Raw genomic sequence first — 72,089 nt, forward strand, 5'->3', positions numbered from 1 at the left:
GAAAAAAAAAAGAAAGAAAGAATGTGTGTGTGTGTTACCCCCCATTGCCGTGAGTTGAAGAAAAGAGAAGAAAAAAAAATTGTTGTTCATCTTTTTTTCATTTCTTGGAGCCGAAAATTCTAAGGAAGAAGGAAGGGGTTCTTGCTTCATGCTTGGTTTGGAAGAGGATTAGGAGGAGTTTTGGCCATACTTGTGTCTAGATTAAGGTATGTTTGAGGTTGTGCCATGAGATTCATGCATGTTTTTAGTTGCTAGCTTGATGTTCTTATTAGCCCATGGTTCAAATCCTTGCTATGTCATGGGGATGATACTCGGCCAAGGTGGATTTTGTGTTAATGCCATTGCATGCTAAATATGAAGCTTGATAATGATACATGTGATGGTGGATTGAGGACTCTTGGATTTTCTTTTAGCATTTTTGAGTGAGACATTAAGTTCTTTGTTTAACCATGACCAAGATCGAAATGGTATGGTGTTGTGATGTATTCGGCCATGGTACATCCATAAGTATAATTTATGCTTATTGCATGGTAGGTAAGATTTGTGTTTTGGATTTATGTTCATGTTTAGTTATAATCAACTTTGAGATTCGGCTCTAGCATATATATATATATATATATATATATATATATATATATATATGTTTGCACATGATGTATTGGTATGACATATATACTATCTCAAGGTATATATTTACATATGATGATGTTTCGGTTATGAAGTAAATGATTGATGCGTATTGAGTTACAATATGGAATGCGTTAGTGAGTAAAATGTATGCCGTTTATGTGTGGTATTAAGTGTATAATTGGCCTCAACATGGACATGCATATTCAGCCACATGAGGGGGGATTGGTGTGCATGCATTCGGTTAGAGGCAAGCATATTGATGCCTATTCTTGGCTTAGAAAATTCGGCTAAGGAGAGTATTAACTAATGTGTTGAGTTTGATTCATGATTTCCGTACATATGTGACTTTAATGTCCAATGAAAATATGTGGGCTAAGTACCTTGAATTCCTCTTTCGATGCTCAAATGATTAAATCAATTTATTTGTTAAATTAAGCTCAAGAGCAAAGGGGAGCTAAATCCGATAAAGGGAAGGAAAAAGTGGTCGAATAGCCATCGGAATCATTCGACAACATCCGAGGTAAGTTCTTGAGTAATAGAGCTTAAATTATGATTTGATTAGATCATGTCTCAAGTAAATCGAAATCATGCTCTTTGTGTGTGGATATTGAACCGAAATGTGCAAGAGTGATAAGAGTATTGTATTTGAGTTTTGCTAATGAAAATGAAATCTGAATGTGTCATGATTTAGTGTTAAATGTGCATGTTTATTCGAATGGTGTCCGGCTAAGTCCCGAAGGCTTTTGTGCTAAGTGATTAAATCCGGTCAATTCAAGGCATTTGTGCGAGTTACCAAAACCGGGTTAAGTCCAAAGGCATTTGTGCGAGTTACCAAAACCGGGTTAAGTCCGAAGGCATTCGTATGCGAGTTACTAAATCCGGGCTAATTCGAAGGCAATTATGCGAATCACTATAACCGCAATATCCAGAAGACAATCGAAGCGAGTCGCTATATCCGGTTAAATTCAAGGTACGTGATTCGAAATGAACGATCTTGCTGTAAAAATCCCGTTAATACGCTTGAAAAATTCCAGCAATGAGGTATGTTCGTATGTGCATTGGAATAGTTGAGTTCCTTGAATAATATTCGCCGGTTGAGTAATGAGCTTCGGTATTTGGCTAAGATGATCCCTTATGTATGAACATAGGGGTTGGAATGTAAAGTAGAAATGATTTGAAAGTATGTATATACGGAATTATCTGTTTAGTTATATGAATGCTATACCTCTGTTGTGCTTAAATTCTTCGCTCAAACTTACTAAGCATAAATTGCTTACTCGTTTCTTTGTTTTATAGATTTTGGCTCGTCACCATCGGACTGGGATTTTTGGAAGTCGAAGTCTCCCACACTATCAAAGCCCCCTTTTTGGTACAATTTTGGTTGAGCTTTGAAATGGCATGTATAGGACTACCCTTTGTTGTTTTTCAAGTACTTTTGTGATGTATGTGTGTACGGCCATGCGAAAATGGCTCGTAGAAGTGGAGTATGGCATTAGACCATTTGTGTTTATGTATATATGTATGGTTTCATGATGTGACTATGGACTGGAATGGAAGTGTTGGGCAAATGATCAGCCATTGGAATGGCTAAATATGATTATATGTGGACCTATGTATGACAAAACTCTAGTTGGTCCATGGAAACCACGAAATAGGTAAAGTTTACCTTGAAAACAGATGCTGACAGCAGCAGTGGTGTGGATTTGAAAAATCACTAAAATTTGTAGGAATGGAATTAAATGGGGAATAAATTATGTAAATGAACCTTGATGAATCTACTTTCATATGGAAGAAACGAAACGGTCATATGAGTTATATGTTAAGAGATATTAAAGTTCTCGTGAAACAGGGCCAGAACGGTTTCTGGATCCCCTGTTCCGACTTTGGGAATTCACTATAAATTAACCAAAGATAATTAGGAGTCATTCCATATATGTATAGATTCATCTTTGAGTCTAGTTTCTATAGAAACAAACGACATCAGTATTGAAGCCCTGTACAGGGAGATATCCAAGCCGTGATGCGCGAAGGTCAGTGTAGTCGATCCCTGTAACAGGGGAGACTTTAACTAATAAACCGTACTAATTGGCCCGACCAAAAATTCTAGAAACAAATATGTAGATGGACATATGAGTCTAGTTTCAGGGAAAAATTACGAAACTGATTTCCGAGCTTTGAAACTCAAGATATGATTTTTAAGGAAACAGTGACGCAGTAACTAGCTTGTCTGGAAATTTTTAAATGGACTTTGAAAATAATTAAGTTAAGTCTGTGTGCACCTTGTGTTCGACTCCGGTAACGGACTCGGGTACGGGGTGTTACAAGCATCCTGTATTAGTTGGCATTGGATTACAAGTATAAATGATTGTATGATGTTTGTTCAACCGTGGTTGCTTCGGCAACAACTGTAGCATCTTGTAGCTCAGATTCGGTGATCGGGTCGAGCGTGGAGTGTTACAATTAAGGTGATTATTTTTAGAGCTTGAAGGAGGGTAAGGAATGCAAAGAAGAAAAAGGGACTTGGATGTAAATATTGGGTTTTAATATGAGTTTTTTAATAGGGATTAACTTAAAAATTTTATAAATTTTAAAGGGACTAAAAGAATAATTTTTCTTTTTTCTTTTGCAGGTCTAGTCAACAATCCGTTAAGGGTTTAGAGCCTGAATGATCATTTTGGTCAAATTTTCTAGCAGTAGTGACTAAATTGACAAAAAAAAAGTTTAGAATGATCAAAATAGAAACAATGCTATTTTTGAGTGACCTCCTTTATATTTACGATTTTCCTTTTACTTTGAATATGGTCTCCCCCAAATTTGAAAATAGTTGAGGTTTAAGTTGAAATATAGTGAGATTTTGTGTGATTATTTTTAAATTAACAATTAAGGTTAAAATCAATAACTATGATTAAAAGAAAAAACTAAAAACATCATAAGTATTTTGTGTTGGTAACTTATAACTTGTTAAATTTGTTATCGAATTGTGAAAATAAAATTTTCTTCTTAGTGGTGAAATAGAATGAATTGGTTAAATGATAAAAGTTATGTTTGTTATTAGGGGTGAGCGTTCTGTGGAGTCAAATTAAGTGAAAAATTTTTGAGTTAATCAAATTCACGAGTCCTATTTTATCATATTAGCTCAATTTTAAATTTTTTTTCAAATCGAGTCAAGTAAAATAAAATTAGAGCCGAGTCGAATCGAAGCGAAATTGTTCAAGTTAAATTTTAAAAATTAAACTTAAAAATATTGTTATAATATAACTAGTTTCATGTTGGAGCACATAAATTTAAAATTATAAATATTTGAATTTTTTTAAAAAACTTGAATATGATAAATTTGAATCATTAATTAGATCGTAAATTTATTATTTTAGAAAAAAATTTAAAATTTCAACCTTTTAATATATTTTTAGAATTTTTTAAAATTTTAAAATTTTTATAATTTTTATTAAGTGAGATCAATTTACTTATTTTCAAAGTTTACTATGACTAAAAGATATTTATATTAATATATTATTAGAATTATGAAATTTAAGTTAATTCGAACTTGAAAGTGGAATTAAAGTTTTATTTACCTCTTAGTGAATATCCTTCTTATATGATTAAGGATAGAATAATAATTTTTATTATTATCTATTTTTACGTTAATTGATCTAAAAAGATGTTTTAAGTAGATGCTACCGAGAACAGAAACAAGAATCATTTTCTTTGGCTCCTTTTCACTGCTCTTAACGGAAATAGGGAAACGGTGGAAACCCTTTTTTTTTTTAATTGTCCTCCAAACAAACCCTAAGTCGGATTCGGATAAACCGAAGAGAGCAAGATAGAGCCAGTCGTTGATGGGGTATTGAATCGCTGAGTTGAACCGGTCGGAAGAAGATCCAAGTTAGAGTTGTAGACGAACTCAATTCTATATCTAATAGATGGGCGCGGCGGGTTCGAAGCTCGAGAAAGCTTTGGGTGACCAGTTCCCAGAAGGCGAACGATATTTTGGTCTCGAAAACTTTGGCAACACTTGCTATTGTAACAGCGTTTTGCAGGTTCTTTTTTTTCTTTTTTTTTTCCTCTTCCCCCCTTTTTTCCCTAAAAAATATGTTGAATTTGATAGTATATGTTATTTCCTATCTTTTGAATTTGATTGATTTTGACTTTAAGCTTTAAATTTCATTTATGCAAATTTCCCGTAGTATATGTTAATCCTGAAGCGAATTGGTTAGGTTCAGTTCTATCTTTTCATTTTTAGCTTCTTTTTTTCCCCTTCTGGTAATAGCTTGCTGCTTTGCTTTCAAGTGGTACGGTTGTCACGATTTAAATTGAAATTAAAATGTCTAGATTTTAGATATGCTTGCTGAGATGGTTTGGAGTCTAGAGTCTATACCAGGTAGATATTGACTGTGATAGATATCAACTAATGTTAGAAAGGGAAAGTATTACAGGAACTGGATGTTGTTGGTGATTAAAAAATGATTATAAGATTCATCGGTACTATCAAAATAATTTAGATTTCAATTTTCAAGCTTAATTTTAATATTTCTTTCATTCTCCTTTCATTTAAGTTGGGTGATTGTCGTAAAGTTATGTGAATTTGTAGATAATGCATGGTATGATACTACGGTAGCTATTGGATCTTGAAGTTTCAGATGTTGTAGATAGGTTGACCTAGATAATGCAAGATCTGAATTGTTTGAATAATCATTTCTGAATGATTGCGACTGTAGTGTTAAAGAGCTATGTTCATTGCCAGACTCTTTAGTTCCTATGTTTTTTTTTTTTTTTTTTTTTTAAGTTTATGCTATGAGACTCAGTTCTTTTCTGATATTTCTGTTTATTCCTTGCTTTCTAATCAAGATTTATGTTAATGCGTTCAATGTTGGATATTTTTATTTAAAATTGCTGGGTAACAAATGCCCTCTTGTCTGTGACCAACGTCTTATGTAATTTTCTGAAAAATTTTCAGGCACTTTATTTTTGTGTACCATTTCGCGAACAGCTGCTAGAATATTATTCAAGTAATAAAAATGGTGTTGATGCTGAAGATAATCTGCTGACATGCTTGGCAGATCTGTTTACACAGGTATTAACTCTACTAGAAGCATAGTGTTATTGAGTTGTACGCCCCTATAGATGGGAAACCACTAGTTTCTGAAAAACGGCAAAGCATTTATTTTAAATGTTCAGACCAAATATTAACATTAGTGTTTTATTTATGTTTACCATTTTCTGTTCTAGTCTTGACCACTATTTACAAGAATGATACATGATTTGATTCATTTGAAAATTTTCTTCTTTATTATTTGACTTGATAATCCCGTGTACAATCATTTAGGAAGTATGAAGGCCAAGGGTGTCATCTTCATTATTTTTTAAATGGCTTATTACTGCAAGTCCTTATCACATTTGCATGAGGACCTGGCTTCATATGAGAAGAAATGATGTTTGTGATTTTCCTTTTTAAAAACCTTTTATTACTAGATAAGTCTTTTTTATCTGTCAATCGTATCAGATTTTATGCAGTCAGAACAGTCTGCCTTATGTTCCTGTGTAAGAGTTCCTTCCTCATAACTGCTTTCTTTTTTTGTTTCATCTCTTTTTTAAAAGGCTTGATTTTATTCTTCAATAATTGCAGAGTATTATCCTTTTAGGAAATTGCTTAGACCATCTTATCAGATGATCTTTTGTTTTTTTAGCAAATGCTATTAATTGACTAGTATCTTTTTGTCCCCGTCTCTCTCTCATTCTACTTGTGGCATATGTGGTTTTTAGTTGATTACTACTGGAACCAACAGTTGGTTGTTCTTTATGTTTAGATAAGTTCACAGAAGAAGAAAACAGGTGTCATTGCTCCAAAGCGCTTTGTACAAAGATTGAAGAAACAAAATGAGCTTTTTCGCAGCTATATGCACCAGGTAGCTGAGTGTTTTATATTTGATTGACTTAAGCACCTTCTCTTTCCCTGAATTGATGATCATTTTTGCTTGTTTTAAGATTTCGGTTAGAGTAGAGTAACTTTTGCTGGATTTAGCCTCATGTTTAACCAATAAACAATTTAAACATGAATGCCACAGAAAGTAAAGCATGATAAACGAAAGAGAGAGCCAAATCCTTCAGGTATAATGTGATTAAGCAATTGTATTAGGAATCGTATTTTTACTCTTTAATGTAGTAATCAAGAGTTCATAACAGTCCATTAACACCGAAAGCTTTGTTGAGGTTGATTAAAAGTTTGTATGCTGCATGTACGCATGCCTTGCCCAAAAACCCTAGTCAAGGATTTAATTAAATCCTTTTGCATTCAAGTTTTGGTCGATAAAACTGTACTTATTTGAATCCTAATTTTAATCCGGCAATATGATTTAATGTGTGACTGGTTAGGCTTTCAATATGTTGCAAGGACTATAGATTATAATATAAGATCAAATATTTTGTATTGAAAATCGGGAGCAGCATCTTATCTTGACCACCCAAATATTGGAGAGTCATGATAGTCTCAACAAGTCTTTAACTGTCCTATCTGTCAGTCTAATTTGTCTTTTCACTATATATCCTGGAAGGACCATGAATATACCAAATGACACATGATAATGGTTTGATTGACATTAACAAATGGAGTTCTGATAGCTGGTCATGTTCAATAAACTTGTAACGAGAACCTCCAAGTTATCCCCAAGCATCCCCATACTTTTGTGTTCAATTCCTTGCTTCATAACTAAGGAGACTTAACATGTCCCAGTACCACTGTTTTAGCATTGTGATTCCCTGTTTTGATAATAAAATGACTAGGAACAGTTTTAGGAACTTTGCTAAATAGGGATCTTATAATTATAACTCTTTATAGTTCCTTTTCAACGCAATTATTTTCCATGAGTCCAATCAGCACATAATAACTATTTTTTTTTTTTTTTTACTAATGATGAAGGAAAACCTTTATCAATCATCATATAAGTGATTAGTATGCAGCATTGATGATATATGTCTGTTTAATGTGATTTGCTCCAAGGCGTATTCCAACGACCTTTTCTTGGCATGTCAACCAAAACATTGAATTTCTTTATTATATTTAATTGTAATGCATAAGAGGATATTATTTGTCTCAATTTGTTTTGGTAGGATGCTCATGAGTTCTTGAACTTTTTGCTAAATGAACTTGTTGATATACTGGAGAAAGAGGCTCAAGCAGCAAAAAATGATGCAGAAACTTCTTCACCATCTGAAAAGACTGCAAATGGGCCAAAGAATCCTCAGGCTAATGGTGTTAAAAAAGAGCCTTTGGTTACTTGGGTACACAAGAATTTTCAGGTGTGTTTGCTATTTATCCTTTTATATTCTGATCAATAGACCTAGTCTTGTACTGCATTTACCATGCTTGACATGAAGTAAAGATGAAATCTTGTTATTTTCTTTGCTACAGTACATAAACAAATCATAGAATACTCTGAAACTTGAAAGCTGAGCAAAATTACCAAAATTGTAGGAATTTATTAGTTCTAGAAAGCATCTATATGGAAAAATTAATCTAATCTGCACTAATAAACAGAGAAAAGTGAAGTAAATTCAAATAATACTATCTGGGAATGCTTCAGGACATCATAGCTAAACCCTCATCTGTGTCCTTGTATGTAGGCTGCATCATCAATTAATACTGGTTAACAACAAATGAAACAGTGACTGCGTCTATCTTGTCCCCTTTAATGGTTTATTTTTTGACAATGCTTATAAAGGAATGCTATACATTTTTTAATGGATGCCATACATTGTCAAATTAATTAATGATAAAATTTTCTATCCTCTTTGACTTTGAGTGCCTCTTTGTACGTATGGATTCTTTCTGTTTGGATTAAGTTATTTTAAGAAGAATCTCATTATCTCTTGGGGCAATTCTGAGACAGGGAATACTTACCAATGAGACAAGATGCTTGCGATGTGAGACAGTGACAGCGAGAGACGAAACTTTCTTTGACTTGAGCCTTGACATTGAACAGAACAGCTCAATAACCAGCTGTTTGAAAAATTTTAGTTCTACTGAAACATTGAATGCTGAGGACAAATTTTTCTGTGACAAGTGTTGCAGGTAATTTTCCATTATAGGTAATCTTTGCACGACTTGAGGTGTTTTAGTTTCTAATTGATTACCACTTGTTTTCTTATCACTTGGTTTTGGAGTCACCTTGTAGACCAATTACATTGATAACAAATATAATTTGACTCCTGTAATCCTGTTTTGAGATTTTCAGGCTGGCCAGCCAAGGCCTAGTAAAGTTGGGGTTTTGTTAGTAAAAGATGTCAATTCTGGATATTGACTTCAAGGAGATATAATTTAAAGAAAGAGGCAAACCATGAGTACCTCAATGATTATCCCTTTTACTTGATGATTCGAACATCGAACTTGCATGGTGCCCTTAACCATTTTGTCTTCATGAATGAATAGGTTCTAACTTGATGCACAGCTTAAAGTATAATATTTAGATGGTTCCAAAGATGCATATCATACAGTAATTTTAAGGATAAACATGCAGAAAGGAATAATTTTGGATGATACTTGCTTACTTGCAGTTTGCAAGAAGCACAGAAGAGAATGAAGATAAAGAAGCCTCCTCACATCCTGGTTATCCATTTGAAGCGGTTCAAGTACATTGAGCAGCTTGGGCGATACAAGAAGCTCTCCTATCGTGTTGTGTTTCCACTTGAGCTGAAGCTGAGCAATACCGTGGAAGATGCAGATTTAGAGTATTCCTTATTTGCTGTAGTTGTTCATGTGGGAAGTGGACCCAACCATGGCCACTATGTTAGCCTGGTAAAAAGCCATAACCACTGGTTATTTTTTGATGATGAAAACGTGGAGATGATCGATGAGTCGGCGGTTCAGACATTTTTTGGTTCTGCCCAGGAGTTCTCAAGTAATACAGATCACGGGTATATCTTGTTTTATGAAAGCCTGGGTGCTGGCAACAGGAGCTAAGAAGTGAGTTTGAGAAGGTATTCTAATAGTCTTCACTTAAGACCTCATTTTCTTTTAATTGCGAGAAGAGGTGGCATATAATGATGTGGGTTTTGAGAAAATGTATACTTGGGTCATTGCCATGTACAGTGAATGGTGGAAGCAACCTGTCTTTTTCTTTTTTAGTTCTTGTTTTACAATAAGAGGGAAAAAGAAATAGTGTATAGGTTTGAGAAATATCACGGAGACTGTGCTGTGTATGATTTAACAGTTTTTCTCTCTGTAGTTTCTCCTGCAGAGCTTAGACCTTTGTTAATTCAAAAAGAGAGGAGCTGTTTCATGTTCATGCATTCCTATTAACTTCTAATATTCATTCATTTCCGAAAAGCAAGATTTATGTGAAATTTTGTAAAAAATGACACCATATAAATTTCATGATCCTTCCAGCTGCAACTAAAATATTTCAATAAAAGGTGTTATAGTATCCAATTACCCTTTCCAAGAGTAACTAATATCATAGCCTCCTGGATTAGGCGGGTTTTGGATTGGATTAATCTAGCATTAAGTCAAGTGTAATTTTTTTTTAAATTTTTTTGGCTTATTTCAGATTGGATTATTTTCAAAAATTCGGAATTGGATTTTGGACACTTGGATTTGATAACCATTCTTGTTTAATTTAGCACATGGGTAATCTTAATTCGGCTAATTGTAGATAAGCTATTTGTATTTTTCACTTAAAAATTTTGTTTTGGTATAGCTATTAAAGTTAATAAAGTTCAATTTCTTAATTTTAAAATAAAAATAGATCAAAACTAGACAAATTATTTAATAGATTTAATTTATTATAAGTTTTATTAAAAATAATTTCAAAATTTTCGATTGATAGTAACATTTTATTTAATCTAATTTTGATTTTGTGAAAACAATACAAGTGCAAATGGTTAATTTGATAGTAAATAAAAAAATTTATTCCAATTTAATTAATTTATAAAGCCCAATCTGATTTGTACAGTTTAGTCGAGTGGTCTGCAATTTTTACTTTTAAACGGAACTAAACGGATACTAAATTAACAAATTGAAGAATACAAAAAAATTGAAACCCATATTTTATTTCTTGGAAAAGGAAATATTATTTCTAATATCTTATAATCATAAATTTATGCATTTGTATATAGATAATAGATTATATGAAAGTGTGATTTTACGTCATTCATATCTCTTCCTAATAGGAGAATAATAAATTAGATTTTTTCTCCTGATTGGAAAGGGATAAGGATAATATAAAATCACAGTTTCATACAATCATTTTCCTTGTATATATTTCTAAAAGATAATCTAGTAATTAAAATTTTTATAAATCTTCAATGTTGTATTCTCTAATTTGAGTTGGTGGTGGTCTCGTTAAATGAGGTTACATTTGATACCTAGAGGTGTCTCTAGTGATACAGATGGTGGTTGATGTCTTTCTAGAGGTTGGATGACTTTAGTGTCCCTATATGGTAGATCTAAGTCGTTAATTAGTAACTTTGGGTTTATCTATTTGGTCTAATTAAGCTTTAAAGCTAAACTATGAAGTTCTAATGCCTTTAGGGTATGTATCGAGACTTGATTGCTTATAGGTATTGATACCATGATTTCTTGGCTTTTTTTTTTTTTTTTTTTGCTTCAATGTTTACATGTATTGATATTTGAATTAAGGGTATCAATACATGAGCCACAAATACTAGTACTTAGATGAAAAATATTGATATTGTCCTGCACTCAAGTATCGATGGTATCAATAAATGCAAACATCTAAGGAAAAATAGAGGAACAAGGGATTAGTATCAATACCAAATAGAAGTTTAGTATTGGCACATAGAGGTTTTAATACTTACTAGCTTATTTTTAAAGCATAGTTAAACCAAATGAAGGATTCAGAATCACTGATTATCCACTTAGATCAACTATATAGAGAGGAGTCACCTAACCTTTAGAGAGGTATCGTCCATCAATTGTATCACTCAAGATGCCTCCAAACATATAATGTAACACCGTATAATCAAAACCATAGTCAACTCAAATTAAAATCAAACAAAATCAATATAAAAACTTTTCTAGATTTTAAAATCAATATAATTTTTTTGAGATTTTGCGATCAATCAGGATCAAAATCCATTTCTCATCAATCAGGATCAAAATCTATTTCTCTTCGACTCTTAAAAATTCACACACAAACACACTGTTAAGGTACATAGAGAACTCTCACAATCACAAACACACTATTTGTCTTGTATGCCACATTAACAAATAATTTAAAATTATAAAAAAAATCAAAATTCAAAAATAAATGTTCACAATTTTTTTTAAAAAAAAAACATGCAATATATGTGGTTTGTCATGCGGGCGGTCATGTTTAAAAATTAATATTTTAGGCAGTATGGCCGTTAAAAAAATTTTCAACTTTTTTCTTAAAAAATTGAGGGCTAAATTTAAATAAATAAAAATAAAAATAACCAAAATACCAAAAGATGTAAATGTTGAAAGCTAAAATTAACATATACCTATGTTCTATAGCAAAGTTTTGACACAAAGAAGGAAATTTGCTCAGGTGAAGTTGTTTAAATTTGGAGAAGTGACATAAATTATTGTCTAACTCATTAGTTTTTTTTTTTTAAATTAATGATAGAAAGGTAGGGTTAGATAATTTTAAATTTTAAAAATTAGTGTTTCATATTTTACTTTTAAATTTCAAAATTTGTTTTATAATTGCGTGCACGAATATATATATGCCAAAAAGGGATCCCTTTACATTAGTATAAAACTAAAGTAATTGTAACACCTCAAACCCGGCCTAGAAGTTATGATCAAATCTAGAAAAACTACATCAACTCGTTTGGAAAACTAATTTCAATAACTATTTAACAAATATGACTTACAAAAACATTCATTAGAAAGCTATTTGTTTGCTTCTAGAAAACACTTAAGAAATTACTTATTTTGCAGCAGAAAACTTTTCTGAAGTTTTAGTTTTGAAAATCGAAGTTCATTTTTTCAACTTAAATGATTTTGCAATCTCGCGTTAGAGAATATCAATTATTGACGAACTAAGCAAAATCTCATAATGAATTCAAAAATAGATTCCAAACCCTAAAGATCAAAACAAATAATTACGAAATTCATCATATTTACATTAAGTGCAAAAACAATACGAGCCTCCACACGTCGTCTGGTCCTAAGTTAGAAGTTTACCTAAATAGGCAAAGATAAAACAAAGGGGTGAGCTATGAAGCTTAGTGAATAACTAAACTCAAACGAAGATTAAACAAAACACAATATACAAGTCAGAGAACATAGAGAATTTCGTATCAATCATATAACCAAAGCGGAACAAATCAGAGTCTTAAAAAGATTTTCATAATCATCGTATAACAGAACAAAAGATGTATGATTATGCTAGTGTGGCGTTTTTGGAAAATTTGATATAACCCAACTCCGCTACACACCAAATAGAGTTCCCCAGAACTCATCCAACCAAATCACAGCAACATATAATTGTGGACAGTGCCACCAAAATTGCAGACAAGTTGCCAGATAGTATTGTGGATAAACCACAAGATAATGCAGATCATTAAACTGCGAGAAATTTCCTCTATTCACATCATCCCGAACCCTACACAATGTGTCATGGCATGCATATTTAGAATTAGAATGATAAACATGTAGGATATGCTATCGGACAATAATAGAAACAGAAGGCATGGGATTCCATGCTTTGCAAGATAGATTGTTCAAATCTTAATGAATCACAATAAATTTTCCATGAAGTCACAAGCATGGTTACATATCAGAATCAGTATCAACACAACAACTTATTCAGATATCACGTGTTTGCAACCAACAAGGGAACACAAAAATGAACCATCAAACTTAACAGAGCACAAACCATACCTAGTTAAATCACATACCTTAAACACATCCAAAAAGAGGTATATTATAAGTTAACAAATCATACTTACTTAGCTTATATCAAATCAGCCATATGTACAATTAACGAGTTATACACTAACATATCAACAAATGCTGAATTTTATAACTTAATACTGATATACAGACACTACAAAAGGCCTACGTTCGACCCGAACGACGTTCACGGTCTTAGCGAAAATTCTGGATTTTGGCCCACACGCTCATGTAGACTCACATGGCTTGGATAATTGGCCCGTGTGGTCCACACAGCCAAGCACATGCCCGTGTGGTCCACACGACCTAGCATACACCTATGCAGCCCACCTTAGTGTCACACATAGCTGTGTGGCTCAAAACAATAAGTTACACGGTTTACCACACCACCAAGCACACGCCTGTGTGATTCAAGTGTTGAGAAATGTGCCCATATTATAGTAAACATGTAACTTTTTTCTATTTATTTGAAAGATAAATAAATAAATAAAGTTAATTTCACATTTCACTATTATGTTTTTTTTATTTTCTGTCTTTTATATTTTGCACGCATAGCGAAATTGTGACAAGCAAATATTAGCTCGTTGATTGTCTAAAGTTTAAACAGAAGATAAGTGGCATTGTAAAGAATGTTTACTTTGAGAGAAAGACAACTTACTTTAGTAGATAATCTAAATGAGTTCGTAATCCCGTAAAAGAATCAAAGTGGGTATTTAATTCAAATACTGAGAAGGATTATTATGTCGTCTACAATTCCAATTGAGGAGATGTCTAGTCTTGGCTATCAAAGCAGTTGACTCCATGAGTAAAGACATAGATGTATTCATTGGAAGAATGATACAATGGACTGGACTGAAGATGACTTAATTTTGAATCCATTTGTAAATTAATTCACTTGTGACGTTCATGGTATTATTTACCTAAATCCTGAGTTAGTTACTAACCATGTATATGCAACTCATGTGCTTTGATATAAATGGAAGCTTATGCTCTAAAGATGATCGAGCCTATAGCCGGTATATTGGGTACATGACTTGTGTATGGCATGGCTTTACTAGCAATAGTGGAATTCATAGCTTAATTGAAGAGTTAATAATATCCTCTCATTGGCATTGTGTGGATTGATAAATATGGAACGTGACCATGGGTCGCTAGTTCTCGAACGAGTAATTTATCGCAGTCATTTGTTGACAGTGATCATATTAATCATTAAGAAGACATAATGGTGACAATGAGATAAAATTGGATTGTATTGAGTGAACGGATTTAACTTAAATGAATCAAAGATATCATATAAGGGTAACACACACATGACGAGGTTATTAGACAAACAATTGGATGAATTGTTTTCATAAAAAGTATACAATAAGGAGTTTTCAATCATGGTACTTCTTGTAGACTGACTCCAGGATTAAGTAATTGTGAATTATCAGAACAATGCTTCTGGACATAATTGCAATCACTAGAGCCTAATTGTATATGTCCGATTGGTGCTTCCGCTAGCTCAACAAAAGCTCGATCGGACTTCATTTGTATAAGAAAAAAATTCTACGACATTGGGAATAATTTAATTGAGTCAATTTATTCGATGTGGAATTAAATTAGGTGGTCGTAAGAATTGTTCAACTAGAGAATTTGATTAAAAAATTTTCTTGAAAAATTAATTTGGAAAACCTAAGTGATTTTTGGAAAAATTAATTTTGATAAAGTAAAATTAAATTAATCAAATCAATTAAAATTAATATTATATTTTTAAAAGTTAATTTTCAAGTTAGACAATTGGCCTAATGGGTAATTGAACTTAAAAAATGGACTTGAGATCATAAATTGGGCTCGGGAGCCCAAAATCGAGACCAAGACCCAAAAACTGGTTGAACCAGGCTCCATATGTGCAATCGGGTCAACGGTCCAACTGGTGGCTAGACCGGACCAGTTAGGTTGCCATTGACTCAGACCGAACTGGCTCGGGGTGTCGCACCTACATCATTGGACATGGTGGTGACGACAGTTCTGACAATGGTGTCTCGGTGGCCACCGACGATTTGTCATTGATGGTTGAGTAGTGGAAAGATTACACTCCTATTGAGACTTTAACAGAGAATTTGATTTTAGATTAATTATTCCAAAAATAATAATATTTTAATATTAAATTTAATTTAATGCATTCTTTTATTTTAATAAGATTTAATCTTATATTTATCTTGATAAATATTATATTAATTTAACATTAAAGTGATTAAATTTAATTATAGTTAAACTCTCTAAAATCTCCCTATATAAAGAGAGTCTCGGGTCATTATTTACACACTTGAATTCAAGAGAAAGTTGTAGAGAGAAAATTCTCTAAAGAGATTATTCCAGAAAATTTCTAAAGATATTTTCCTGATTTACAACTTGAACTAAAAGTTTAGAGAAATTTCAAAATTATCCCACTGGTAATTTTTCTGAAAAATTTCTGATTCAAAGCGAGCTCACACTCGGCAGATGTGAGTTTGAGGATAGCGGAGAAGACTATTGGTCGAAGCGCTCATCCTAGAAGAATTGAAAAGGTACAATTTTGATTAAATGTTTATTATTTTCGATATCACAACCAAGATCTTGTTTTGGAAAAAATTTTAAAAATCTAGTTTTTCCCTAAATTTATTTTTCGCTGCATTTTCAAACTTGTTTTTTTCCCAACAATTGATTTCTGAGCCAGGTTGTGTTCTGTCTACAAGTATAAACATATAATCAAAATAAATTTCTCTTCTTCTTGAATGGTTTGATTACATAGAAAGTGACATTCTTTAAATCTTATGCATGTTTTGAGTTATAGATGAGAATGAATGTGATATTATATATTTGTTATACAATTGTTTTTTACCGAGCTTGTGGTTCTTTGGAAATAGATCGTGGACTATCATCTCCATGCAAGGCTATTTTTTTTTTAAAATTCTTAGAATTCTTGTGAGCCAGAAATACATAGAAAATTTAAATGTAATTTTTTCAAAAGGAGTCCATGACGAGGAAAAGATGTGATGGCAGTTGAAGACCTAAGGAATGCTTTGTGGTGAAAAATTATGTAATTTTATTTTTCCATTTATTCTCTAAAAATAGAACCATGGAAATCTTGATTGGCAATTTTATTTTAATTACCTATCACATTATATATATGTTTTATAATTGTTTATAATATTTATATTATGTAATGATATAATTGTGATATATATATGAGATGATCCACAGTTGATCGATTAAAAATAAAAAGTGTGGTAATGAGAAAATACATGTGTTGTATTGTTCTATTCACTTTTTTAGGTTATTCGATAACTGTGAGAAGTGTGGTAATGAGAAGGTGCATGTCTAGGATTGGCTCTGGCTAAGAAAGACTTGGTTTTTAAGCGGTCGAATTTGACTCACCTCCCTTTCCTGGGACCCTACCTGGTGCACGGTTCGCATTCACTTATTCGGTTTTTCCTTTAAAAGAAAAACTGCGGAGAATCAAAATTTTTTGTTTTTATGATTGATTTATTCATTTTTATGAATGGATATTATAAAATTTCTATAGCACGCCATGCATATATTGGAAGCATGTCATTTAGATTTGGTAAGAATGCCACTAGGATTATTGTATGGTCATTCTTGAAATTTGGGATAAAAAACCTTGCATGTTTTTAAATATTGACTGGGAGAAGGTCTTTGAACAAGACCTACAACCTCTATTGATGGTCCCTAAGTGATAGCATGATAAAGTTTCGAGTTGGTTCCTACCCTGGCCTCACCCCAAGGTAAACTTTGTCATGTGGGTTCACTAGATGAGATTTCCTTTTAAGGACAACTAGTCATGCATGACTTTCAGAGATATTGTCCCAAGAGGACTCACAAATAAGAACATGTTCATGAAAGGTGTTGAGTCAATGGTTACACACTCAAGATCATCTCTTATTAAATAGTTTCCCAAGAAACAATATTTAAGCTAGAGATGATGGCCAAATGTTAAATGGTCATTAGTTTGTGTGGAGTCTTGAGAATTAAGATTCATGAACTGGTTGGATGTAATCCATGTTCTTACTAGTTAATCATGGGACCCCAAGATGACATGGTTGATGGGTGTGAGAATAGTCGTAAGAATAATTTTTTTAAGGTTTTAATGCAAGACACATGCATCATACTGCATTCTTGATATGTTGCTGAAATGAAAAATATTTTCTTAATACAAAGATAGTAATTAGTGAAATATTTATTTTTTTTCAATTCAAATATGTCTCCTACTCCTGTTATTAGCATTCTTATCGAGAATAAATTAAATGGGGATAACTTTCGAGAATGGAAATGGAACTTGCTGATAATTCTCAATTGTGAGAAACAAAAATTCATTCTTGATGAAACGTGTCCTCCTAAAGCTCAGCCCAAAGCGAGAAATCGCTAGAGAGATTCTGATTCGATTGCTCGAAGTTATATGTTAGCAAGCTTGAGTAGTGTGTTGCAAAAGCAACACAAGAATTTCTGTACCACCAAAGATATCATGACAAATTTGAAGGATTTGCTCAAAGGCCAAGTAACATTGGCTCGACAATCCGCTATTACAAATTCTCAATAGAAAACCAGCACTCTGGTCAAAGAACATATGTTTAAGCTTATGGGATTCTTTGCAGAAGTGGCGGACAATGAGGCTGAACTAGACGTGAACACTCAGATTGAAATAGTGTTCAAATCATTAACTATAAAGTTTGCTAGTTTTAGGGCTGCTTACAACTTAGGGAACAAGGCGCTTACCTTGACTCAACTCATAAAGGAATTACAATCCTATAAGTTAATGCTGAATGGTGGTAAGCCGGCTTAGGAGAAACTTAAGGCAAACTTAACTATCGACCCCTCGTCCTCTAAGAGGAAACAAAAAGGTAAGGAAAAGAAGAAATCTATCAAGTCTTCAGTTCCACCTCGTGTGGATAGGAACAAGACTAAGAAGTCAAAAGATCCTAAAAAGATCGAATATTTCTTCTGCAATAGAAAATAACATTTCAAATCAAACTATAAAGAGTATTTGGATTACTTAGTCGAAAAGGGCAAAAGTATGAAACTCTTTATGGTTGAAGCTTGCTTAGTGAAAGAATCAATTGATAACTGGGTTATTGATTCTAGAGCCACTAACCATGTGTGTGTTTCTTTACAGGGGTCCAACAAAATGATGCGTGATAAGAGCCTTTCATTGCGGACTAGATATGAGAGCTACGTTTCAGCCGAAGTAGTGGGGAAAATTATTTTACACTTTGATACTTTTAGGAAGATTGTTTTAAAGAATGTGTTTTATACACCTTATTTTAAAAGGAATTTAATTTATGTAGCATGTTTATTTTATGACTGTTATACCGTGACATTCAGTAAATAGATTGCTATTAACAGAAATCATTCTTTAATTTGTAACGGATGGATGGAAAACAATCTCTACTTTATCAAACCAAATAACTACTCGATGCTTCAAACTTCTCACTCTGATGAGGGGTACCTATGGCATTTAAGACTTGGTCATATTAACCAAGAAAGAATAACTAGACTCGTGAAAGATGGTCCCTTAAGTATGCTTAAAGAAGTTAGTCTTCCACAATATGAATCATTCTTGGAAGGTAAAATGACTAAGAGGTCTTTTAATGTGAAAGGTATAAGGGGCAACCAACCTTTAGAACTTGTGCACACTGATTTATGTGGTCCTATGAGCATCAGTGCTCAAGGAAGTTATGATCATTAAGTGACTTTTATTGATGACTATTATCAATATAGATATGTGTATCTAATGCACCGCAAAAGTGAAACCTTTAATAAAGTTTGAGAGTTGTGCAGAAGTGGAAAAACAATTAGGTTTATCTATAAAGAATCTTCGGTGTAACTGAGGTGGGGAATATTTGTCCGATGAGTTCTTAGGATACTTCATAGAGAATGGGATTTTATCTCAATTACTGTGTCAGGCAGTCCACAACAGAATGGTGCAGCTGAGAGAAGGAATAGAACCTTGCTTGACATGGTTTGTTCAATGTTAAGCTATTCACAACTTTCTACTTCCTTCTAGGAATATGCGATACAAACAGCTTGCAATATTCTGAATGATGTGCCAACCAAGTCTTCTTGTAGGACACCTTATGAACTATGGCATGGAAAGAAACCTGTTCTAAATCACTTTAAAATATGGGGTAATCTAGCACACATTTTGGATAAGGATTCAAAGAAGTTGAATGCACAGGCAGAATTGTACAAAGAGAGGATTATTCTATAATCTGAAAGATAATGCGATTAAAGTTTTTACTCATGCTACTTTCCTTGAGGAAAGTTATATGGATAACTTTAAGCCTCGAAGTAAAGTGGTACTCAAGGAATTTTTAGGAGTGGTAGAACAATTACCAAGTTCAATTCTCGATAAAGTTGTACAAAAACCTGCAAATAATCAAAAACATAGGTGAATCCGTTGTAGTGGGAGAGTTTCTAACAAACTGGACTTATTCATCTATGATGTAGTATTTATAATACAGAAGCCAATCATGAGGATGATGATCCACTCACTTACGATGAGGCTATACAGGACATTGATTCGAAGATCTAGAAACAAGCCATGGATGTCGAGATGGATTCTATGAAATCCAATACGATGTAGAAACTTGTAGACTTACTGATTGTGATTAAGCCCAAAGGGTGTAAGTGGATCTTCAAGAAGAAGAGAAATACGAAAGGGAAAGTGGAAACATGCAAAGCTAGACTTGCAGGGAAATGCTACTCATAAAAAGAATACATCGATTACGATGAGACCCTTTCTCTAGTAGCCATGCTCAAGTCTATCTGCATACTCTTATCCATTATTGTTGCTCTCAATTACGAGATTTGGCAAATGGATGTGAAGACAACATTGTTAAATGACTATCTTGATGATACTATTTATATGGCTCAACTCATTGGTTATGTTGTCAGAGGAAAGGAGTAAAAAGTTTGCAAACTGGCGTCCTGCTCGTGGAATAAAAGATTTGATCAAATGATTAAGACTTTTGTATTTGAGCAAAACACTGATGAATCTTGTGTTTATAAGCGTATAAAGGACAAAAAAGTGGTATTTCTTGTTTTGTATGTCGATGATATTCTACTTATTGGAAATGATGTAAGAGAATTGTCATCGATTAAACTGTGTTAGCACAATAGTTTAACATGAAGGACTTGGGTTGATACGAACTTGGTTTGGTGTTGATTCAAGTCGTTTAGATTACCTGATCGTGAAATTAAGTAAGGCTTGGATTGTTTTCAAAATAAATTGGAAGAGGTTGAGAAATTGGTTCAGAAAAAGGTAACAAAAATGGTTTAGATGAAAGATGAATAAGGATTGGCTAAGGGCTAAGATAGAACCAACAATATAGGAAATTGTTGACCCGAGTCTTAAACAGCTCTTAGGTGAAAATGGTTGGGAATATAGCAAAGAAACCTTGACCCACTATCTAGCTAGATAGAAACCAGAGGTATGTTAAATGCCACATTTAGAAGTGATAAGTTCGATAAACAAGGATGGAAATGACACCACAAGACTTAGCTTGATAAGTCATATTAGTCATAGAGAGAAACAAGGAGATTTGAATTCTCACAAGTATCAAATAATTCATAAATTGAGCAAAAGTTGTCTAACCAAAACAGTGTTTTCTTACAAATTATTTATAGGCATTATTATGACTATTCGAATGCCTATGTGAGACCTTTTATCTTCAGCAATTAACTAAGGTTATTACAGGCATTAATTTCGTTTTAAATTCATGTAGGGAAGCCAATAGTTATGTCTCTTCACTTGATTCTGAAGTAGATGAAAAGGCATGTCTCTTCACTTTATTGATGACTTAATGAACCCTTAATGTGTTGTTTGGTGTCCCTTCATCTCCCTTAAACTAAATATCAAAAGACTTGTGCATTCATCTCTTTAATTGGCTCCTTAATTAGCTTTGAATGCTTTAAAACTGAACAGGTTTGAAGAGACACTCTTGGACCATTTGAACAACCACCATGATGATCTTTGAAGGCTTGAAAAATGTCCAAACTTGAAAAGTCAATTAGCCATATGAATAGTCACCTACAAGGTAGATAATTAAGCATTAAAGAAACTGATAAGAATCAGCACACTATAAACACTCATACACAAATTTATTAATGAACATGCAACTCAAATCACCTTATTCAAAATGAAAATAAACACACTTTAATTTATGCAATAAAAAGTAACAGCCAAATTAAATAGCATACTTATATAAACAAACTCAAACATATTTAACAACTAAGATGCTTAAATGCATGGTTTAAGATGTAAACTAAATGAACAAATGAGTTACTTATTGCATGACTTAATTTAATGATGCAAACTTTAACTAACATAGGAGTTACATAATGCATGTCATAATTTCTGATGCAAACTTAACTAACATGAGAGTTACATAATGCATGACTTTATTAAATGCAGAACACATATTAATGATGTTCAAACTATGACATAATTAAAGACTCATACTAATGATGCTCAAATTATGACATAATTAAAGACACAAACTAAAATAACTAAAGTAACTAAAATAAATGAATCAAAGTCCTTATTTTCCAGCAACCAAATTAACAAACTAAAATTACAAAACTTCATTTTACACTTGGGCCTCTTGTGATTGGGCCAATTTCGATGTCGTCAAGGTGTATCAAAACATGATGCGGCCGGGATCGCATCATTCCCTCCCTCTTGAAAATGATTTGTCCTCAAACCGGACCATTTGCTCGCGAAAAACTTTTCTAGATCACGACCCTCTTTATTCATAAACCTGACAAAGTCGCTTCCAAAAATGTGAGAATCACAAATGGTTCGAGAAGACAGAAGGCTGTTTGGATACCTTCCCTCTTTGGAAGGATACCATTTCAAATTGTCACCAACACGAAAATGAAATAAATTAGTGACACTTTGAATTATAAACACAAAATAAATTTTCAGAATCTTATTCAAAATTGAGATGCATAAACCAATGCCGGGATCAAAAATAGAAATTGGTCTTACCTTGCCATAATGATTCAAGAAGTCCATCGATGACAACAAACCAGAATCACAAAGTATTCGAAAGATATAATCTTGGAAAACAAAATTCCATGGTTCAAGTCCCTTGAACAATAATATAGAACTATAATCACCGGGATCAAAAACAAGGTTCTCTCTTACCATTTCAATTTGTGTTGAACATTTCATTGCCGGCAACATGGTAGGAACACGAAGCAATGGAAAGTCATAACCATGCAAAACACGCTCAAATCCTTTAAACCATAATATAGAACAACCTTCGGAATCAAAGATTTGATTTTGACTTCGCAAGACATCAAAATTCACATGTTTTGTTTTAAAAAATAATGATAAAACTTGGAGCAAATGGAAAGGTGCAACACATTTATTCAAGATAAAATTATGATGCTCACATTCACTTATCAACATAGGGAAACATGCTCCGGATTGAAACACATGGTTTTGATCACTCATTCCAAAATGCAGCAAAAGTTTCTTTTCCACCAATAAATTACACATGCTAAACAAAGAGGATTTTAGCGTACACACATTCAAACAATCAAACCTCTTAAAATTCATCCGAACAAGCATGCACGTACTTGAGGATTTCACACAATGATGTAAAGAATTCACATAACCATCACAATCAAACAAATTGGGTTTTTTACATAAAAATTCTTTATTCAAATTTTGTATACTTTGATTTAATCTATCCTCACCAACAGACTTACCAACACAATAAACAACATAAGAAAAACTCTTCAGGCCAATAGTTGAAATGAAATCATCATCAACAATTAAAGATTATGCAACACAATAAACATGTGTGCTTATTATCGACTGGCAACCTGGCGTTTGTGAGACTACTTGCTCAAATAATTTGATTAAGAGCACAATTTCCAGATTATGCAATCAAAACTATTCATCTTGATAATGCTAGTGAGTTTACATCCTAAGCTTTTAATGATTATTGTATGTCAATTGGGATAAAAGTTGAACATCCTATAGCTAATGTTCATACACAAAATGGTTTAACTGAATCATTTATCAAATGCCTCTAACTAATAGCTCGACAATTGCTTATGAGAACAAAACTCCCTGTTACAGCTTGGGCATATGCTATTTTGCATGTAGCAGAACTTGTGCGCTTAAGGCCAACAAGTTATAATAAATACTCCCCATTACAATTGGCTTTTGGCCAGGAGCCAAATATTTCCCATCTTAGAATTTTTGGATGTGCAGTATATGTTCCAATTACTCCACCACAAAGCACAAATATGGGTCCTCAAAGGAGGTTGGGAATATATGTTGGTTATGAATCTCTTTCTATAATTAAGTATGTTGAACCATTAACTGGAGATTTCTTTATTGCACGATTTATTGATTGTCATTTTGATGAAACAACATTCCCAACATTAGGGGAAGAGAAAAGACAACTGGTAAAAGAAATTACATGGAATGGATCATCATTATCTCAATTAGATCCTCGTACAAGTCAATGTGAACAAGAAGTTCAAAGGATTATACATTTGCAAAACATTGCCAATCAACTGCCAAATTCATTTACTAACCTAAAGAGAATTACAAAATATCACATACCAGCTGACAATGCTCCAATAAGAATTGATATCCCAATAAGGCAAATTGTTAGTGCAAAAGAAAGTAATCCATGCCTGAAGCGTGGAAGGCCAATTGGTTCCAAAGATAAAAATCCTCGTAAAAAGAAACGATCAATTATTCGAGATGGTAATATTGTGGAGGCAAGTGCCCCAGAAGAGGCCAAAGATATAACTAATCAAAAAACCCCAGAAGAGGTCCAGGTACCTGAAAATGGTAATAACGAAGAAATCTCAATAAGTTATGTTACTTCAGGAAAAAGATGGAACCGAAAAAATATAGCTGCCGACAACAATTTTGCTTATAATGTTTCTATAAAAGTAAAAGAAAATGAGGATCTTGAGCCTAAATCTATTGAGGAATGTAGAAATAGAAAAGATTGGTCAAAATGGAAAGACGCAATTCAAGCAGAATTAAATTCACTTTCTAAACGTGAGGTTTTTGGACCTATAGTCCAAACACCTAAATATGTAAAGCCGGTAGGATATAAATGGATATTTGTGTGAAAACAAAATGAGAAAAATGAAGTCGTAACATATAAATCACGACTTGTAGCACAAGGATTTTCGCAAAGACCCGACATTGATTATGAAGAGACATATTCTCCTGTGGTGGATGGAATCACGTTTAGATACCTTATTAGTCTAGCAGTATATGAAAAATTTGACATGCGTCTAATGGATGTTGTTACAGCCTATTTGTATTGTACACTTGATGGTGAAATTTATATGAAAATCCCAGAAGGATTTAAAATCCTTGAAGGATATAGAGTTTCCCGAGAAAACTGCTCAATCTGATTAAAGAAAAGTTTATATGGATTAAAACAATCTGGACGTATGTGGTACAATCGTCTTAGTGAATATTTGTTAAAAGAAGGTTATAAAAATGATCCAATCTGCCCATGTGTTTTTATAAAAAGGTCTGAATCAAACTTTGTGATAATTGCTATTTATGTTGATGATCTAAATATTATTGGAACTCCTGAAGAGCTTCAAAATGCAGTAAATTATTTAAAGAAAGAATTTGAGATAAAAGACCTCGGAAAAACAAAATTTTATTTTGGCCTACAGATCGAGCATTTAAAAGATGAAATTCATGTCTATCAGTCAACTTATACGAAAAAGATCTTAAATATATTTTATATGGATAAAACATATCCATTGAGTACCCCGATGGTTGTACGATCGTTAGATGTGAATAAAGATCAATTTCGTCCTTTTGAGAATGATGAAGAGTTTCTTGGTCCTAAAGTACCATATCTATGTGCCATAGGAGCATTGATGTATCTTGCAAATAACACAAGACCTGATATAACTTTTGCTGTAAACTTGTTAGCAAGATTTAATTCTTCTCCAACACGTAGACATTGGAATGGAATTAAACATGTATTTAGATATCTTAAAGGAACCATTGATATGAGGTTATTTTATTCAAATGATTCAAAATCCCTATTAGTTGGTTATGCTGATGCTGGATATTTATCGGATCCACATAAAGGTCGATATCAAACGTGATATTTATTTACATGTGGAGGTACTGCCATATCATGGCGTTCGACAAAGTAAAAATTAGATGTTGCCTCTTCAAATCATGCTGAAATAATTGCAATGCATGAGGCAAGCCGAGAGTGTGTTTGGCTAAGGTTATTAACCCAACATATCTAAAAGATATGTAATTTGCCTTTACAGGAAAATATGCCAACTATCTTATACGAAGATAATGCAGCATGTATAGCTCAATTAAAGGGTGGTTATATCAAAGGTGATAGAACGAAACATATTTCACCAAAATTATTCTTCACTCATGATCTTGAGAAGAAAGGTGACATAGAAGTTCAACAAATTTGTTCTAGTGATAATTTAGTAGATATTTTTACCAAGGCATTGCCAACTTCAACTTTTGAAAGACTACGAAACAAGATTGGAATGCGTCGACTCAAAGATATAATGTGATGTCGTCATTAGGAGGAGTTTAAAACACGTTGTACTATTTTCCTTTAACCAAGGTTTTGTCCCACTGGGTTTTCTTGGTAAAGGTTTTTAACGAGACAACTTGTAATAGGAGATTGTGTACTCTTTTTCGTTCATTAGGTTTTTATCCTACAGGGTTTTTCCTAATAAAGGTTTTAATGAGGTACATTCTTATTTAAAAGACATCCAAGGGGAAGTGTTGTAAATTAAATAGATGTCTATAACCCCCTAAGCATATTAAAGTAATAAGACTCTTTACTTCATTTATAATCAAGAGATCATTAAATGGAGTAATTAAGAAAACTTAGTTCATTAAATGTAATTGAATGTAAAGGAGCTTATAAATAGTACACTATAAGTGAAAATACGACAATGAAAATTTCTCTTGTATTTTCATCCACTTTTATTTATTGTTTTGTTAATTTTTCTATAACAACAAGGTATTTGTAGTGATTTTTCAAGTTAAGACCTAACCTGATAAATGAACTTGACATTTATTATTAATCAAATTAAAATTGGAAGAAATAATAAAATGAGAAACCCATACGATTGCAAACTTGACTTACGATTGAAAATAAAACACATCAATTCCATAAAATAATGAAAATTTTTTGAACCCAAAAAATGAAAATTTCACTGCCTCTTTGTATTTTCCATTTTTCGAAACAAATCTGGTAATACTTTACAACTAGAAAAAAACAAAAAGCCCCCTCAAAAGAAACCAAGATCAAGTAGCATGAAGCTGCAAATTAGTACAATTAGGAATATCATATGTGTTCCGCAATTAAGCTTTTAATATTTAAAGATAATTTTTCTTCATAATATAATTACCTTTTAGATTCAAAAATTTAGGAAAAATTTCCAAATAATATAAATTATGTTATATTAAAAGCTGTTATTACGTGAAATATAAAGACAAATTAAATGCTTTAATTATATATATGTGTTTGAGGATCAAATAGATAGAATTTGTAAATGTGAACGGTTTAAATTTATTGAATTATTTAGAATTAGGATTAAATTGATAGAATATGTAAGTTTTGATATCTGTTAGAAAAAAGCCACGTCATTATTTTCATTATCATTTTAACGACGACTGAGCAAAAATAGAAAAGAATACTAAAATTAGTGTCTAAATTGAATTATTTTTATAGTTGGACAACCAAAACAAAAACGTGTTAATAGTTGCGTGACCATTTGTATAGTTAACCCATCATTTTTTAATGTTGTTAATAATGAATTAAAGGTACTTTTGGTTCACTATAATGGAATAGAGCTATAATCAATAATTCAATTGTTTGGTTAAATGGAATGGAATAGAACTATAATAGAATTCTTGTGTTTGGTCGAATGGAATAGATGTTGTAATAGTATAAGGAAAAAGGCTTAAATGACTAAAGTACCCTTAGTAGAATTTTTTAGGTAGATGATTATTGTTATTATTATTAAATTTTAATAAAATTATTGTTAAATATATTTTATTAAAAATAATAAATAATTTAATCTTATTTTAAAATATTTATTATTAAATACAATTTAATAAAATAATATATATTTTAATAACATTCTTAATATAATTATTATTATATGAATTAAAAATCATAATATATAATATTATAAAAATAATATATAACCTACTTTATTATTTTTAAACTGCAATACATATTTAATGTGCTAAAATATTATTAGTGAAACAAATAATTTAATTATTCTACAATAAAAACAAAATATTAGAAGTAATAAATAGCTTGAGAATTATATTTCACATCCAAAAATAATCATATATTAACAAAAAGTTACATGATTTCATTAGCTTATATGTCATAATCCATATGTTAAATTTTACAACATCAAAAAGTTAAAACATTGTAATGACATTCTAGCATGTCATTATACCATCCAAATATTACAAACATAAAAAATTGTCAAAATATCATCAACACAGCCTTGATTTTTAATGGTTAGTAAGAAATCTTCTGACCTATTCCAATCGCACAGAAGAAGATAAACTAAAGAAAATAAGCATTTGCGTTGGATGGTTTGGAATTTTGCTCAACGCGCAATAACGCTCGTCCTCAGTTAAACCTTCTACTTCACATAATGTTGGATATAATTTTAGAGCACTTTCTTGAATGGTCATTTCTAACTTTTCTTGAATTAGCACTTCGGAGGCAATACTCCTACTGATTTCAATGCCAACAATTTGTAGTTTTCTGCCAATAAAGTCGTAGCATCAGTAAATGAAGTAGAAGAATTATGATCACTTGCATCAGAAATCTTTGTTTTCTTCTTTAAAAATGTGGAATCACCTTGGTTTTTAGGTGGTTGTGGTTGTGTAGCTGAAAGATCCATGTCATCCAAAGAAATATCAACTTCACATCCATTGAAATCGTTTCTTTCTTCATGAGTATTTGTAGTAGCTACATCCTCAACATCTATTTCTTTAATAATATCAGTGATTGTTTGAGCATCTTTCCCAGCGGCTCGATCTTTTGTATAGATGGCAGTAAATAACAAGGGAAACTACGATGTTTGAATTGACCAGCTTCTTTATGACTCTATAAAAAATGAGAAATCCATATTAGATATAAGTTTAGCCTAAACAAGATAATAAAGCAATAACAAGCTACCTATGCTTGTCCCAACCAAAGCCCCTATTGTTTTTTCCACTAAGCATGTCATAAACGATTGCCCAATCCCTTTTCAATGTCCTAATCCTTTATTCAAGATTAGGTTTAGCCTTCAATATAGCATGGGGTAAAACTTTTTTCTAACATTTTTTTTGTAGCTCATTTAAATAACCGGGCTTTGAATCTCGTATCTACATTAAAGGTTCCATATAGGTAACCAACGCATCATCTTCTCCTAGAACCCATTTCCTTTTGGTTCCTTGAGAATCTTGGGAAGAAACACTTAATTGTGAAAAACCTAACATAACTTTCTTAAGAAAAAATGCAAATTAAATTTAAGTTCAATATTATGAATCAAAAGGTCATCACTTAATAAAATTATAGCACATGATGAATCAAAAGAAAATAAATTATAATTCAACAAGTCTAGTACAATACAAAAAACAATTCAAACACCACCGAAGTATCATAAAATAAATACATGAAATAACATAAACAAATTAATGTTTACTATTTTTACCCTAAACCTAACTAATTTCTAGATGCTTGCCATTCATCGAACATTTGATTGGCTAGTTTCATCCTCCAAGTAGCCCATGCATTCGATGGATGAATATTTACGATATTTAGTTCATCATCATCTATCACATTACTAGGTAATCTTTCTCCCAACTCCACTTTAATAGGATCAAGACTCATATAGGTTCAAATAAAATTATGGAGCAAATAACATGCAATAATGATTCTATTATGCACTCTCACAGGATAGAATGATGGACTTCTAAGTATTCCCCATTTAAGTTTTAATAACCCAAAGCATCTTTCAATAATATTACGTGGTGAAGCATGTTTCATATTGAAAAATTCTTCTAGAGCACTTGGCTGGTAACCCTAACGCCACTCATTCAAATAATATCTTTGTCCTCTAAAATGCGCAAGAAATCCCTCACAGTTTGTGTATCCAACATCAACTAGATAATAACAACCTATAAAAAAAACTATTTATCATGATTAATTTCCCAAAAAAGTATGATATTATAAATTGGTTCAAATTCCTCTAATTTTGCACTTTATCGTGAGGAACTGTTAGTCCATGTCTCCTACTAATGGCATCTCGAAGAACCCGTCCATCAGCAACAGAACCTTCCTAACCAAGAAGAACATAAACAAAATGCATATAAGGTATACAAACACCTAACATATTTGTTACTATATCACTTTTTCAAGTTCGATATCTAGGTTTATCAACTGTTGGGTGGGTTCCATCTAAAGCATCTAAGTAATTCTACATCACATGTATAAAACCTCGGGTTAGGATACTATATTTAAATCTAAATCAGCTAAATTATGCACGAGCTATATATGGAATTCCGTCCAATACCTTAAATCATTTCCACCTTGGGTATGTAGAATTAGCTGTAATTGGCTCTAACTTTTTAAATAACACATCTTGTAAGCGTATGACAGTATTAAAAACATTGTGAAATGATCTGCTAACGGTTTCCCTGGACCTATTAAAGTTATGCTTGATAACTCGATTTTTAAGGTGATGAGAAATGATATGTAAAAACATTGCCACTTGTTCATTAACAAGCATGTTCCTTGACGACTTCAATCCCCCTAAAGTTTGTAACATCTCACATAGTTTAAAAAAGGTAATTCTATTCATCCTAACTTGTTCAATACAAGTCTCGTCACTAGCATATACAAGTCTGTTCACATAATCTTGTTTTGCATAAAAATCTAAAATATATGATCTAATCCTTAGTCTATAAGTATGTAGGCTATGGATGGCACCCAATATGACTAAGAACTAACTCACAATAGTACACATTTGCAATCATACTATTAATGCAAGAACAATTCTTTTGCGCCTCTCACTCTGTACTATTAAAGGCAGACGAGCCATTACTGCAAGATATTAAAGTGTTACATATCTTCAAATCATAGTACTTCAATACTAATTTCAATAGAAGTAAAACAAAATCAAAGAATTTAATTTCCAAAGAACTTACAGTGGTTCGGTAGATACAAGAAGCTCAACTGTGGGTAGAGGAAGCAATCAAGCAAGCCAAATAAGAAGAGGAAAAAATAACACACTGTCAAAGAAAAATGAACAATACATATTAGGAATCTTTGCAAAGCTCAAATAGAAATTACAACTACTTCGCAAGTAAAAAACTTGAAATTAATTTCTTTATCAAATTTCATTCAACAAAAACGGCTCTTTATTTAGCGAATAATAATGTCATGAACAAAAATTATAGTTGTTTTAAAGAAAAATTAATGATGAACATCTAAACTTAAAATACATCCACATCCAAATTACACAATTTCCAATTTTACGAAATATACATATATTACATGAAACTTTTAAAATTCGATCTTTAATTTACCTTTTAAAGAGCTTGTATTCATCCTCACATTGTAATTAACTAATGTTATATTTGAGTTAATAATCGTGAATAGAAAAAGATATATTATTTTGTTTGAATAGTTAAAATTAGTAAAAGGAAAAATAATATAAATGTAATAATTTTGTGGGAAAAGAAAAGAAATAATTGAATATATTACTTTTTTATAAGGTATATATTGAATAGTTAAATAAAAGGGCTCTACTTACTTAATATAACATTTTACTTAAACTAAAAAGGTATTTAAATAAGGTCTTATTTTCTTTTATTTTGTATTAACTCAATTCGTTATATGTTTACAGTAAGAAACATGAAGAATGTGCTCATCAAAAAAATAATCTCTCTTCCCTTCTCGGTTTGGTTTGAAAATCTTAAAGAGTACTTTGGGTATTTGTCAAAGTCAAGCACACCATAAACGTAATGAAACCTTGGGTGCTCTTCCCTTCTCTTCTTGTTTTGGGGGGAAAGAGAATGAAGAAGTTAATTGTTGACCAATTTTTATACCTATCGAGATTATATTGTTTTTGTCTAAATTTTATAATAAAATAATATTTATAAAAATATAATTATTGTTTTTTATTGTATATAAAATAAAATTATTATAAGTAATAGCAAAAGAGTTATTAAGTTATTATTATAAAAGTTAAATACATTCATTTTCTTTTTCCTTCTAAAAAAAAAAAGTGATGGGGTCATTACTTTTTGTCACGCTTATGATGAACTGTCCACGTTATATGAATCGCTACTATTTATGATTTTTTTATAAAGTGGGTAGAATTTTTCTTTATTGAAATCTTTTGTCATTCATGTCCTTTCCCACACTACATTATTTCTTATACCTCTGTTTAATTTGTTTTGTATTATATATTATTATATTTTTTATAATTTAGATGTTTTTTATTTCTATAATTTCTATCTTTTTTTTGAGTGTTTACAAGTGGTTAGGTCTGCCTTTAATACAACTTATAAAGATAGATTTTCTATTTGTTTTTTACATCATCTTAGTTTATATTTTTTGTGTGTGTTTAAATAAAAAAATGAATAATGATCGAGTGTAAAGATGATTAAATAATTAGTTCAATCATTGTAAAGTAAAACTTCAAAATATTTTTATTTCAAAAATCTTGAAATTTGTAAAAATAAAAAATTTGATAAACATAAATTAATAATATTAACATATGCATTCATTTTATAAATTATAACAACAAAATTAAATATTTAAATTAACTTAAATTTTATTCAAACAGCTTTTTAATCAAATTTTAACCCAGTTCAATTGATTTTTATTAATTGATTTTTCTTAATTTTATAATACCGATTGAATCAATTCAATTCATCAATTTAATCCAATTTTGATAAACAAAACATATCATTTAAACCATAGATTAAAATACTACTTTTTGATAAAAAAATTGAATTTAAAATTATTATAAATATTCTTTTCACTGGTCCAAGTTAATAATTATATATTTTATTATATTTTATCAATCCATTAAAAGGGTAACTAGTCTATTTTGTTCATGGCAAAGTCAAATTTAAAATATATAAAATAAAAGTGGTATTAACTCAATTCCATTAAAAGGGTAACTACTGCGGTTTTGCTTTATATTTTGGTGTGTTGCTCTTTACATTAGCAGCCTCATTTTTCATTAACAAATTTCATCTTTCCAAAGTTGAACAGATAACCAACTTACAACAAAGACATTAGCAGGGTATTGTTACCTTAGCACACCCTTGAGCGATATGTTTCCCCTCCTTGTTGCTACCTTCAATCACTTCTTTAGCTAAAACACACAAATCATTCCATTATTTCAAGAGGATACACATTTAACACACAAACCATTCTAAGAACTTTCCTAGAACCTTTTTTCACAATCACAAAATATACTATACTTGTAAATATATTGCGTTAAATTATCCTAGCCCAAAATCGAAAAAAATCAACACCTAGATCTTTTAAAACTTAAAATTAACCAAATGATCATTTCCAACTAAAAAATCCAAAAAAAAAAAAACTTAACAAAAAACAAAGGCAAAATGCATTAGTTGATGAACAAAAATTGAAAAAAAAGTCTAAACTACTACTGCTCTCACTGCTCCTTCAACCATTCACCGTTTATCATAAAAATGAATGGAAAACATGAAACTAATAAAACTAAAAATGAACACATAATATTATATAAGGTTGAACAATTAAAGCATACTCATCTAGCATATGACTAAACTAAAATGACTCAAAACAAGTAGTGCAAACACACAACAACAATAAAACATGGAAAAATAATAATTTAGGAAATGGTTTAAAGTATATCATACTAGAAATACAAGTTTCATAAGATTACATGGTCAAAAAATGAACAACAATATTATTAAACAGCAACAACCCTTATCATTAATAGAAATAATATATTAACAAAATATACATGTATAAACTAAAATTGAGTCACTATTGAAAACACGATGCTAAAGAATACTAACTCTCATAAGCATATAACCCTATTTTGAATTAAAAAAATTTAGGAAAGAACATCATGTCTAGTCCACAAAGGAAACCAAATAAAATAAAAATCCCCAAATATTAAAACATCTACAAAAACAAATGATAGGCAGATAAGGAAACATCTCAAAAATAAACAGCAATGTATTGATGCCAACCATTGGATCAAAATTGACGTATTAATTCCATTGATGATGTACACAAAATAAACAAAGCCTTTTCAAGTCAAATTTTATCAATACAAATCATCAATGATTAAAAAAAACCAACCCACATTGGCTGCAATCTCAGAGTCAGATCATACAAACAATTGACTATCAAATTACAAAAATTTCCTTTAATCACACAAACAATTATTTTTGTTTTGCTTAACATGTCATTCAGAAAACTGGGGAAAAAACGATTTGGAAAGTGAGCTAAAAAGCAAAAGCTAGATTTTGGGAATCAATCATTGTTCCTATACTTGAAGTGGGTAAACATCGATTTATCTTGTTTTAGTTCATAATTGATACTTCTTATTATAGAATAGAATTTTTTTGGGGTTGATTCTTTTGTTTACCTTTTGTTTGTGGAAATTATTTATATTCCACTTTAGGGGTTGATTTGTTTCATTGGAATCACCATCACCTGTTTGATTGTTTAGCTTTTAAATAGGTCAATCATTTAGGTATGGAAAGTAGTGAGGATGGAAAATTTGTTGATCCAAATGTTATCAATAGAAATCATAAATGATTAAAAAAAACCAGCCTACATTGGCTGCAATCTCAAAGTTAGATCATACAAAAAATTAACTATCAAATTATAAAAAATTCCTTTAATCATACAAACAATTAAGTTTTCTATCATTTCTCAACATACCCAAACAAGCAATTCAATAGATTCTCAAAAAGATTAAGACTTTAGGTATTCAATTCAAAAAAACCAAAACATAAATTACAAGAAAAGGAAAGATCTTGATCATCAAAATTGAACTTCTCATTTGCAGCCAAAACATAAATTTTAACAAAATGGGGTTTTGATTTACATGAAAAATAAAATCAAAGAAGAGGTAGAAAAGGTAAACTCACCGAAAGCCTGGTAGGACAAAAATTCAGATCCAAGATTTCAGAGACTTTATTTATTAAAAGAATATTAGAGATGATGGTGAATGAAGCAGTAACATAGAGAGGTAGAAAAAATTTGTGGGTAAGAAAAAATGACAGACAGGAAAATGAAAGGAACAACGGAAGGAAAAATGTTTACCTGACGTTGGATGAAGAAGAGGAGTACCGGAGTTGAAGGAAGCAAGAAATGGCTGTCATTTGAGTGTTTTTGAGGTGAGAATTTGGTGAGGGTAAGATAGGGTTCTTCAAGCAACGAATGAGTAAACAAGTGAAGAGGGGAGGGAATAGAAATCACCAAATATCTCTGCTTAAGTCTGGAACGGAATACACCCATAATAGAGTATTTCACTGAACCAAACATCTGTTTGTGTGGACCTGTAGAATAGGCTTGTAATAGGCTTGTAATGGCATACTCATTACCTTGAATCAAACATCCCCTAAGGGTTAATATTTGATACACTAGTAGTGTACTTTTTTAACTTCATAAGCAAAGTTAAAATTTTGTCATGTATCTTATTTCTTTTTAATATTTTATTATACCATATTGGACACTTATCATTATCTTAACCCTACTTGTAGAATCTAAAAACCCATCAATTAGTACATTTAATTTTTATTTGATTATAATTTGCATTGGTGATATTTTCAACTATTAATAATTTAAATGTTATTAAAATCATATATATACTAAAACAATTTTAGGTTACATTTTAGGAAGTTTACGTGACATTGGTACAATTCTTCCATTTGGCACCATAATATTATGACATGTGGATGAATGTAAAATTTCTATTACCTAATATAGCTTTGCCACTTTGCTGAATTTAAGCTCAGAAATACAAAATTATGTTCATAATTTCATTTGTACAGTTGTTGAAATCTACATATAATTATTTTATAAAATAATCTCTAATAATGATAGTCAATTTACTCAATATTAATAAAATGAGGTACTGACTGTTTCCAAAGGGCAAAATCTCTTAGATCTTATGTCAATTAGGGCAAAATTCCTGTGATGGTATCGGATGCATCTCTGTCCTCATAACCTCTAATGACATAAATAAGAGTGACTTGTCTAGCCTCAGTTTGGTTTGCATTGGTTGCTATAGTATTTGTGGTTCTATTTTGACCTCGGCCCCTTGGAGGTAACTAACTCGATCTTTGGTTTTAAGCTTGATTGTGGGTAGAGCTTGTGCTTACTCACTTCGATGAGGGCAATCTCTTACCATATGCTCCGTCGACCCACACTTCAGATAAGCACCCAATTTCTTCCAACACTCGCCTGGGTAGCACTTACCGCAATACATACAGTTATAAATTCTATCCTCAGAATTAGCTACAACAAGCCTTTGTTTTGGTCTAATCTCTTTGGCTTATTTTATAGGATGAGAATCTGAATAAGTGGAACCAGAACCTCTCTTAACCAAGACCTTACTCTTTCATTTTTCAAGTTCCACTTGTTTGATCTCCTTCACAATTATGACTTTCTTCACAAGGGTTTCAAATACCCATTCCTAGTGTGAAGCAACCTAAATTTTGAGGTCGAATTGCAACCCATTTTCGAACCTCACGCACTTATCTTGCTTTGTGGTGACCATTCTTTAGGCCTAGTAGTTAAGTCTCAGAAATTCAACCTCTTATTTCGGCACACTCTTATCTTTCTATTTTAACTCAATGAACTCGAGTCTATGGGATTCCACATACCTAGTACCCACATACTTCTTTTGGAAGGCCCTTTGGAAATATTCCCAATTAATACAATTAGCCTGTGTGCCTCTTACAGCAGACTGTCACCAAAGATAGGCCTCTTCCCTAAGCAAAAGCACAGTGCCCTTCAACTTCTGCTTTGGAGTATAGTCTAAATCCTCCAAAATCCTTTTCGTCGACTCCATCCAATACTCTACCATAGTAGGAGTTGTTTTAGCAACACCTTTGAAAGTTTTCGTCCCATTTGATTGGAACCTTTCCGCAACGGACCCATAGTTCCCTAATCTAGTTTGGGCTCTAGCAACCCTATGTAACACCCTCAGCATTGCCTATGTCACTGAGTCATCTCCGTTCTCATAGCCTTCGCCACCATTGGCGGTGGAGTTATCAACATAATCCTCTTCCGGGATTGAATTTTCACCCTGAATAGTGGGTGTGTAACCTCCCCAACCCGGCCTAGACGTTAGACCCAAATTTGACAGATTACATCAACCGCCGAGATGGCCTAGCAAGGTTATCGGAGTTTTGAAAAGAATTAATTTAAAATATTTATTTATTTATTTTAGAAGAAAACTTAGTCTTTTTCAAAGAACTCACAGGTTATCAAAAACCGAATTAATTTAGCTTTGCTACATAACAATGACTACTTTTAAGAAAACTTAGTTAATTTTTCAATTTACTTCCTTAACAAAACACATTTACAGATTAGCACCGAAAAAATGATATTAAATTTTGATTTAAATCAGATTATATGTATAAATAATTAAATGTTGTATTTCAGTAACCTAAAATTAAATTAAATGTCATGCATGCTTTTTAAACCCAATTCTTGAGTCCCATTCCATAGATTGAAATTAAAACAATAGAGTCTCTAAATAATAATAAAAATATCAAATAATAAACCAAAAATATTTCAGTAAATTAAACCGATCTGAGACCCTTCTGATGTCACATTCGCGTAAGTGTCCTAATTTGGTGGGTTATTTGAAATGATGAAAAATAAAAGAGGGTGAGATATGAAGCTTAGTGTGCATTCCGTCGCAAGTAAAATCAGTGCAAACTGTAGACAAGGCACATGAATTTAATAATTTTGTGAATAAACACATTCATAAAGAACTTTAGATTGACAATTTTTCACATAAAACACTTCACTTCACTATCTCAGAATTCAGAGTAATAACAAATGAATGACAATTCAAAATATCATTATTTTATATCAACTCAGCATAGGAATAATCAGTGCAACGATTTATCATACAAAAATACTATTCATAAAATAATTCACAATAACAATTTCAACATATCAACATTTCAAATCTTTCAACAATGTACATATGTATATATACGTATCATCTCAGAAATTCTCAGTTTTATATGCAAATGTTTCATGAATGTCATACAGTTCCAGTTTAACAGAAAATGTCCTACCCCACCACAACACACCACAATAAGAGTTTCCTAGAACTCTATCCACCAACAAACCGGATTTATGGTTAAATCACTACTGGTTCACAAATGAAAACTGGCATAGGCTGTGGTCACACAACAATATTTGCAAATGAGAGTTGTCACATGGCTATGGATACACAATGAAATCCTGCAAATGGAATCTACTTTCGGCTATGGATACACAAAAGTACTCTTCCTTTGGATGTGGATTCACAACAATACCCTACAAATGGAATCTAACTCGTGCTATAGATTCACAGTGGTTTGCAGATGAGAGCTGTTGCATGGCAATGACTTGCATGCATAGCCATATTTATTTTGTAAATAAATTGTCTGATCTTCCTCCATACATATCGTCCCACCCTATGCAATGCAATATGGAATGCTCAAAATAGGTCAATACAATAGCATTTAATATACCCTTAACAAAACAATGCAGTGGAAAACAATATGCTCAAAACAATTCAATTTAGTAGCAATTAATATGCTTGTTACAAATTAACTCAATAACTGAAGTCATGCTTTCTATGTGATTGGTTTAACGGTATACGCTATACTATACGTACAGTCACAACTACAATTACAATAGACATATGTGTTGTTCATAATTCATGCAAATATATATCACTATCATATTAATTTAATCAATCAAATCAGACATTCTAACATAATGAGTACTATCATTGACCTAATTATATGTTTTAATTCAGTAAAAAAAGTTTGAAACCTATTCAAGGTCTAATATGAAAATTATAAAATAGGGGAAAAACTGTAAAATCTGAAAATAAAGGCAAAACTATAAAATTTAAAAATTAGGGACAAAATAATAAAATCTGAAAAATAGTGGCAAGACTATAAAATTTGAAAAATAGGATACACATGACTGTGTGACCGGACCGTGTGGGAAGCCCTGGCTGTGTGGTTAGGCCGTGTAACAAATTATGGCCATTTGGTATTTGCAATATCAACCTATAGGGAAGACACGACTGTGTGGTAGGCCGTGTGGTGGGTCCTAAACCATGTGAGAATTGAAAAACCTAGGGTTTCTGGGGAACATGGTCGTGTGAAGGGTCATGTGGTCCTATCCTAGACATTGTTTTGTGCCGATTCACTTGTAAAGAACACACACCTAACTCCGAAGTCTCGAACGCCATTCTTTGTGCTTAGATCTAGTCTGGGGTACCTAAATCGAGTCCTTCAAATGACATTTACACAAAAATTAATGATGGATTTCAAGATAAATCAAGGTTTTTGAGAGATGTGACAAGAAACTATTAAGATTAATTAGATTGAATGAAAGATTAATTTCGATTAGAAATATTTTGAAAATTTAGGATCTAAACTTTGAACCGAGATGTACTTATTGAGCTTGATGAATTTACGGAGGCTATTAACGAAGAGGTCAACAATCGATAAAGAATCGATTTATCGGGAATTAATTCAATATGGAAAGCAAAAATAATTTCAATAATGGAGAGAAAATATTTTGCAAAGAAGAGGGTGGAAAAGAAAAGGGATAATAAATAGAAGGATGGAGGGCAAATTCTATTAAGATTTGAAAAGGGGCAAACTGAAATTCTAATTAGGAAAAGAAGATAAAAAGTTGGTAGAATTCTAATTCTATTGGAATTTTGGGAAGGAGTAATATATGAATTTTAATTAGGAAAGAATTGGGCCAATTCTTAGTGTTTGTAAACCCTAAGGGTGTCTTCTGTAATTTTTTCAACATTTTGTCGAAATTTTGAAATTAAAATAATAGGGGAGGAGGAGGAGGCTCAAACTCATGTTCTTAGGGGAACTAACACTTTACCATTGATCTTGTTGTTCATTCTTGCTTAATTTTTACACTTAATTTTACATATTTTAATGTTTGGGGTGTCTTTGGTGAAATTATAAAATAAAAAGGGAAAAAAGGATTCAAACCTAGGTCAATTGGGAAGGAAACTAGCATGCTAACCATTAAGCCTAAGCCTATTTCTTGTGTAGTTTTTACCTCAAATAATATTTATTTTAGTGTGGCTTTTATCTTGGGTTGCTGAAAATAAAAGGAATATAAATAGGAGAAGAAAGCTTGAACATAGAAACTCTAGGATGGGGGAATAACACTTAACTACCAAACCCTAAGGCTCATTTCTTAGTTAATTTTATTTCTTATTTGTATATATTTATTTCTGCTCAACTTTATCTATTTTTATTAGTTTATACATTTACTCAAATTTATTTTATTAACTTATTTAACTTTATAGTTTTAACACATTCCTATTTTAGTTTATATATAATGATTAATAATCATGGTCAAGTCTCATTCTAATATTTTAATTCATTTTACCCTTTTTCCAATTAGGTCCTAATTCAATTAAAACACACTATTTTCAAATTAAACCTTGTAATCAAGTTTCGTTTTAGATTAATTAATATAATAATACCATATTATATTATTTTAATACTTTATTTAATTATTTATGACCCCAATTTCAATATTCGTTTCAAACCCTCTATTTATAAATACTCAAAGATAACTTTATAAATCGGGAATTTCAATTTTCACAAACCCAATTCTTTTAACTTGGTTTTTGGGATGTGACAGGGCAGCTCTACAGGTGCAGCTGTATATGTGCAACCTTACGCGACCTACCCTTACCACGTCTACCTAGTGTTTTCATTATGTTTTCGAAAGTTTTTAAGATCTAAATATATCTACAGTTTTCACATAAATGTTCAAGCATTAGCTACAATATATCTATAGTCTAAAGGATTTCATTTTATCTAAAGTGTCAATAGCAATAGTAGCTACAGTGGGAAAGGCATCGGAGTCTCGGATTTAATTTCTTGTAGAAACTAATTTCTAAAAATTTGTGGCATGGTTTTTCCCAAACTACCCTTTTTATGCATGCAGCCAGACTCAATCAAATTTTCACGGTCCAAGTTTAAAAATCTAGGCTCTGATACCACCAAATATAACCTCCCCAACCTAGCTTAGATGTTAAATGCGAATTCGAGAGATTACATCGGCCGTCGAAATGATCTAGTAGCAATCGAGATTTATAAAATAATTAATTTAAAATATTTATTTATATTTAGATGAAAATTTAATTTATTTTTAAAAAAATCCTGAGTGGACAAAAATATGATTAATCTAAAATTTTTCTTGAAAAAAGGTGATTACCATTGAAAACTTAGTTAATTTCTATTTTATTTATTAGTCAAATTTTATATACAATCTAGCAAAGAAAAGTGATATTCAATTTAGATTTAATCGATTATATGCTTAAATAGTTGAAAATCATATTTCAAGATCCTAAAATTAAATTAAATTAAATTAAATTAAATGTCATGCATGCTTTTAAAACCCAATTCCTAAGTCTCATGCCATAAATTGAAATTAAAACATTATAGTCTTTGAATAACGAAAGTATCAAATGATAAATCTAAAATATTTAATAAAAACAAAACCAAGCCTAGTCCCTCCGTTCATGTTCGTATCTTAACCTGGTGGGTTATCTATAGAGATGGAAATAAAAATGGAGTGATCTATGAAGCTCAGTGTGCATTCTATCACAAGTAACCAATGCAAACGTTTAAGTATACAAAAACATCATGTATAAAACAGTACACAATAGCAATTTCAGAACACCGATATTTCAGATCACTTCAATCAATGTATACATATATATATATATATATATATATGCAATTTTAGAAAAATCCAGTTTGTATGCACATACTTTATGAATGCCATACAGTTTTAGTTTAACAGAAAAGATCCTACCCTATCACTACACAACATAATGGGAGTTCCCCTAAACTCCAACCAACTACATACCATGTTTTGGTTTGACCACCACTGGTTTCGTAAATAAAATCTTCCGTTGGACTGTGGGTACATAGCAAAATATTGCAGATAAAATCTGCTACTAGGTTGTAGATGCACAACATATTTGCATGTAAAAGCTGTCGATGGGTTGTGGATGTACAACATATTTGTAGTTAAAGGATAAATACTGCCACTGGGCTATGGACCCATAAAAAATTTACAGATAAACTGTCACTTCTTTGTCTGTACATATCATCCCACCCCATGCAGTGTTTTAGCGCAAGCTAAAAACATACCAATACGGTAACATTTAATTATGCTTTTAACAAAACAATACAGTAGCAATCAATATGCTTATAACAGTTCAACATAGTAGTAAATAATATGCTTATAATAGATCAACTCAGTAGCAAAAGTCATGCTTATTAAGTGTTCAGTTTAACTATAACATAAGGCATACTAAACATACAATCTCAAACTCTAAAACAAAAAACATATGTATTGTTAACAGTTCATGCAAATATATATATATATATATATATTCATATTAAATTAGTCCATCAAATCATGGATTCTAATATAATTCATATTATCAAGGGCTCAATTAAATAAATTAGAGCACTAGAAATAGTTTAGAAATTATTCAGGGACTAAACTGATCTAATCCTAAAACTTTTGGGTAAAACTGTAAAATCTGAGAAATAGGGGACACATGGCCGTGTGGAAAGCCCTAGACTATGTGAAGGGGATAGACAACCGTGTGGCTAGGTCGTGTGATAGACTGTGACCGTGTGGTATTTGCAAAATCAACCTACAAGGGAGTCATAACTGTGTGGAGTGTCCTAGGCCGTGTGTGAATTGAAATAATCTAGGGTTTCAATGGGATATGATCATGTGAAGGGTTCTGTGGTCTATATGAATGGCCCAGATGCCTGTGTGGCTCTATAATAGGCACGATTTTACCTCGATTCACTTGTAAAAGAACACACACTTGTAACTAGGATCTCGAGTGATGTTCCTCACATTCAAATTTGATCCGTGATACCTAAATTGAGTTCTTCAAATGACAATTATACAAGATTTAACGTTTGTTTTCTAAGATTTATCAAGATTCAACAATATTAATGAAAGATTCGTCAAGAACTGTGAAAGATTGACTAATTGATTTGAAAGATCAATATCAGATAGAAATCCTGCAAAATTTAGGGCCCTAAACTTTAGATCGAGTGCATTTACTGCACTTGATGAATTATGGAGGCTATCACATAGAATTTCAAAAGTCGGTAGGGAATCAATTTATCATAGATTGATTTGATATCAAAAGAAAAAATAATTTCAATAGTGGAGAGAAAATTTGATGTAAAGAAGAGGATGAAAAAGAGATATGCGAAGATTTAGGGAAAGGAAGGAGAATTCAATTTAAAATAGAAAAAGAAATCAAAATCTTAGAGTAATTAGAAAAAGAGGGACTAAATACTTAGGGTTTTCAAATCTTAAGGGATTGCCCGAATTACCCAATTTTGACCAAAATTTAAAATAAAATAGAGGAGAAGAGCATGACTTGAACAATACTAAGCAAGGGAAAGGAGTAAATGCTTAACCATTAGGCTACTACCCACTCTTGTTAAATATCTATTACAAATGATATTCATTTTATTGTTGTTTCACCCTAGTTTGCTGAAAATGAAAAGAAAAGAAATGAGAGGAATGGATGAAACCTAGGACCTTTAAGGAGTGCACTAACTATTTAACCATCAGACCAAGGTCATTTCTTGGTTATTTATTTTAATTAATCCCCTATATTTTGTGGTGTAACAAAAAATAAAAATTTTATAACAAGGAAAATATAATAAAATTTACTTTTAGGTAATCTCACATTTCATCAACCAAACACCTGAATCTTACATTCCAACCAAATGAACCAAACAAGATAATCTTGCATTCTCATAATCCTATTACGGAATGTAATCTAAGATTTGGTGAACCAAATGCCCCCTAAATGTTACAATTGAATCAAAATCAAAGTTTCATAAATACATATGAACCACAATTCAAGTTTCATTTGTATAATTGCACCAAATCAAAGTTTATGTATCAAATTGCACATTGGACCAAAGTTAATTTATAAATTTGATTTTTGTCCTATTAAAATGTGAAAAAAAATTCGGTAATACTAAAATTAATGGTGGTAACTCATATAAAATAAAAAAAATAATGTTTTTCAACTTATAATACTATGAAAGTTTTGAAAACTAGAAACATAGGTTAAGGGAAAAAAACTGTAATATATGGAAATAAAATTAAAGAGTAAATATATTAAATTGTTAAATTAAATAAATTTATTAAATAGTTGAACATACATATTAAGAGTAAATCACTTAAAAATATAAACAAATAAATATAAAATATTGAAGTAATTATATGAAATATTTTGATATTTGTTTTAAATTAAGTCTAATAATTAATACTAGTTTTTTCATATTGTATGTTACATGTATTAATTAAATTATTTATAATTATTTTTTAAAAATTTGACATTTTACAAATAATATGATTAAAAATTTTAAAACACAGTATTATATATATTTTTCTTTAAATAAATATGTTTAACAATTATCCTAATTTAATCCATTATCACCATCCATTTTTATTTTTAATATGTTGCTTAATCTATGTATATCAAAGTGTTTTGATTTATTAAATTGATTATGGTTTAATTTAATTTTAAATAATGATTTTAAATATTTTTATTATTATTTTGAGTTAATTTCCATGTATATTAAATTATTTATATTTTTATAAATTAAATGAATAATATTAAATTATTTAAGTTTTAATTACTATATTGTTCTTGGTGCAATTACTATATATTTTTAATAATATGTTTAAATAAAATTTGCATTTAAAAATATATATTTTCAAACTAAGGGAAGTTAATGTATTATATTTTGGGTAAACTACAAAATAGTCACTTTTGTTTGTTTCAGGTTACATTTTAGTCACTTATGTTTGAAATGTTACGTTTTAGTCACTTATGTTATTATTTTGTTACTGAAATGATCACTCTTCCGCTAAGTTCCTTTATCTCCCTAACAGTAATCCTACCGGCAATCCAACTAGATTTTAAGTGCCAACTTGGATTTCCTAATGGGATGAGAATAGATTTTATTAAATAAATTTAATTAATTAAAATTTTAAACCCTAAATCTTAGTTAAAAACCGTTCATCTCCCTTTTTTAGTTTTCTTTTTAATTGACTAAAAAGCTATTATCATCAAAAAATTTATTCACGTCATTTAAAACAAAAGAGGATTCAATGGAGGGTCCAAGTATGTCTTCTTCACCGACAAATTTATGTTCTAAAACTTAAAATAAAGTGGTTGTCGACAAATAAGAAGATGGTAATCATTTTGTTCCTAATCATTGTATTTTCAATTCTTCATGTTCTTGAATAATTAGTTTCTCAATCCGATTTTTTATCTGAATCGCTTGTTTGTTCACAATCCTTTGTGGGTATCAATTTTTCTGATTTGAAATTCTTTTAGTTGTTAATATTCATATCAAGAATTTTAATTTAGGGTTTTATTAAACAATAAAAATCCAATCTTTTGTTTTTCAAGATTGAATAAAAGAGATAAAGGAATGCAAAGAAGACATACCTGAACCCTCCATTGAATCCATCTTTATGAAGTAGTCAATTTGATTTCAACTATTTTGATCTTAATAATAGTTTTTCCAATCAAATGAAAAAAAAACCATTGAAAAAAAAGAAGAGACTGAAGAAAAATTAAAAAGAGGAGATGAACAGATTTTTTAGTTAAGGTTTAGGTTTAAAAAATTTAATTAATTAAATTTTTTAATTAAAAATCTATTTTCATCCCATTTAGAAATCCAAGTTGGCATCTAAAATCTAGTTAGACTGTCACGTAGGATTACCGTTAGAGAGATAACGGAACTTAATGGTAGAGTGATCATTTCGTAACAAAATAGTAACATAAGTGACTAAAACGTAACATTTCAAACATAAGTGACTAAAATATAACCTGAGGCAAACAAAATTGACTATTTTTGTAGATTACCCTTATATTTTTATATCCATTGCAATCAATTAGAGCAATTAATTATATTACATTAAATGTTTTAAAAGAAAATGGAAGAAAAATAATATTAGGTGTATGATATTTTCTAACATTAACATTAAAAAACTACATTAAATGTTTAAAATCATTTAGCATTTTTATTTCATCTTCCTTCTACGTGCTGCTTTGCTATGAATCAATCAGGGCATCAACATTCGAAAAAGGTTTAATTTATTTCGTATTCTTATGTGTTTTTATATGTGAAAAATTACATACAATTTAAAATTTTTTAATAGTAAGTCAGAAATTATTCTTGAAAGAAATTAGATCAAGAATGGTTATCTAATACATTTAAAGATTAATTAATTAAATATGCTGTAAAAATATATAATATCAAATAAAATTGAACATACACAACAACAACAATAATAATAATAATAATAAAATACATAAAAACATGCATAGGCAACGTAACAATAATAAAAAAGGAGGTCTCATTTTTCCTTTTGCACTCAATTGAACACTTGAATTTTCAAAATGCATAAAAAAGACACTTAAACTTCTTCAAAAAAAGCAATTAAGCCCTTGCTTCTTCTTTTTTTTAACTCGATTGGATACTTAAACTTTTAAAATGCATAAAAAGACCCTTAAAATTTTTCAAAAAACAATTAAGCCCTCCTTTTATTAAAAATTAGAAAATATTATAAAAATAAAAAAATAATAAATTTTAGAAAAATTATTAAATTTTAATAAAATTTAAAATTTATTGGAAATTAGAAAATTTTTATGAAAGTAGTAAAAAATAAAAATGTAAAATTTTACAAAAATCATAAAAAAATTAATGACCCTAGTTTTTTTCAATTAAAGTCATCACGTGTATTAACATAGCGTGATATATAGCGAAAAATGATAAAAAATAAAATCAATAAAAGTTATAGAAAAATTATAAAATGCTTCTTTTGGTACAATAATTTTTATAATTTTTTAAGAAATTTATATTTCTTTAAATTTTTATAATTTTCTTACTTAATTTATAAAATTTTATAATTATTTTATATTTCTATATATTTTATAAATTTTACAATTTTTATAAAATTTTATAAAATTTTATATTTTTACGATTTTTATATTTTTTTTCTAATTTTTAATATTTTAATTTTTATTAAAATTTAATAATATTTATAGCTTTTTTGATTTTAATTTTTTATAATTTTAATAAAAGCAGGGCTTAATTACTTTTTTTGAAAAAATTTAATGGTCTTTTGATGCATTTTGAAAGTTTAAGTACCCAAATAAGTGTAAAAAAAGTAGGGGCTTAATTGATTTTTTTTGAAAAAATTTGAGGGCTTTTTGCACCCTTAAGCCTAAAGAAGAATTAGTGCCTACAAAGATTCCAAAGGAGGAAGAAAAAAATTCTATGTAATATTTTAAAGACATAATTGTTGAAAAAACCCTCAACATTTATGGTTTTTGGTTTTGTGCCATTGATTTTTTTTTTTTGGATTGATGTCCTTAACGTTGCAATTTTTTCACAAATCAACCTAAATTTAACGGAAAACGTCAGTTAACTGTCAATCAAGCATCGATCAATGAAATAGCCTATGTTGCGTGCTAACATGTCAAAAATAAAGAATTAAATATGAGATTAAAAAGAAATAAATAGTTTATAAAAATAAATTTAACCCTAAAATTAAAACCTATCATTAAAATCCTTAATCCCGTATTCTCAAATCTTGAAATCCCTAAAACTCTTACCATGAAATTGGTAAATGTATTATAATTTTTGTTCTTTTCCAAAGCTTCAATAGACACCAACCAAATTTATTCTTTCACCATTGCTCTCCATCAAAGAAAAAAAAATAAAAAAGAGAGTAGAAAAAGTAGTTATTTTGAATACAGATAACACACAGAATCAATCTCCTTTCCACTTTGAACAAAAAGGCAAAAATAGAGAGTTTCAACGCCAAAGATCTATCAACAATAGGGGGCATAGCAACCATTTCCCTTCTTCATTCCTTCATTCCCACCCATTGGCTTCCTTTCTCCATTGTCATACGGACATAGAAATGGAGAAGAAACAGTGTATAAACTTGCTTCACTTTTGCTTAGAGTTCTTGGTGGTAGCTTGGAACGACAGAAATGTGCAAGTGTACACAATCACAACAAGTAATAAAGTGACTAGTAAATGTCGAGTTATCATACCCATAGGGAATGTGAAAAGAATTTATTTATGAATGCAATTAAAACACTTTGGTGAAGAAAAATATTTTGATTTTGAGGAAGTGATTAAAAACTAAAATTTAACTAAGTAAAATAAAATAAAATAAAAATTCACGATTTTAAAAGATGATTTTAATGAAGATGACAAAATTGTGTTAGATTAATTACATTTCTTAACTTAGAATTACTAAACGCATGTTAATGTTGTTACGAATAAATTCACGGTAACTCGGTAATTTGCTAACTAATCTCTTGAACACTTTCCAATGCCAATTCAAACAATTAATCAATCTTCATAAGCACATAAAAGGTAAAGTGAGGTAACAATGTATTCCTACCTTTAAACAGTTTAATCACAATAATCTTGCAAGTTATCCAATGCTAATGTATCGTCTAATACCATCGCTAATTTAGCCCTCAGCTACCTTAGAAGATTAAACATGTATTGATTAAGTATTGTGTTAATTAATTATAATTTCAGCACGATTAAATAATTAATTCATTAGTTACCTTACAATTATAATGCAAGAATAACTTAATCATGATTTTACTTAATCAAACAACTTATCAAGGCCATAACAACACAAACACAATTTTTAATAACTTAAGTGGACGAAATGCAATCAACCTAACACGAATTAAATTTAAGCCATATTAATTAAATTAAACATATCAACATCACAAGTATTCATATACATGTTCATAACAACAACAATAAAAATTATAGGATAGGGAACTAGAATCAAATCCGGTGTTTCTCCGAAGTTTGACTAGTTTGCTCTGCTCCTCCTTCTCCGCTTGCTTTTATTGAATCGAGGCTTCTACGAGCACTTGAATGCTGCTTCCAAAGGTGGTTGAAAGGCTCTTTTTCAAGAGGAGAAATCAAGAAGGGAATGGAAGGGAAAAAGAAGAACAAAGGAAGGGGTTTTGAAAAGAGAAAGTGAGAGAGAAGTGAAGAATGAAAGAATGAGAGGTGTGCTTGAAATGAGCAGCCAAGGGGGTATTTATAGGTTGGATAGGCTTTTAAAAATAGCAAAAATAAGCAACCATAGAAACCCCCCATGGCCAGCCACACATGTGGCAAGTTTGAAGCTTTCAAACTTGCTAAATTTAGCTAGGGGCAAATCTACAAAAGCTTGTTAGGTGGAGGCGTTTGAATGCAATTTCAAGGAAACATCAAGGGCAGTTTTGAAAGCCAAATAATCAACTAAATAAGTTGATTGGGTCAGCATATAGGATGGTTTTGGGCAGCCCAGTTGCTCAATTGGATCAATCTCTCAGTTTAGCACAATTGGACCTCTTTTCATAATTAATTAATAATAATTATTTAACCCAAAATAAATTAGATTAAAATTAAATTAATTATATTATGAATTAATATTCATAATTTGGACTGTCTTAGGCTGAAAAATTAATTTGCCTCGATGCTTCAAAAATTGTTTCTCAGTTTTGCGCTTCTAGCAGTATTTGCTAAGCCAATTTTCACCGTTTGTGCGAATTTGTCGAAAATAAATCAAAATTTATTATAAAATTAATTAAAATTAAACATGTTAATAATTTAAGTACATTTTAATTATTTTATAATTATTATATATTTATTATATATTTATAGACAAGAATTACTACGAAATTGCTTGAATTTGAGTTAAAAAGGGCATGAAAAAGTGTATATATTTTCGTGTTTCCATAGCTATATACTGTTATTTTTGTCTAGAAAGGGTGGGCACAGTCATTCTCATAATCAACCTATGGAGAAAATGGCTATCGCTAGTCTTGTGCTTGTTCTAGCATTGTCTCATTGCGCTACCACTCTTCTTGTGTTTTTAGCTATTGGAAACTCATCATCGATGATAAGTTTTAGGTATTTCATGATTTGGGAATAAGAGATTAGGGGTTTTAATGATAGGTTTTAATTTTAGGGTTAAAATTATTTTTTAAAATTTCATATTTAATTTTTTTATTTTTGACATGTCAGCATGCCACAGAGGTTACTTTGTTAGCCGGTGTTTGACTGACAGTCAACTGATGTTGTAACAGGCCGTTTTTAGCTAAATCAGAATAGTAATTTCAAAACCACAAATCTAAGATCAAAAAATTATTTTAATATTATTTTAAATGTTTACAGGATGATAGCATGTATATGTGAAAGTTTCGTGAATAATTTTATCATTGAATTCTTAATTCGGTAAAAAAGACTAAATCGGATCTTTAGACAGTATTTAGACAAATTTATTGTTGTGTTCATTGATAACATTCTGATCTATTCACTAGACGAGTCTGAACATGCTGAGCATTTGAGGATTGTGTTACAAACCTTAAGAGATAAGCAACTGTATGCTAAATTCAGTAAATGTGAGTTTTGGTTTAGAGAAGTCAAATTTTTAGGGCATATTGTTTCAGTTGAAGGTATATGAGTTGACTCGAGCAAGATTTTTGCAGTTGTTCATTGGAAACCACTTAGAAATATATTCGAAGTCAGAATTTTTCTGGGGTTAGCCAGTTACTATCGACATTTTGTCAAAGGATTCTCGATGATTGCTACATCAATGACCAGACTATTACAGAAAGATGTGAAGATTGAGTGGTCTGAGAAGTGTCAATAGGGTTTTGATTAATTGAAAGCCTTATTAACCGAAGCACCAATATTGGTTCAACCTGAGTCAGGTAAAGATTTTATGATTTATAGCGACGCGTCATTGAACGGTTCGGGTTACGTGTTAATGCAAGAAGGAAAAGTGATAGCTTATGCCTCCAGACAGTTGAAGCTGCATGAAAAGAATTATCCGACATACGATTTAGAGTTGGCCGCTATATTTTTTTCATTGAAAATTTGGCGACATCATTTATTTGGTGAGAAGTGTGGCATCTTTAATAATCACAAGAGCTTGAAGTACTTAATGACTCAGAAATATTTGAATTTGCAACAACGGAGATGGCTCGAGCTACTAAAAGACTATGAGTTAGTAATCAATTATCATCCGGGAAAAGCAAATGTAGTCGCAGATGCTTTAAGTAAAAAACCTCTATTTTCTTTAGAGCGATGAATACGAGATTGACTATGTCTTTGATGGTTTGATATTAGCTAAGTTGAAAGCCAAACCTATTTTTCTTCAGCAAATTTGTGAAGCTCAAAAGTGCAATACTAAGTTGCAAGCTAAAAGAATGCAGTGTAAGTCGAATAGTGATTCAGATTATCAGATCGAAGCTGATGATTGTTTAATGTTCCAAAATAAAATCTTTGTACAAAGAATTATGAGCTTATTTAGAAAATTTTGCACGAAGCGCATTTTGGTTGTTTATCTGTTCACCAGGAGAGTACCAAAATGTACAATGATTTGAAATAGTTATATTGGTGGTCGGGCATGAAACGAGATATTTCAGAATTTGTTTTAAGGTGTTTGATTTGTCAGCAAGTGAAAGCCAAGCATCAAGTGCCTTTGGGATTACTACAGACAGTGATAATACCAGAGTGGAAATAGGATAGAGTTACGATAGATTTCGTATTGGGGTTACCCCTGACTTCGAAAAAGAAAGATGTTGTTTGGGTTGTAGTTGATAGATCAATGACATTGGCACATTTTATACTAGTACGTATTGATTATTCACTTGATAAATTGGTTGAATTGTACATCTCTGAGATAGTTAGATTGCACAGAGTGTCAGTTTCGATTATTTCGGATAGAGATACGAGGTTCACGTCGAGATTTTGTAAGAAATTGCAAGAAGCCCTGGGTATGAAGTTGAAATTTAGTACTGCATTTCATCCACAAACCGACGGTCAGTCTGAGAGAGTAATTCAGATTCTTGAAGATATGCTCCGATGTTGTGTTTTACAGTTTGAATCAACTGGGAGAAATATTTGGGCACTGTCAACGCCACATGGGCATGTGCCCGGCCGTGTGGCTGGCCATGTGCGAGACACGGTCGTGTGGCTGGTGAAGGTGTGGTCGTATGGCCCATACGGGCGTGTGGGTTTGGGTCAGGCCGTGTGGGCCACATAGGCAAGGCAATTCTAAGCGTGTGGGCTATACAGGCATATAGCCCCAGAATTTTGAAATTTTCTCTAGGGTCAGACGAGTCATTCCGATCAATTGTGGGCCTACCGTAGGGTCGGTAAGGGCTAACCAAACATTATTTCATGTGATCTAATACTCTGATAGACTGATTTGAGTAGGAAATTGATATGTATGTCTAGTTGTATTATTAAGTATGTATTTATCTATATACGAGCATGTTAAGCATGTTTATTATGTTATTTTGGCATCTTTATTCTGTATCTGTGTTTGGGGTGGGATTTGTATATGTGGAGGAAGTGATCTGTATGGCGACCTTTCGCCTATATTCTGGCAACTTGACTGCATATTATCTATTATGTATCGCATCAACACTATATGGTGTATAGGGATGGGTGGGTGTTTTTAACCCCACATGGTGTGATGGAATGGTCAGAGATGGTGTGTAGAGGATGGGGGTAGGATTCAGTATATATGTTCTGTTAATCTGATGGGGGTAGGATTCGGTATATATGTTCTGTTAATCTGACTCTAATATTTGTATCTATTATAGGCTTAGGTCCGAATCTGTATATGATTGTATATGAAATACTATGTATGTTGCATGAATATTTCTGTTGGGTTACACACTCAGTTTACGAAAAATCACTTCTGTTCACCTGTGTTGTTCAAGTAATTTACAGACATAGGCGGGTCAGTGCGACGGAGGCTCAACGGTGACCGCTTGACGAAAAATTGTTTTCATTATTATAATTTAATGGTTTTTACTAAAATTCCGGTTTTTGCGAGAGTTTTGTAATTTTTGGACTCTCTGGTCTTTTTGGACTGTTTAGTTTAATTTTTTGGTTTGGTTGCATTATAATTTCTACACTGTGACGATTCGACAAATTATCGATTTTATGCAAACAAATGTTATGGTTTTGATTTAAACGGGTTTTCAAACTTCCGCTGTGAAATGATTTGGTTAAGCTTAAAGGATAACATGTAACGGTCATTAATAAATATATAAATGAATATGTTTTATTAAACTTGGACGTTTTGTTGAAGTATCATCGGTTTCAAACCCTTTTTCGTGACACTCTTGGATTCGGCCATAATATCTAAGCCAGGTTTGGGTTGTTACAAGCCCACACTTGGTAGATGTGAGCTTGAGGATAATGGAGAAGATTTCTCGATCGAAGTGTTCATCCTAGACAAATCGAAAATGTATAGTTTTGATTAAGTGTTTATTACTTTAGATATCACAACTAAGTTCTTGTTGTGAAAAAAAAAATTAAAACTCTGGTTTTCCCTTAAATTTATTTTCCGTTGCGTTTTCTAAACTCGATTTTCCAACAATTAGTATCAGAGTCAGGTTGTGATGTATCTATAAGTATAAAAAATAATCAAAATATATTTCTTGTAACACCCTTAACCCGTATCTGTCGCCGGACTAGGGTCACAAGGCATTACTGAACATAAGCACAATTCTGAACTTTCTCATACTATCACAAGTCATACTCTTATAGATATGTAGAGCATATAATTAATTAAATATAAGCATATTACATATATAAATCACAGGTTAATCACTTTAATGATAAGTGAATACTAAAATAAAAATTAAAGATTTTATTTCTTAATTCTATACATGCAGGATTAACCAATTAAGTCATATTACAAGGCATTATCAATTTCATAAATAATCAATAATATTTCACTAAACATTTAAGTAATATCAATTCCATCATTCAGCTTAAGTTAGAAGTTTACCAAATACACATCCGCATACAAATATATACATATATATGTTACTTATTAATTAACCATTTTACTATCAATACATTCCTAACACATACTCAATATTTACCTTCATCAATTGTACCTATTTTACAAATCATATAAGCATGATATATGCATATGCATTTCCAAAACAAACCAAATCATAAGGACAAGTATTATTCGATTTTACACATATACCAACCATAGTATAAGTGCATTTATACATATACATTTATAAATTCAACTAACAAAGCATTTCTGATTAAATTAGCACATATCTTTTACCATAATAAACAATTCATGAATTATACATATCATTATTCCGAACCATAAGGGAACACCGAATATACCCTATGCATGTATCTTAATTGTCACCTAACTAGTAGGTGATATACTTAGCTCATTTAACAATCATTATATATCATGTAGCTGAAACACATAAACAACTTCATAAACATTATAATACCTTGGATATATTTTTAACATAAGTTTAGTCCAAGACCAAATATTAACACATCCCTTATCATATAAACTACCGCAATTCACATGAAAATATATATATATATATGTGCCTAACTAATAGTCAATTATAGTCAATATCTCTTACTATCATTTAACTGAATGTATTAGTCAACTAAATGAGGTTATTACTATCATTACAAGTCATAACCGAAGCATTTCAACCAAAAGTAACATAACAAATATACTTCATACTTACCAGTATACCATGGTTGAATTATTCAAACCACATCCAGCTCACCAATCAACTTCAATGCACAAAAAAGCATATCACAAATATTATTCAACCATAGCACCTAATATTATAACTAAAATGAACACAAACCATAATTTAACGTAACTGATTTCAAGCAAGGTAGTTAAGCCACTTTCGCATGGCTTTAATACATACTCATTCAAAACAATTAACTTTAAGACTAGCCTATACATGCCACATAACCGAGTCTCAAAATATTATTTACTGAAATGATAACCGTATAGTGTGATGTCATCTCCACTGACTTCCAACTCGAGCAGATCTCTGAAAATCTATAAACATAGGAAAAACACACAGAATAAGCTTTGAGAGCTTAGTAAGCTATAAGCAAATAAATAACTCATTGTCAATATCGATTTAATTACCAAACCAATTTATACTATCATAATCACATTTAACTTCAAACTTATAATTTCATATAATACATATACTTTCACTTTTACCAAATATCCATACAACTAATATTAATATATATATCATTCAAATTTCAAAGCCACATTATCAATAATTAACTGAATAAATATATAAACTCATATACATATATTCATGAATCACTTATCATTATTCTTTCTTTATATCATTTAGGCAATATATAATCATTTATATAAATTTGCACATAGGCCACAATATGATATCACTATACATAACCTTTGAACGAATGTACTATAACTATTATCAATGTAACATTCAATTTCAAAACCATAATACCATTATATAATCGAATATACACACCCACAAACATATATTCTTGGATCAAACTTTAATATCTCATAATTACACTTATCGTGTAGCCGAATATACATGTATCTATACCAAAATGTCATACACTATGAAAATCATATTATTAATGCATAAAGTCGAATCTTTAAACACTTGTTTTCATATACTCATGTCTCAAACCTTTATACCACATAATTATGCTTAACTTTGGCTGAATATATTTCACAATTACTCACAAATTTCAGACTAACATCATACATATGTTTGTATCACATATCAAATAATCAGCTTACCTTATTTTCAAGTAAACAAAAAGCTAACTCATACCTAATCATTTAGCTCGTTTAACGTATTCAATTACCACATCAGCATAAAGTCTTTTAGGCATAAACTTATAATAATTCACTGGCATAAAGCCTGCTAGGCCTAAGCCTGAATCTCAGACCGGCACAAGGCCTGCTAAACTCAAAGTCTGATTTTATACACTGACAATAAGCCTGTTAGGCATAAGCCCGATTTAATTCACCAGCACAAGGCTTGCTAGTCTCAAAGCCCGAATATCACTATTATAAAGTTGTCTCATAAACAATTCATATATCAAAAATTCCAAATATTCCATATAGTTTATACGGACTTTCAAATGTTATAACTCAGTCGAAACGAATGCATGAACATAGTTACCATGCTTATACACATTCGGCATTAGCATATATTAATTCATATATTTCATTTCAGCATATATACTTTGTATTAATTAAAATTAAGTATGTTTATTTGCTTGTAAACTTACCTCAGACAACGGTAATTAGGACGAGACAACTAGTCGGCAACTTTGGTTTTTCCCCGGTCCAAATCCGATTTCTACATTTCTTGATCTAATTCAATACAAATTCAACTTATTTAATCATATATTCAATCAAATTCATCCAAAAAACACATAAATAGGCTAATTACAATTTTGCCCCTGACATTTCACATTTTTCGCATTTAGTCCCTATTTCACAAAACACAAAATACACATACTTTCACTAAACTCTAGTATAGTTGAATTTTTCTAAGGTTTCTAAGGTTCATAACAGCCCATTTCTTTCATTTATTTCACATTTTGACCCCTTAATTTACAAAATCCACAATTTAATCCCAAATTTGGATTTTTATCAAAAACCACTTAATTAAACATAATAATCTATCAACAAATATTCATTTTTCATCATCAAACAACAAAAACATCAAGCTATCATTAATAGCAATTCTCCAATTCATCATCAAATTCGAAAATTGAAGCATGGGTTTACTAGTATTTAAAGCAACGATCACAAAAACATAGAAATTATCAAAAACCAAACAAAATTCACTTACCAACTCAAGCTAACCATAGCCAAATGTTCAACAAGCTTTCATCTTTTCCTTTCTTTTGATTTTCGGCAAAAACAAAGGTGATAATGGCTTTATTTTCATGCATTTGATTTATTTTATTAACTTATTTTACTAATTTACAAAACTAACCTTTAAAAATAATCCATTTAACAACTTTGCCAAACCATTAATTCCACTAACTTTATAATGGTTCAATTTCATCATAAGGACCTTAAATTTATTTAATAAAAGCAAATAGGCACTTTTAACAAATGGCTAGCCACTTTTACATTTTACGCGATTAAGTCATTTTTTTCAAATTAAGCACACAAATAATAAAATTTCCACACGAAACTTTCACAGATATCAATTCACATATTATAAGCATGGAAAATGATATTAAAATATTTTTCTAACTCGGATTCGTGGTCCCGAAACCACCGTTTCGATTAGGGTCTAAATCGGGCTATTACATTTCTCTTCTTCTTAAATGACTTGATTACATAGAAAGTGAAGTTCTTTAGATCTTATGCATGTTTTGAGTTATATATGGGAATGGGTGTGATATTATATATTTGTTATATAATTATTTTTTATTGTCGAGGTTGTGATTCTTAGGAAATAGACATAGGACTATTTTTTAAAATTCATAGAATTCTTGTGAGCTAGAAACGAACATGGATTTAAATGTAATTAATCAAAAGGAGTACATGACAAGGAGAAGATGGAGCGATGGCAATTGAAGACCCAAGAAATGCCTTGTGGCAAAAAACTATGTAATTTTATTTTTTCATTCATTTTCTAGAAATTTTGTAGCACCCCAAACCTGGCCCAGACGTTATGGCCGGATCCGACATGCCACATCGAAGCGTTCAAAACATTTTATATTGTTGATCCAGAAAAAAACCTACTTAGTGTTTTAAAAGATAATTTCATTATAGGTTAAAGTGAATGGAAGTCAGCACCGGTAGGAAACCGGAAAAGAGGTGGTGAGTCCATCGGACCGCTAAGTACCAAGCCCCCTTTGGATCCAATCCTAGACATGCATACTGCCATTGCCACACCTTAACGTCATGGATATTTCTAGGAAACCGATTTGATTAAGTCATTTTTAGGAAAAGTGATTAATTTTGAAAAATACTTTCATTGCGGAAGCTTTGCTTGTTGTCGTGTTATTTTGAAATCAACTGTTGTTTTTGAAAACGCGCCCTAAAGCTATCCAATTTCAACAGTTAAAATAAGTAATACCTATCTTAGTAATACATATTAAAACCATTAAAAATAATTAAGCAGCCTTATTACATTTAAAAACTCAAAACTTCAAACGTAAATAAATGGATGTCCAGTTCACCAGAAGAAAACCAAACTTTCAGAACGGGTGGCCAATCCGAATTCCCTCATAGCTCCAAGCCCACTATGGTTGGGGATTTCCTGCGTGGATGAAAATAAAAGGGGTGAGTTTGGGGAAACTCACTGTGTAAGGAAAACCCATTCAAAGCCCAAGTCACTTAAGCCTATTGGGCATAAGCCCATTCAGTAATAGATGGTCTTGGGCGAGCCCTTTTGATTACAATAAACCGGGCCTTAGCCCTTATTCAGATAATGTATGGCCCATAGGCCCATTTCAAAATACATGCAACATCAAGAAACATATGCAAGCCCATTTGGGAGACTACTCAACCCACCAACCACTACACTCCACCCGTACCACCCATACACTCCATGTGGGAATAGCTCAACCCACCCAAATTTAACACTCCACGATTGCGTACTTTGCTGCTCGATTATCAAAGAATTGAGGCAAAGCCTCCAAGACGTGGACAAGCCACTTTCAGTACTTCCTCCGTCAATATCCCAGTCCATGCATCGATAATAACAACATGGCATGCAAGAAATAACAACAATCAAACATGCATTTAGGTCAATTTAACCCTAGGGGTATTTTGGTAATTTATCTACTAGGGGTAAAACTGTAAATTTTCCACTTTTAAAGGTATTTCAGTAATTTATCTATTTTAGGGTTTTTCATGCATATTCCTACTTTTCACGTACTAACAGAATCAGGTACCGAGGATTCTTACCGAATTGGGCCCGTTGGCCCATCATTCCAATTTTGGCCCATTAAGCCCAAAAATATCGAGGGCATAGAAATCATGCACTTTGCAGTCCAAACATTGCAACTTACCTAAAACATTAATCGATTTACCTCGCGTGCATTCGCACACTCGCAAATCTACAAAATACCGGTTTTCGGCATTTCGGCTTTTCGACTTTTGCCGATCTAGACTAAGAAAGAGGGTGTTAGTTACACACCTATTTGCGACGATATGCTGACGAGATCCACACACGAACCACCTACAATTGGATTACTAACACGTTAATCTAACTATTCGAATACAAACTACGTATTAACCACTTACAATATTCAGCCAACCACACCTACAGATCATAGTAAGCTTATAAGAAATCAATAAGCAACTCATTAACAAATTTTTGTCAATGTTTACCACATAATCATAATTTCACTGCAAGCTGTCTTCCTGAGCAACAGTCACTAAATCATTTATAGCTAGAGCTACGAAACTCCAAATCAAGTGCCGTTAATTTTCCCTGAAAATAGACTCATATATCTTATATCCATAAAATTTTCAGAATTTTTAGTTTGGCCAATCAATACCAGATTTTTCTCAAAGTTTTGGATGTTTCACTGTTTGACTAATCTGACCACTCTTCATTACGAATCAAATTTCTCATTGTACAGAATTCAAAATATGTTCTCGTTTATTTCATTTGAAACTAGACTCAATAGGATTTAATTACATGATTTATTCAGCTTCTAATTCATCTCCCACAATTTATGGTGATTTCCAAAGTCACGTTACTGCTGCTGCCCCAAACAGATTTATTACCAAATCACTCTTTCACACATACCTTGCATGCATGTTATTTAAACATGTATATCACCAATCAGTCATCACATATCTATGATTTTACTTAAGTATAATCTCCATTTCATCATTTTAAAGCACAACATGTTAGCTGATTTTTCCCTTTAACATCTAAGGCACATGCATGCTCATTTGTTTGGCTCAACTTCACCTATCTTCCATTTTTCATCAAAAGAACATGAAACAACAACCATTTCCTTCATTTTAATTCATGACTAAATGCTCACAACACAACTAAAAATCAAAATATACTTCAAGAGTTAAGGTAGAATCAAGAAGAACTCATGAACCTCAAAATAGAAGCAAGGTACCAAGAACTTACCTTCAATTTTCCTCCTCCTAATGACCGAATACTCAAGAGCTTTCTCCTCTCCTTTCTCTTCTCTAACTTTCAGCTATGATGAACAAAGATGGACAAAACTTTGTTCTTTTCACCCCTTTTTCTTTTAATAAAACTTCATATTTCATCCATTTAATTCTTTAATACAAAAGACATGAAATTCTTATCATGAAACATTTACCTAACCCATTATCATGAAACATTTACCTAACCCATTATCATGAAACATTTACCTAACCTATTATCATGGAACATTTACCTAACCTATTATCAATTTGTATCAATTTGTACCATAAATTATGGATATCAAGTGCACATTTTGTCTACAACAACATGATGGCTGGCCACTTCATGTAAAATGGGAGGTTTGTCATGCAAATCCTCCTATTTTGCACTCCTATTTATTTGGTCACTTCAATTTAGCCTATAGCATTTTCAAACATTTTCACATAGGTCCTATTTCATAATTTCACTCACAAATGACAAAATTAAAGCATGAAATTTTGCCAACATTCACAGAATTCCCGAAAATTGGGACGTTACAAATTTAACCTTGGAAACATTGGTTGGCAATTTTATTTTAATTATCTATCTTCTTATATATCTGTTTTATAATTTTTTATAATATTTATATTATGTAATGTTATAATTGTGATATATATATATCAGATGATCCACAGTTGATTGATTAAAAAATAAGAAGTATGGTCATGAGAAAATACATGTGCTGTATTATTTCATTCACTTCTTTAGGTTATTCGATTGTTATGAGAAGTGTAGTAATGAGAATGTGCATGTATAAGATTGGCTTTGGCTAGGAAAGGCTTGGTTTTTAAGCAATTAAATTTGATTCACCTCCCTTTTCTCAGACCCTACTTGGTGTACGATTCACATTCACTTCTCTTGTTTTTCCTTTAAAAGAAAAACTGTGGAAAATCAAAATTATTTATTTTTATGATTGATTGATTATTGTGAATGAATATTATAAAATTTTTATAGCATGCCATGCATATATTGGAAGCATGTCATGTAGATTAAGTAAGAACGTCACTAGGACTATTGTATGATCATTCTTGAAATTTGGGATAAAAACCTTGCATGTTTTTAAAATATTGAGTGAGAGAAGGTCCTTGAACAAGACCTATGGCTGCACCCCAAGGTAATCTTTATCATGTGGGTTCACTAGATGAGATTTCCTTTTAAGGAAAACTAGTCATGCATGACTCTCAAAGACATTGTCCCAAGATGACTCACAAAATGAAAGCACGTTCATGATTAGTGTTGAGTCAATGGTTACACACTCAAGATCGTCTATTATTAAATAGTTTCCCAAGAAATGATATTTAAGCCAGAGATGATGATCAAATGTTAAACGGTCGTTGGTTCATGTTGTAATAACCCGTTTTTAGGGTTAATCGGAATAGTGGTTTCGGTGCCACTAAATCCGACTAGTAGGTTTGTAAATATTATATTTAATATTTACGAGTTAATTGTGATTTTAAAAATATTTTTGCTATTGTGAATTTTATTTTATAAGTGATTTATTAAGTTTAAGTGGTATGACTCTAAGGTTAAGTGCGTTTAGAAAATGAGGTATCGGGACCTCATTTCTATAAATTGAGTCGTAAATATTTTTATAAATATTTACGGAGTGGAAATAAGATGGTATTAAAGTTTCATTGAAAAATTTTATCGTTTCGATAGTTAATTAAGCAAAAAGGACTAAATCGCGTAAAACACAAAAGTTGCATGCTATTAGAAAAAGGTGTTATTTTTCTTTGGCTTTTAAAGTGAAGGTCCTCAAATGGTAAGTAAGCCATTTGAATTGTGAGTGGACATGTTTGGTAATGCATGAAATATTTTAGTGGTTTTACATTAAGGGTAAAATTGTAAATAGATTATTAAAGGTTAATTAAATAAATAAAACATGAAAATGCATGAAAAGTTCATCTCTTTTAGCCGAATATGAAAGAAAAGAAAGCCATGGTTGTTCTTTTAAGGTTCGGCCATTCATCTTCATGCATGTATGTAACGTCCCGTACCCGAGACTGTCTCCGGAGTCGAACACGAGGTGTTAACAGACTTAATTCATTACTTAAACAGCTCAAACAATTTATTTTTAAAATTTTCAGTCAAACTAACAATCTACGTCATAGTCGCTTAAAAATTCATATCTCGAGTTACGAAACTCGAAATCCAATTCCGTAAATTTTCCATAAAAATAGACTCATATATATATTTACTAATTTTTTTTCTAGAATTTTTGATCGAGCTAATTAGTACAGTTTATTAGTTAAAGTCTCCCCTGTTTCAGGGTTCAACTGCTCTGACCTCTGTGTATTACGAATTAGATATCTCCCTGTACAGAGTTTCAATGACTATGCCGTTTGTTTCTAATAAAACTAGACTCAATAAGGAATCTGTACATATAAATAATGACTTCTAATTATCTTTGACTAATTTATGATGAATTTCTAAAGTCAGAATAGGGGATTCAGAAATCGCTCTGGCCCTGTTTCACAAAAATTTAAACATCTCATAAAATATAACTCATATACCTGTTTTGTTCCATCCATATGAAAATAGACTCATAATTATTAAATTTCATATTTTATTAACCATCTAATTGTATCTCTACTATTTTTAATGATTTTTCAAACTCACGTCACTGCTGCTGTCTGAATCTATTTTATGGTAAATTTTACCTATTTCATGTTTTCCATGGATTAGCTAGTAATTTAGCATACATAACACCAAATATGATCATGATTAGCCATTCCAATGGCTAATCATTACCAAGCATTTCCATACCACTCAATAACCATATCATAAGACCATATATACAAAATGATTATAATGCTATACATGCCATACTCAAAATATGCAAGCCATTATACCAAGATGGTATACGGATATAGTGTGAGCATGCCTCCGACCGTTCCCGATTTCCGAGCTGGCTTGTCAAAACTACAAGGAATGAAAAGGAGGGAGTAAGCATAAATGCTTAATAAGTTCACATGCAAATAGCAAGTAACATAACCATATAAGCAAACATAAAACATCATTTGCATAATCATCACCAAGACATTCATATCACATTTTCATTTATCATCTTACCATATTGTTGTTATATCGATTTTTCAACCCGAGGGTTAAGTACATACCTGTTCAAAGTACCCATTTCACAACACTTACCAATACGTCCCTTTCATCTTGAGTATTCCTCCATTTCAGTAGAACTTTACCCGTTGAACACATCGGAATATAATTCGGATACATGGAAAGTTTGCACATAAGTGCCACATATGTAGCCAAGCTACCATGTAACCCGCCCATAAGCAAACTCGGACTCAACTCAATGAGCTCGGGCGTTGGCATCCATAAGTGAACTCGGACTCAACTCAACGAGCTCGGATGCCTAGTTACATCTCACGAACTCGGACTCAACTCAACGAGTTCGGAAATTTCCAAATATAAACCCTAGGTTAAATTATTGCTAGCATAAGCTAAATTGAGCTACCGGGACTCCAAAAACGTAAAAATCATTAGGCTAGAACGGACTTACAATCGAGCTTGGAAGCTTGAAAAACCCTAGCCATGGTTTCTCCTTGCTATATTTGGCCATGGGGTTGAAGATGAGCAAAATTGGCTTTTAATTTTGTATTTTAATTCATTTTACCCCTAAATGACCAAAATGCCCTTACTAAACTTTCCAAAAATTCCATCCATGTCCAATTTTTGTCCATAGACTTAGAAATTGGTAAAATTTCTATTTAAGACCTCCTAATTAATATTTCAAAACAATTTCATACTAGAAACTTCTAGAATGCAAGTTTTACAAATTATTCAATTTAGTCCCTAATTTCAATTTAAGCACTTTATGCATAAAATTTCTTCACGAAATTTTCACACAATCATGCAATCATATCATAAACCACAAAATAATCATAAAATAATTATTTCTATCTCAGATTTTGTGGTCACGAAACCACTATTCCGACTAGGCCCAAAACCACTATCCACTATTCGGCCATATGGATATTTCGTGTACGTGATGTTATAATACAATTTTTGAACTTGTGTATATGATTGTGGAGTTATATGAAGTTGAAAACTTATGAATGAGGATATGAATAATTTGAAATTAGTTCATGAATTGATGCTTTAATTGTTAAAGATTTATCTAATTTGAAGCTATTACATGAATTTTATGATCATTTTAGACTCATATACGAACTTACTAAGATGTAAAGCTTACTTTGTGTTATTTTTTTTATGTTTTGTAGTGTTTTGAATGTTTGCTCAGGTTGGAAGTCAACAGAGATCGTATCACACTATCCGCTTATTGAATTACTATATTTTTACACTTTGAGGCTTGGTTTATGGCATGTATAGGCTAGTGTTAAGATGGTATATTTTGTTGTGATTTTAGCCATGTGATTTGGCTTTCAAAGGTTGGTGTGTATTGGCCATTTAAGTTGGCCTAAAGTATGTGTTTGATAAATGGCATATGTGATGTTTATAATGCTTTTGTGTTGGCATATTTTAGTATGAAGTATAAATAATGAATTGATATGTTTGAGAAGCATGATTTAGGTGATGAAAGATTGAGAATAATACATAAGGAAGATATGTAAAAATTTTTATAATGATATGTTGCTTCGAATATGTTTAAGATTAAGTTTTGAGTAGTGATTTGGTTTGTGATATAATGTTTTGATTTGTATATGAATTTGCCATGTGGTAATTGCCTATGTGTGTTTTGAAATGGCATGAAGTGTGGTATTTAGGTATGCTTGTGGAGGGTGAGAAATGTGGCTTTAACCAAGCTTATTTTCGTTCAACATGGCTAAGCACACGGGCATGTGGCTTGACCATGTGTGTCACATAGTCTTGGTACATGGCCATGTGTCCCCTAGGTAGCTTCTTGAATTAAGTCAGTATACCCTACAGACTTGACACGGCCTAGACACACAGGCGTGTCTTGTGGCCGTGTAAGGCACACGAACTGGCACATGCGCGTGTGGCCGGTCGTGTGACCCAAGTCAGTATGCATGCCCTGTTTCCACACGGTCTGGGACACGGGCATGTCACTTGGCCGTGTGAGTGACACGGTCTGCAGAGATGAAAATTTTCTAAGTTTCCAAAAGGTTTCAAATGTCATCGGTTTAGTCCCGAACCTCTTTTGAGTATGTTTTAAGGCTGTGATGAGCCTAGTAAGGGACAATATGATTGTGAATGATAAAGGTTTTAAATTGTATGCAAAATGTATGATTCGAATGTGTTTAAATGTTATGACGTAAGTCCGGTAATGCCTTGAACTCTGTTCTAGTTCCAGATACGGGTAAGGGGTGTTACACATGTGAAGTCTTAAAATTAAAATTCATGAACTAATTGTATGTAATCTATGTTCATGCCAGTTAATCATGGGACCCCAAGGCAACGTGATTGATGGGTGTGAGAATGATTGTAGCAACGAAAAATTATTTTTTCAAGGTTTTAATACAATACTAACATATCATACTGCATTCTTGATATGTTGCTAAAATGAAAATATTTTCTTAATACAAAGATAGTAATTAGTGAATTTTTTTAGCTCAAATATGTCTCAAACTCCTTTTATTAGCATTCTAACTAAAAATAAATTAAATGGGGATAACTTTCGAGAATGGAAATGGAACTTGCTAATAGTTCTCAGTTGTGAAAAGCACAAATTCGTTCTTGACGAAACGTGCCCTCTTGAAGCTCAGCCCAAAGCGAGAAATAACTGGAGAGATTCTAACTCGATTACTCGATGTTTTATTTTAGTGAGCATGAGTAGTGTGTGGCAAAAGCAACACGAGAATTTTTATACTACCAAAGAGATCATGACAAATTTGGAGGATTTACTGAAAGGCCAAGTCGTATTGGCTTGGCAATCCACTATTACAAATTTGATGAACTCTCAGTAGAAACCTGACACTCTAGTCAAAGAGCATATGCTTTAGCTTATAGGATTCATTGCAGAAGCAGAGGACAATTGGGTTGAACTAGACATGAACACTTAGATTGAAATAGTGTTCAAATCCTTAACCAAATGCTGGTTTCTAGGCCACTTACAACTTGGAAAACAAGACGCTTACTGGTTTTGGGGCCACTTACAACTTGGAAAACAAGACGCTTACCTTGACTCAACTCATAAAGGAATTACAATCCTATGAGTTATTGTTGAATGGTGGTAAGTCGATTTAGGAGAAAGCTGAGGCAAACTTAGCTGTGGGCCCCCTCTTCCTCTAAGGGGAAACAGAAAGCTAAAGGAAAGAAGAAATAGACTAAGTCTTCGATTCCACCTCGTGTGGATAGGAAGAAGGCTAAGAAGTCAAAAGATCCTAAAAAGATCAAATGTTTCTTCTGCAATAGGAAAGAGCATTTAAGATCAAACTAAAAGGAGTATTTGGATTACCTAGCTGAAAAGGACAAAGGTATGAAACTTTTTGTGGTTGAAGATTGCTTAGTGGAAGAATCAATTGAAAATTGGGTTATTAATTCTGGAAAAACTAACAATGAGTGTGTTTCTTTACAAGGGTTCAGTAAAACGAGAAGTCTGCATGATAGGAGCCTCTTGTTGTGGACCGGAGATGGGAGTAATGTTTTAACCGAAGTAGTAGGAGAAGTTATTTTACATTTTGATAATTTTAGGAAGATTATTTTAAAGAACATATTTTATGTACCTCATTTTAAGAGGAATTTAATTTATGTATCATGTTTATTTTATGCCAGTTATACCGTGACATTCTATAAAAAGATTGTTATTCATAGAAATCATTCTTTAATCTGTAATGGATGGATGGAAAAAAAACATTTATTTTATCAAACCAAATAACTACTCGATGCTTCCAACTAAAATAGTGAATAAAAAAACTTTAAACTTTTCACTCTAGTGAAAGCTTAAGACTTTGTCATATTAACTAAGAAAGAATCACTAGACTCATGAAAGATGGTCCCTTAAGTATGCTTAAAGAAGTTAGTCTTCCACAATGTGAATCTTACCTGGAAGGTAAAATGACTAAGAGGTCTTTTAATGCAAAATGTACAAGGGCCAACCAACCTTTAGAACTTGTGCACGCTAATGTATGTGGTCCCATGAGCATCAGTGCTTGAGGAAGTTACGATTATTACGTGACTTTCATCAATAAATATTCTCGATATGGATTTGTGTATCTAATGCAATACAAAAACAATAGCTTTAATGAATTTCAAGAGTTTCGTGGGGAAGTGGAAAACCAATTAGGTTTATACATAAAGAATCTTCGGTCTGACCATTGTGAGGAATACTTGTCTGACAAGTTTTTAGGATAACTCATAAAGAATGAGATTTTATCCCAGTTGACTATGTTAGGCACTCCACAAAAAAAATGGCGTAGCTGAGAGAAGGAATAGAACCTTACTTGACATGGTTCATTCAATATTAAGCTATTTACAACTTTCTACATCATTTTGGGGATAAATACTACAAACGGCTTGCTATATTCTAAACGATGTACCAACCAAGTCTGCTTGTAAGACACCTTATGAACTGTGGCATGGAAAGAAACTCGCTCTAAATCACTTTAGAATATGGGGTTGCCCAGCACACAGTTTGGATAATGATGCAAATAAATTGGATGCATGGACAGAATTGTGCATTTTTGTAGGATATCCGAAAGGAACAAAGAGTGAATTATTCTACAATCCAAAAGATAATATGATCAAAGTTTCTACTCATGCTACTTTCCTTGAAAGCTACATGGATAACTTTAAGTCTTGAAGTAAATTCGTACTTGAGGAACTTTCGAGAGTTGTAGAACAATCACCCAGTTCAATTCTCGAGAAAGTTGTAGAAAGACCTACAAACAATCAATAACATAAAGGAATTCATCGTAATGGGGGAGTATATAAAAAATTGGCCTTCTTCATTTATGATGATAGTATTTATAATACGAAAGCCAATCATAAGGATGATGATCCACTCATTTACGAGGAGGCTATACAAGATGTTGATTCCAAATTTTGGAAATCGGCCATGGATGCCAAGATAGATTCTATGAAATCCAATACGATGTGGGAACTTATAGACTTATCATTTGGGATTAAACCCATACGGTGTAAGTGGATCTACAAGAAGAAAAGAAATGTGGAAGGGAATATGGAAACACATAAAGTTCAACTTGTATGGAAAAGCTATACATAGAAAGAAGGCACCGATTACGATGAGACCTTCTCTCTAGTAGCCATGCTAAAGTCTATCCGCATACTACCTTCTCTCCAGTAGCCATGCTAAAGTCTACCCGCATACTCTTATCCATTGTCGCTGCTCTCTGTTACGAGATTTGGCAAATGGATGTCAAGAGAACATTCTTGAATGGTTGTCTTGATGAGACCCTTTATATGGCTCAACCCACTGGCTATGTTGTCAAAGGAAAGGAGTAGAAAGTTTACAAACTACTAATATTCATTTATGGACTTAAGTAGGCGTCCCGCTAATGGAATAAAAGATTTGATCAAATGATCAAGACTTTTGGATTTGAGCAAAATGTTGATGGACCTTGTGTTTATAAGTATATAAAGGAAAAAAATGTGGTCTTCCTCATTTTGTATGTCGATGATATTATATGTATCACAAAAGATGTAGGAGAACTGTTATCAATTAAACTGTGGTTAGCTCAATAGTTTAGCATGAAGAACTTGGGTGAAGCTAGTTATATTCTTGGAATTTGAATCCTTAGGGATAAAAAGAATAAAACGATAGTTATATCACAAGCTTCATACATCGATAAGGTACTAGAATGTTTTGTAATGACCGATGTAAAGCCAGGCGCTTAGCCAACTGCATCAAATTTTCATCTTTCTTTAGATGACTGCCTTAAGACAGTAAAAAAATAGAGTATATGAGTAAGGTTCTATATGTTTCACCAGATGGAAGTCTTGCGATGCTTTGCACATGTCTAGATATATATTTTACAGTACGAATGGTTAGTCGATATCAGGCAAATCCTAGTTTCAGGCATTGGCAAGCTGTAAAGCATATATTAAGGAATCTTAAAAGAATCAGGGATTATATGCTTGTGTATTATAGGAGAACCTTACCTATTGGATACATAGACTTAAACTTCCAAACCTGTAAAGATTCAAGGAAATCGGCATTAAGAAATGTAATCGTCCTAGGTCGTGAAGCAGTGTAAAACAAACTTGCACTACTGACTTTACTATGGAGGTCGAGTATGTGGCTGCTTCTGAGGCATTGAAAGAGGTAATATGGCTTCGAAAGTTCTTAACTGATCTTGAATTCATTCCTGGTATGGGAAAAACTATACTATTGTATTGTGATAACATTGCTGCAATAGCTAATACCTAGGAAATAAGAAGTCACAAGAGGACGAAACACATTAATCGAAAGCATCACTTGATACAAAAGGCTATAGCTGAAGCAATTGTAGATGTAATAAAAGTATCTTTTGACGATAACCTTGCAGATCCGTTGCTAAGATTATTGTTACTAAAATTTTTAACAAACACATCATGGATATGACAATGCGAAACATGACACATTTACTTTACTAAGGCAAGTGGGAGATTGTTGGGAAATATGTCCATGTTGTAGTAAACATGTAACTATTTTTTATTTATTTGAACAATGAATAAATAAAACAAAGTTGATTTCACATTTCACATTATGTCTTTTGTATTTCAACCTTTCATATTTTGCATGAATAGTGAAACTGTGACAAACAAGTATCAGCTCATTAATTGTCTAAGCTCAAACTGATTTTAAGTGGCATTGTGAGAATGTTTACATTACGAGAAAGAGAACTTACTTTAGTAGATAATCTAAATGAGTCTATAATCTAGTAAAAAAAATCAAAGTGAGAATTTGATTCAAATTCTTATAAGGATTACTATGTCTCCTACAATTCCAATTGAAGAGATGACTAGTCTTGGCTATCAGAGCAGTTGACTCCATAGGTAGAGACATAGATGTATTAATTGAAAGAATGATACATTGGACTGGACCCAAGATGCATTAATTCTAAATATGTTTGTGAATTAAATCATTTGTGATGTTCATGGTGCGATTTACCTAAATCCTGAGTTAGCCATTGACCATGCATATGTAATTGATGTGATTTGATGTGAGTGGAGGCTTACGCTCTAAAGATGATCGAGCCCATAGTCGTTATGTTGGGTACATGACTTGTGTATGGCATGGTTTTACTAGCAACAATGGAATTCATAGCTCGATTAAAGAGTTAACGGTATCCTCTCATTGGCATTGTGTGGATTGATAAATATGTAACGTGACCATGGGTTGCTTGTTCTCGAAAGAACAATTTATCACAGTCATTTGTTTATAGTGATCATATTAATTATTAAGAAGACATATTGGTGACAATGGGATAAAATAGAATTGTATTGACTGAATGGATTTAACTCAAAGAGAGCAAAGATATCATATGAGGGTAACATACACATGATGAGGTCATTCGATAGAACAGTTGGATGGATTGCTTTCGTAAAGAGTATACAATAAGGAGTTTTCAATCATTATTCTTCTTGTGGATTGATTCCATATTAAGTAATTACGAATTATCATAACGATGTTTCTGAACATAATTGCAATTACTAAAGCCTAATTGTATATGTCCGATTGATCCATCCGCTAGCTCAACAAAAGCTCGATTAGATAGCATTTGAATTAGGAGAAAATTCTACGACTTTGGAAATAATTTAATTGAGTCGATTTATTCGATGTGGAATTAAATTGGGTGGTCATAAGAATTATTCAACTAGATAATTTGATTAAAGAAATTTCTTGAAAATTTAATTTGGAAAATCTAAGTGATTTTTGGAAAAATTAATTTTGATCAAGTAAATTTAAATTAATCAAAGTAATTAAAATTAATATGATATTTCTGGAAATTAATTTTCAAGTCAGACAATTGGCCCAACGGGTAATTGATCTTGAAAATAGGACCTGAGATTGTAAATTGGATTTGGAACCCCAAAATCGAGACCAATTGCCAAAATTGATTGAACTGGGCCTAGTATGTGAAATCGGGCCGACAATCCAACCGGTGGGTAGATCGAACTGGTCAGGTCATCACTGGCCCAGACTGAATCGACAGAAACCAAACTAGCTAAGGGTGCCAACAACTGCGACAGTGGCATTTCGATGGCTGACAAATGGTCGGCAGCGGTGGCTCTTCGGTGGTTGAGTAGTGGAAGAATTTCACTCGTACCAGTACTCTACCGGAGAATTTGATTTCAGATTAACTATTCCAAAAATAATATTATTTAATAGATTTAATATTTAATTAAATTTAATACTTATCTTAATAGTATTTTGTTAATTTAATATTAAAGAGATTATTTTAATATTAAATTTAATTTAATGTTTATCTTGTAGTTAAATATTCTATTAATTTAATAAGATTTCATATTATATTTAATATTATATTAATTAAGTATTAAAGTTATTAAGTTTAATTATAGTTGAACTCTCTAAACTCTCCTATATAAAGATAGCCTTGAGTCATTATTTTTCACACACTTGAATTCAAGAGAAAGTTGTAGAGGGAAAACTCTCTAAAGAAATTATTTCAAAAAATTTATGGAGATATTTTTCGATTACAAATTGACCTAAAATTTTAGAGAAATTTCGAAATTACCCCACTGGTAATTGTTGTGAGAAATTTTCTGTTTTGAAGCAAGCCCACACTCAGCAGACGTGAGCTTGAGGATAGCGAAGAAGACTACTTGGTCGAAGCGTTCATCCTAGACTAATTGAAAAGGTACAATTTTGATTAAGTGTTTAGTACTTTAGATATCACAACCAAGTTCTTATTTTGGAAAAAAAGAAATAAAAATTTGGTTTTTCCCTAATTTATTTTCCGCTATGTTTTTCAAACCCAATTTTCCAACATGGTTTTGGTTTAATTGTGATAAATGTGTAGGTTTCGGTTTACAGACTAAATTCAATAAAAAGTAAAAGTTCAAGGTAATAATGTAAAATTTCATTAAAGAGTCAAATACATGAATTTGGATATTTTTAAGGTATTGAATTGATTAATTGAGCTAAATTATTATATATAGATCAAGAAAAGAATCAACCAGTCGATAACCGCTGGAAAGG

General features: G+C 31.6%; 2 protein-coding genes and 2 long non-coding RNA genes across 4 annotated transcripts; 2 read left to right on the forward strand and 2 right to left on the reverse strand.

Annotated features, from left to right (window-relative positions):
• Nucleotides 1-4,229: 4,229 nt before the first annotated feature.
• LOC108486486 (ubiquitin carboxyl-terminal hydrolase 3) lies at nucleotides 4,230-9,908 on the forward strand. Its single transcript, XM_017790563.2, has 6 exons — nucleotides 4,230-4,667; nucleotides 5,585-5,701; nucleotides 6,435-6,533; nucleotides 7,735-7,923; nucleotides 8,514-8,695; nucleotides 9,178-9,908. The coding sequence occupies exons 1-6, from the start codon at nucleotides 4,551-4,553 to the stop codon at nucleotides 9,581-9,583; spliced, it is 1,110 nt and encodes a 369-aa protein (XP_017646052.1). The 5' UTR covers nucleotides 4,230-4,550; the 3' UTR covers nucleotides 9,584-9,908.
• Nucleotides 9,909-23,806: 13,898 nt separating this feature from the next.
• On the forward strand, nucleotides 23,807-24,947 carry LOC108485043 (uncharacterized). The gene is made up of 2 exons (XM_017788903.1): nucleotides 23,807-24,349; nucleotides 24,891-24,947. The coding sequence occupies exons 1-2, from the start codon at nucleotides 23,807-23,809 to the stop codon at nucleotides 24,945-24,947; spliced, it is 600 nt and encodes a 199-aa protein (XP_017644392.1).
• A 3,488-nt stretch (nucleotides 24,948-28,435) lies between these two features.
• LOC108485981 (uncharacterized) lies at nucleotides 28,436-35,177 on the reverse strand. The gene is made up of 4 exons (XR_001871392.2): nucleotides 34,900-35,177; nucleotides 32,883-32,944; nucleotides 30,762-30,845; nucleotides 28,436-28,674 (listed from the first exon to the last, which is right to left on the reverse strand). It is a non-coding gene; the product is annotated as an uncharacterized LOC108485981 (long non-coding RNA).
• Nucleotides 35,178-57,825: 22,648 nt separating this feature from the next.
• LOC128283534 (uncharacterized) lies at nucleotides 57,826-60,089 on the reverse strand. Its single transcript, XR_008273896.1, has 3 exons — nucleotides 59,924-60,089; nucleotides 58,967-59,008; nucleotides 57,826-58,084 (listed from the first exon to the last, which is right to left on the reverse strand). It is a non-coding gene; the product is annotated as an uncharacterized LOC128283534 (long non-coding RNA).
• Nucleotides 60,090-72,089: the final 12,000 nt, after the last annotated feature.

This window comes from Gossypium arboreum, chromosome 11 (assembly GCF_025698485.1).
Source record: "Gossypium arboreum isolate Shixiya-1 chromosome 11, ASM2569848v2, whole genome shotgun sequence".
In the NCBI taxonomy this organism is placed as follows: Eukaryota; Viridiplantae; Streptophyta; class Magnoliopsida; order Malvales; family Malvaceae; genus Gossypium; species Gossypium arboreum.

Bases quoted from the DNA above. Each gene is read 5' to 3' on its own strand.
- LOC108486486 (XM_017790563.2), top strand. From the start codon at position 4,551: ATGGGCGCGGCGGGTTCGAAGCTCGAGAAAGCTTTGGGTGACCAGTTC. The intron at 5,702-6,434 runs GTATTAACTCTA...CTTTATGTTTAG, and splicing joins TGGCAGATCTGTTTACACAG to ATAAGTTCACAGAAGAAGAA. The intron at 8,696-9,177 runs GTAATTTTCCAT...GCTTACTTGCAG, and splicing joins TTCTGTGACAAGTGTTGCAG to TTTGCAAGAAGCACAGAAGA.
- LOC108485043 (XM_017788903.1), top strand. From the start codon at position 23,807: ATGGGTCCTCAAAGGAGGTTGGGAATATATGTTGGTTATGAATCTCTT. The intron at 24,350-24,890 runs GTACCTGAAAAT...AAATCCCAGAAG, and splicing joins AAACCCCAGAAGAGGTCCAG to GATTTAAAATCCTTGAAGGA.